A 72,089-nucleotide genomic window follows, 5' to 3' on the forward strand; every position below is an offset into this window, starting at 1 on the left:
CGTGACAACTTTTTGGCAAGAAAGGAAGAATGATTTTTAAATGCAGTATTACATCGAATTGCTTCTAATGCAAATGAGAAGTAAAAAGAACTGAATGAGCAATTTTCAACCAGCTATTATTACTTCAAATTAATGTAATTGCAACCGTATCATAGATAGGGCAATGTTACGTATCTATAAAAAAAAAAAAAACCAACATCATCGTTGCGGCAATTATGGTGATATTTGTACAGTGCCGTAAAAGAAAGGTAGAAATAGAAAAAAAAAGACGAACATTGGCAAAGATTAATAGAATGACAAATATAATATGATGAAGGATATTGTAAAATGATAATAATAAAGAAAAGAAAAGAAATATAAATATATTCTGGGGTTCGAACCGGGCACCTGCGCCTGTGTAAGATACACTAACCATTGCGCCACAGAGCTCTGTGTCTTCAACAGGCTTAAACTATAATATAATGCTATTCGAGATGCATGTATATAAATATACGCTTTACAGACGATATACAGTCCAAAAATCACATTTTAAAGGCTTTTGTTTCATTAATTGAATATTTATCATATAGCAGGTGTTGGCTGACATTGTGCTCCACATTTAGTTCAGTTTTTGGCCAGGATAAATGACTTCGGGACAAAAAAACGAACGGTATACACGTCTTTGAAGAGTAAAGAATTTTAATATAATATTGCTTTCTTTTCTTTTACAGACGTGTATATCGTTCGTTTTTGTCCCGAAGTCATTTATCCTGGCCAAAACTGAACTAAACGTGGAGCACAATGTCAGCCAACACCTGCTATATGATAAATATACAGTTAATGAAACAAATGCCGTAAAAGTGTGATTTTTTGACTGTATATCGTCTGTAGAGCGTATATTTATATACGTGCATCTTTAATAGCATTTTATCAGAGTTTAATATTATTAATATGAATTTTATATATTGATATGAATGTGAGCATTGCTCCCTGAAAATTTGGTGGCCATACCTATTATGCTTTTTATTTTATAAGCCAAAATATGAATTTAGATGCATATTTTTGGACGAATTATCATAGCTTTAAACTACGAAAATAATCGGCAATCATATAATATTCTTTTGACTTATCCCTTATTTCACAATATTTTTTATTAATATGGATTTCATATATTGATATGAATATGAGGAACATTCCCTGAAAATTTGGTGGCCATACCTTTTATGGTTTTTATTTTATAAGCCAAAATATGAAATTAGATGGATATTTTTGGAATTGATTCAGACATGTCCGAGTCAAATCCTAAATATTGCATCTGTTTTAGGTTTTTACTCAATAACTCTGGAACGGAATGTTGTATTAACTTCATATTTCACACAAAAACATGTAAAGGATAGGGCTTTACGATTAGCCAAAAAAATTAGAAAAATGTATTTGTTTATTTAGGGAGTGGTCATTAAAAACATCGCTAATGCCTGGTTTTGCGTCATGGCTTGGGTCTGAAATTACGTGACAACTTTTTGGCAAGAAAGGAAGAATGATTTTTAAATGCAGTATTACATCGAATTGCTTCTAATGCAAATGAGAAGTAAAAAGAACTGAATGAGCAATTTTCAACCAGCTATTATTACTTCAAATTAATGTAATTGCAACCGTATCATAGATAGGGCAATGTTACGTATCTATAAAAAAAAAACCAACATCATCGTTGCGGCAATTATGGTGATATTTGTACAGTGCCGTAAAATAAAGGAAGAAATAGAGAAAAAAAGACGAACATTGGCAAAGATTAATAGAATGACAAATATAATATGATGAAGGATATTGTAAAATGATAATAATAAAGAAAAGAAAAAGAAATATAAATATATTCTGGGGTTCGAACCCGGGCACCTGCGCCTGTGTAAGATACACTAACCATTGCGCCACAGAGCTCTGTGTCTTCAACAGGCTTAAACTATAATATAATGCTATTCGAGATGCATGTATATAAATATACGCTTTACAGACGATATACAGTCCAAAAATCACATTTTAAAGGCTTTTGTTTCATTAATTGAATATTTATCATATAGCAGGTGTTGGCTGACATTGTGCTCCACATTTAGTTTAGTTTTGGCCGGGATAAATGACTTCGAGACAAAAACGAACGGTATACACGTCTTTGAAGAGTAAAGAATTTTAATATAATATTGCTTTCTTTTCTTTTACAGACGTGTATATCGTTCGTTTTTGTCCCGAAGTCATTTATCCTGGCCAAAACTGAACTAAACGTGGAGCACAATGTCAGCCAACACCTGCTATATGATAAATATACAGTTAATGAAACAAATGCCGTAAAAGTGTGATTTTTGACTGTATATCGTCTGTAGAGCGTATATTTATATACGTGCATCTTTAATAGCATTTTATCAGAGTTTAATATTATTAATATGAATTTTATATATTGATATGAATGTGAGCATTGCTCCCTGAAAATTTGGTGGCCATACCTATTATGCTTTTTATTTTATAAGCCAAAATATGAATTTAGATGCATATTTTTGGACGAATTATCATAGCTTTAAACTACGAAAATAATCGGCAATCATATAATATTCTTTTGACTTATCCCTTATTTCACAATATTTTTTATTAATATGGATTTCATATATTGATATGAATATGAGGAACATTCCCTGAAAATTTGGTGGCCATACCTTTTATGGTTTTTATTTTATAAGCCAAAATATGAAATTAGATGGATATTTTGGAATTGATTCAGACAATCCAGGAAAAAAATAGTTGGCACACTTGCACTAAACAATGGAAATGCGTGCCCTATCAAAATTGGAGAGGCTAGTGAAACATGCATGCAATATAAGTGAAGTACAGACTCGCCCCTATATCTCACTCTTCCCCACTCCCCATCCTTCAATGTTGGAGGGTCTCACGGACCTGTTGACAACATGGCTTGGTCCAACATTGAATTGGGGGAGCGGGGGAAGAGATATACCAAAAGACGGGCAAAGTGTGCCAACCTTTTTTCCTGGATTGTCCGAGTCAAATCCTAAATATTGCATCTGTTTAAGATTTTTACTCAATAACTCTGGAACGGAATGTTGTATTAACTTCATATTTCACACAAAAACATGTAAAGGATAGGGCTTTACGATTAGCCAAAAAATTAGAAAAATGTATTTGTTTATTTAGGGAGTGGTCATTAAAAACATCGCTAATGCCTGGTTTTGCGTCATGGCTTGGGTCTGAAATTATGTGACAACTTTTTGGCAAGAAAGGAAGAATGATTTTTTAATGCAGTATTACATCGAATTGCTTCTAATGCAAATGAGAAGTAAAAAGAACTGAATGAGCAATTTTCAACCAGCTATTATTACTTCAAATTAATGTAATTGCAACCGTATCATAGATAGGGCAATGTTACGTATCTATAAAAAAAAAACCAACATCATCGTTGCGGCAATTATGGTGATATTTGTACAGTGCCGTAAAAGAAAGGTAGAAATAGAGAAAAAAGACGAACATTGGCAAAGATTAATAGAATGACAAATATAATATGATGAAGGATATTGTAAAATGATAATAATAAAGAAAAGAAAAGAAATATAAATATATTCTGGGGTTCGAACCCGGGCACCTGCGCCTGTGTAAGATACACTAACCATTGCGCCACAGAGCTCTGTGTCTTCAACAGGCTTAAACTATAATATAATGCTATTCGAGATGCATGTATATAAATATACGCTTTACAGACGATATACAGTCCAAAAATCACATTTTAAAGGCTTTTGTTTCATTAATTGAATATTTATCATATAGCAGGTGTTGGCTGACATTGTGCTCCACATTTAGTTTAGTTTTTGGCCGGGATAAATGACTTCGAAACAAAAAACGAACGGTATACACGTCTTTGAAGTAAAGAATTTTAATATAATATTGCTTTCTTTTCTTTTACAGACGTGTATATCGTTCGTTTTTGTCCCGAAGTCATTTATCCTGGCAAAAACTGAACTAAACGTGGAGCACAATGTCAGCCAACACCTGCTATATGATAAATATACAGTTAATGAAACAAATGCCGTAAAAGTGTGATTTTTGACTGTATATCGTCTGTAGAGCGTATATTTATATACGTGCATCTTTAATAGCATTTTATCAGAGTTTAATATTATTAATATGAATTTTATATATTGATATGAATGTGAGCATTGCTCCCTGAAAATTTGGTGGCCATACCTATTATGCTTTTTATTTTATAAGCCAAAATATGAATTTAGATGCATATTTTTGGACGAATTATCATAGCTTTAAACTACGAAAATAATCGGCAATCATATAATATTCTTTTGACTTATCCCTTATTTCACAATATTTTTTATTAATATGGATTTCATATATTGATATGAATATGAGGAACATTCCCTGAAAATTTGGTGGCCATACCTTTTATGGTTTTTATTTTATAAGCCAAAATATGAAATTAGATGGATATTTTTGGAATTGATTCAGACATGTCCGAGTCAAATCCTAAATATTGCATCTGTTTTAGGTTTTACTCAATAACTCTGGAACGGAATGTTGTATTAACTTCATATTTCACACAAAAACATGTAAAGGATAGGGCTTTACGATTAGCAAAAAAATTAGAAAAATGTATTTGTTTATTTAGGGAGTGGTCATTAAAAACATCGCTAATGCCTGGTTTTGCGTCATGGCTTGGGTCTGAAATTACGTGACAACTTTTTGGCAAGAAAGGAAGAATGATTTTTAAATGCAGTATTACATCGAATTGCTTCTAATGCAAATGAGAAGTAAAAAGAACTGAATGAGCAATTTTCAACCAGCTATTATTACTTCAAATTAATGTAATTGCAACCGTATCATAGATAGGGCAATGTTACGTATCTATAAAAAAAAAACCAACATCATCGTTGCGGCAATTATGGTGATATTTGTACAGTGCCGTAAAAGAAAGGTAGAAATAGAGAAAAAAAGACGAACATTGGCAAAGATTAATAGAATGACAAATATAATATGATGAAGGATATTGTAAAATGATAATAATAAAGAAAAGAAAAAGAAATATAAATATATTCTGGGGTTCGAACCCGGGCACCTGCGCCTGTGTAAGATACACTAACCATTGCGCCACAGAGCTCTGTGTCTTCAACAGGCTTAAACTATAATATAATGCTATTCGAGATGCATGTATATAAATATACGCTTTACAGACGATATACAGTCCAAAAATCACATTTAAAGGCTTTTGTTTCATTAATTGAATATTTATCATATAGCAGGTGTTGGCTGACATTGTGCTCCACATTTAGTTTAGTTTTTGGCCGGGATAAATGACTTCTAAACAAAAAACGAACGGTATACACGTCTTTGAAGAGTAAAGAATTTTAATATAATATTGCTTTCTTTTCTTTTACAGACGTGTATATCGTTCGTTTTTTTTTTTTTTTTCATTTATCCTGGCCAAAAACTGAACTAAACGTGGAGCACAATGTCAGCCAACACCTGCTATATGATAAATATACAGTTAATGAAACAAATGCCGTAAAAGTGTGATTTTTGACTGTATATCGTCTGTAGAGCGTATATTTATATACGTGCATCTTTAATAGCATTTTATCAGAGTTTAATATTATTAATATGAATTTTATATATTGATATGAATGTGAGCATTGCTCCCTGAAAATTTGGTGGCCATACCTATTATGCTTTTTATTTTATAAGCCAAAATATGAATTTAGATGCATATTTTTGGACGAATTATCATAGCTTTAAACTACGAAAATAATCGGCAATCATATAATATTCTTTTGACTTATCCCTTATTTCACAATATTTTTTATTAATATGGATTTCATATATTGATATGAATATGAGGAACATTCCCTGAAAATTTGGTGGCCATACCTTTTATGGTTTTTATTTTATAAGCCAAAATATGAAATTAGATGGATATTTTTGGAATTGATTCAGACAATCCAGGAAAAAAATAGTTGGCACACTTGCACTAAACAATGGAAATGCGTGCCCTATCAAAATTGGAGAGGCTAGTGAAACATGCATGCAATATAAGTGAAGTACAGACTGCCCCTATATCTCACTCTTCCCCACTCCCCATCCTTCAATGTTGGAGGGTCTCACGGACCTGTTGACAACATGGCTTGGTCCAACATTGAATTGGGGAGCGGGGAAGAGATATACCAAAAGACGGGCAAAGTGTGCCAACCTTTTTTCCTGGATTGTCCGAGTCAAATCCTAAATATTGCATCTGTTTTAGGTTTTACTCAATAACTCTGGAACGGAATGTTGTATTAACTTCATATTTCACACAAAAACATGTAAAGGATAGGGCTTTACGATTAGCCAAAAAATTAGAAAAATGTATTTGTTTATTTAGGGAGTGGTCATTAAAAACATCGCTAATGCCTGGTTTTGCGTCATGGCTTGGGTCTGAAATTACGTGACAACTTTTTGGCAAGAAAGGAAGAATGATTTTTAAATGCAGTATTACATCGAATTGCTTCTAATGCAAATGAGAAGTAAAAAGAACTGAATGAGCAATTTTCAACCAGCTATTATTACTTCAAATTAATGTAATTGCAACCGTATCATAGATAGGGAAATGTTACGTATCTATAAAAAAAAAAAACAACATCATCGTTGCGGCAATTATGGTGATATTTGTACAGTGCCGTAAAAGAAAGGTAGAAATAGAGAAAAAAAGACGAACATTGGCAAAGATTAATAGAATGACAAATATAATATGATGAAGGATATTGTAAAATGATAATAATAAAGAAAAGAAAAGAAATATAAATATATTCTGGGGTTCGAACCCGGGCACCTGCGCCTGTGTAAGATACACTAACCATTGCGCCACAGAGCTCTGTGTCTTCAACAGGCTTAAACTATAATATAATGTTATTCGAGATGCATGTATATAAATATACGCTTTACAGACGATATACAGTCCAAAAATCACATTTTAAAGGCTTTTGTTTCATTAATTGAATATTTATCATATAGCAGGTGTTGGCTGACATTGTGCTCCACATTTAGTTTAGTTTTTGGCCGGGATAAATGACTTCGAGACAAAAAACGAACGGTATACACGTCTTTGAAGAGTAAAGAATTTTAATATAATATTGCTTTCTTTTCTTTTACAGACGTGTATATCGTTCGTTTTTTGTCCCGAAGTCATTTATCCTGGCAAAAACTGAACTAAACGTGGAGCACAATGTCAGCCAACACCTGCTATATGATAAATATACAGTTAATGAAACAAATGCCGTAAAAGTGTGATTTTTGACTGTATATCGTCTGTAGAGCGTATATTTATATACGTGCATCTTTAATAGCATTTTATCAGAGTTTAATATTATTAATATGAATTTTATATATTGATATGAATGTGAGCATTGCTCCCTGAAAATTTGGTGGCCATACCTATTATGCTTTTTATTTTATAAGCCAAAATATGAATTTAGATGCATATTTTTGGACGAATTATCATAGCTTTAAACTACGAAAATAATCGGCAATCATATAATATTCTTTTGACTTATCCCTTATTTCACAATATTTTTTATTAATATGGATTTCATATATTGATATGAATATGAGGAACATTCCCTGAAAATTTGGTGGCCATACCTTTTATGGTTTTTATTTTATAAGCCAAAATATGAAATTAGATGGATATTTTTGGAATTGATTCAGACAATCCAGGAAAAAAATAGTTGGCACACTTGCACTAAACAATGGAAATGCGTGCCCTATCAAAATTGGAGAGGCTAGTGAAACATGCATGCAATATAAGTGAAGTACAGACTCGCCCCTATATCTCACCTTCCCCACTCCCCATCCTTCAATGTTGGAGGGTCTCACGGACCTGTTGACAACATGGCTTGGTCCAACATTGAATTGGGGAGCGGGGAAGAGATATACCAAAAGACGGGCAAAGTGTGCCAACCTTTTTTTCCTGGATTGTCCGAGTCAAATCCTAAATATTGCATCTGTTTTAGGTTTTTACTCAATAACTCTGGAACGGAATGTTGTATTAACTTCATATTTCACACAAAAACATGTAAAGGATAGGGCTTTACGATTAGCCAAAAAAAATTAGAAAAATGTATTTGTTTATTTAGGGAGTGGTCATTAAAAACATCGCTAATGCCTGGTTTTGCGTCATGGCTTGGGTCTGAAATTACGTGACAACTTTTTGGCAAGAAAGGAAGAATGATTTTTAAATGCAGTATTACATCGAATTGCTTCTAATGCAAATGAGAAGTAAAAAGAACTGAATGAGCAATTTTCAACCAGCTATTATTACTTCAAATTAATGTAATTGCAACCGTATCATAGATAGGGCAATGTTACGTATCTATAAAAAAAAAAACCAACATCATCGTTGCGGCAATTATGGTGATATTTGTACAGTGCCGTAAAAGAAAGGTAGAAATAGAGAAAAAAAGACGAACATTGGCAAAGATTAATAGAATGACAAATATAATATGATGAAGGATATTGTAAAATGATAATAATAAAGAAAAGAAAAAGAAATATAAATATATTCTGGGGTTCGAACCCGGGCACCTGCGCCTGTGTAAGATACACTAACCATTGCGCCACAGAGCTCTGTGTCTTCAACAGGCTTAAACTATAATATAATGCTATTCGAGATGCATGTATATAAATATACGCTTTACAGACGATATACAGTCCAAAAATCACATTTTAAAGGCTTTTGTTTCATTAATTGAATATTTATCATATAGCAGGTGTTGGCTGACATTGTGCTCCACATTTAGTTTAGTTTTTGGCCGGGATAAATGACTTCGAGACAAAAAAACGAACGGTATACACGTCTTTGAAGAGTAAAGAATTTTAATATAATATTGCTTTCTTTTCTTTTACAGACGTGTATATCGTTCGTTTTTGTCCCGAAGTCATTTATCCTGGCCAAAACTGAACTAAACGTGGAGCACAATGTCAGCCAACACCTGCTATATGATAAATATACAGTTAATGAAACAAATGCCGTAAAAGTGTGATTTTTGACTGTATATCGTCTGTAGAGCGTATATTTATATACGTGCATCTTTAATAGCATTTTATCAGAGTTTAATATTATTAATATGAATTTTATATATTGATATGAATGTGAGCATTGCTCCCTGAAAATTTGGTGGCCATACCTATTATGCTTTTTATTTTATAAGCCAAAATATGAATTTAGATGCATATTTTTGGACGAATTATCATAGCTTTAAACTACGAAAATAATCGGCAATCATATAATATTCTTTTGACTTATCCCTTATTTCACAATATTTTTTATTAATATGGATTTCATATATTGATATGAATATGAGGAACATTCCCTGAAAATTTGGTGGCCATACCTTTTATGGTTTTTATTTTATAAGCCAAAATATGAAATTAGATGGATATTTTTGGAATTGATTCAGACATGTCCGAGTCAAATCCTAAATATTGCATCTGTTTTAGGTTTTTACTCAATAACTCTGGAACGGAATGTTGTATTAACTTCATATTTCACACAAAAACATGTAAAGGATAGGGCTTTACGATTAGCCAAAAAAAATAGAAAAATGTATTTGTTTATTTAGGGAGTGGTCATTAAAAACATCGCTAATGCCTGGTTTTGCGTCATGGCTTGGGTCTGAAATTACGTGACAACTTTTTGGCAAGAAAGGAAGAATGATTTTTAAATGCAGTATTACATCGAATTGCTTCTAATGCAAATGAGAAGTAAAAAGAACTGAATGAGCAATTTTCAACCAGCTATTATTACTTCAAATTAATGTAATTGCAACCGTATCATAGATAGGGCAATGTTACGTATCTATAAAAAAAAAACCAACATCATCGTTGCGGCAATTATGGTGATATTTGTACAGTGCCGTAAAAGAAAGGTAGAAATAGAGAAAAAAGACGAACATTGGCAAAGATTAATAGAATGACAAATATAATATGATGAAGGATATTGTAAAATGATAATAATAAAGAAAAGAAAAAGAAATATAAATATATTCTGGGGTTCGAACCCGGGCACCTGCGCCTGTGTAAGATACACTAACCATTGCGCCACAGAGCTCTGTGTCTTCAACAGGCTTAAACTATAATATAATGCTATTCGAGATGCATGTATATAAATATACGCTTTACAGACGATATACAGTCCAAAAATCACATTTATAAGGCTTTTGTTTCATTAATTGTATATTTATCATATAGCAGGTGTTGGCTGACATTGTGCTCCACATTTAGTTTAGTTTTGGGCCGGGATAAATGACTTCGAGACAAAAAACGAACGGTATACACGTCTTTGAAGAGTAAAGAATTTTAATATAATATTACTTTCTTTTCTTTTACAGACGTGTATATCGTTCGTTTTTTGTCCCGATGTCATTTATCCTGGCCAAAAACTGAACTAAACGTGGAGCACAATGTCAGCCAACACCTGCTATATGATAAATATACAGTTAATGAAACAAATGCCGTAAAAGTGTGATTTTTTGTTTTTATATCGTCTGTAGAGCGTATATTTATATACGTGCATCTTTAATAGCATTTTATCAGAGTTTAATATTATTAATATGAATTTTATATATTGATATGAATGTGAGCATTGCTCCCTGAAAATTTGGTGGCCATACCTATTATGCTTTTTATTTTATAAGCCAAAATATGAATTTAGATGCATATTTTTGGACGAATTATCATAGCTTTAAACTACGAAAATAATCGGCAATCATATAATATTCTTTTGACTTATCCCTTATTTCACAATATTTTTTATTAATATGGATTTCATATATTGATATGAATATGAGGAACATTCCCTGAAAATTTGGTGGCCATACCTTTTATGGTTTTTATTTTATAAGCCAAAATATGAAATTAGATGGATATTTTTGGAATTGATTCAGACAAGTCCGAGTCAAATCCTAAATATTGCATCTGTTTTAGGTTTTTACTCAATAACTCTGGAACGGAATGTTGTATTAACTTCATATTTCACACAAAAACATGTAAAGGATAGGGCTTTACGATTAGCCAAAAAAATTAGAAAAATGTATTTGTTTATTTAGGGAGTGGTCATTAAAAACATCGCTAATGCCTGGTTTTGCGTCATGGCTTGGGTCTGAAATTACGTGACAACTTTTTGGCAAGAAAGGAAGAATGATTTTTAAATGCAGTATTACATCGAATTGCTTCTAATGCAAATGAGAAGTAAAAAGAACTGAATGAGCAATTTTCAACCAGCTATTATTACTTCAAATTAATGTAATTGCAACCGTATCATAGATAGGGCAATGTTACGTATCTATAAAAAAAAAAAAAACATCATCGTTGCGGCAATTATGGTGATATTTGTACAGTGCCGTAAAATAAAGGTAGAAAAAGAGAAAAAAAGACGAACATTGGCAAAGATTAATAGAATGACAAATATAATATGATGAAGGATATTGTAAAATGATAATAATAAAGAAAAGAAAAGAAATATAAATATATTCTGGGGTTCGAACCCGGGCACCTGCGCCTGTGTAAGATACACTAACCATTGCGCCACAGAGCTCTGTGTCTTCAACAGGCTTAAACTATAATATAATGCTATTCGAGATGCATGTATATAAATATACGCTTTACAGACGATATACAGTCCAAAAATCACATTTTAAAGGCTTTTGTTTCATTAATTGAATATTTATCATATAGCAGGTGTTGGCTGACATTGTGCTCCACATTTAGTTTAGTTTTTGGCCGGGATAAATGACTTCGAGACAAAAAACGAACGGTATACACGTCTTTGAAGAGTAAAGAATTTTAATATAATATTGCTTTCTTTTCTTTTACAGACGTGTATATCGTTCGTTTTTGTCCCGAAGTCATTTATCCTGGCCAAAACTGAACTAAACGTGGAGCACAATGTCAGCCAACACCTGCTATATGATAAATATACAGTTAATGAAACAAATGCCGTAAAAGTGTGATTTTTGACTGTATATCGTCTGTAGAGCGTATATTTATATACGTGCATCTTTAATAGCATTTTATCAGAGTTTAATATTATTAATATGAATTTTATATATTGATATGAATGTGAGCATTGCTCCCTGAAAATTTGGTGGCCATACCTATTATGCTTTTTATTTTATAAGCCAAAATATGAATTTAGATGCATATTTTTGGACGAATTATCATAGCTTTAAACTACGAAAATAATCGGCAATCATATAATATTCTTTTGACTTATCCCTTATTTCACAATATTTTTTATTAATATGGATTTCATATATTGATATGAATATGAGGAACATTCCCTGAAAATTTGGTGGCCATACCTTTTATGGTTTTTATTTTATAAGCCAAAATATGAAATTAGATGGATATTTTTGGAATTGATTCAGAAAAAAAAAAAAAAAATAGTTGGCACACTTGCACTAAACAATGGAAATGCGTGCCCTATCAAAATTGGAGAGGCTAGTGAAACATGCATGCAATATAAGTGAAGTACAGACTCGCCCCTATATTCACTTCTTCCCCACTCCCCATCCTTCAATGTTGGAGGGTCTCACGGACCTGTTGACAACATGGCTTGGTCCAACATTGAATTGGGGGAGCGGGGGAAGAGATATACCAAAAGACGGGCAAAGTGTGCCAACCTTTTTTTCCTGGATTGTAGGTCATTCGGTTCACCAGGCGCCCAGAAGAAATCTATGATGTCTTCGCCACCTATTATGAAGACATAAGATTATCAAGTTACCATGATTACATTTTGTAGTCACGTATAAACAAATTAGTGGTCTCATGACTGGAGTAAAGATACACGCACACTCACCGTCACCCCCTTTGAAACAACATTCTCATGGTTGTTTTACCCGTGTTTACATTAGCGTTATCTATTACCACAGGGAAATTCTTCAAAAACTCGTGAAAAATGTGAAGGCTTCTAAAATGTAAAAACTTTTCCAACTGATAGGTTGATGAATACACACAATACTACACAGCAAAAAATAAGGAGTAAAGTGCTACCGACTAAAGTATGTTGATTAAAAAATAGACCAATTATTTACTCATCAACGAGTAAAAGACGATATTTGACACAACTCTTTGCCAGAGTAAAAAATGGTCAATGGAAAGAAGTAAAATATTTTAATCGCCACATTGTATTTTACTCAAATCGCATAGTAAATTCAACACGCGGAGTAAGTTTAATTCGACGACGTATTAAAATTCATGTCATCATGGCGTATAAAAGCGGAGCCGGGATGCGGAGGTGCAGTGTCTGCTGGTGGAATGGAGTTTGTCAGCAGTACAACCAATATTTGAAGGTACTAATTTCATTACTATTATTCATAACTTTATGTCCATATACCTGTTACACAATTTAGAAATCTTATTGTATGATTTGAACCGGATATAGACAGGTTTTTAAGTTAGTTAAGCTTATCAGTATGGGCATCGGCTCACCATGCTAGCTGTGTACTTGTATATTTGCGATCGTATATCTTATGTACCAGTCTGAGCAACCTCGAAGTACATATACGCTGATGTGGACCAGGCCCGGGGACCAGGGGCGAAGCAGCAAGTGGATAGGGTGGACATAGTCCATGGGCCCCGAGCAAAAGCGAAAATGAAGTGGATAGGGATAGGGCTGATAAAGGAGATGTTTAGAAGGCATCACACTACTTCTTTGTCCATATGCCCCAAAGCTCTTGCTACGTCCCTGATCCTGATGTTGACTCATGCCACATAACTTTTTTTGCAGTTATATGTAGTAGGAGAGTGAAACCATTGCAAAATATCACTTGAAATTTTTTTCCATAGGCAGTTTTCTTTTCAGTGCATTTATAATATTGATCTATATTTTACTTACAGATCAGATGTGACTTCGGGATTTTTGTGCTGCCCTACCTCTTTCCAGGAAAGGTGTTGAAGAAAAATGCACGAACGTCAGTCAACAGGTAAATTTCTATCAATAATGTTGTATTTAACTTGCCAATTTCTATTCTTTGTACATTTCAGAATACATGTAGTTCATTGAACGTGTAGTTCATGAAACCTCAAATGCCAAGGGGAAAACCCCATGTAGAACCTCTCATCCTCACCCGATAGGTGTTGGCTATCGTGAACTTTGAATAATCAAGCGCGAATCTTATAATTATCTTGTTTACCATTTCTGTAAATTCTTGTCTCCTAAAGTTTGTGTCCCCTTGAAAATAGCATTGGCCGCTATCACAGGAATAATAATATAATAATTATAAAGATATTTTAAATATTTGCAAAATCGCATGAAAGTAGAAATGCCAATGCAATGGGTGATTACAATGTAAATTACATGTAAATATGTCATATTTGCTTTAATATTTCAAGAATTTCAGCAAGAGTTTTCATTTTTGGTTATATACCATCTGACCAATTATAGACAGTTTAAAAATAAGACATCCATAAATTTGGTTATTTATATTTTAAACCTTCCATCTACTTCATCACTTTCGAGTACCAAACAAATTTTGATTTATGGTTGATACAATGAAAAGCTTTATTTCACTTGAATAGTCCCAATCCATGAAATTAATGTCCTTTATTACATTTTTTTTTATTTTACATGTTTCAGGAAGGCACAGCTTTGGACTGGTTCCTCGCCAACTTTACTGGACGCACGCTGCCATTTATATACTTGTGAAGCAAGTTGAATCCAGAACAGTGTTTTTATAATGGATAGGCAAGCTTTTTCAATGCGCAACAGTGATGAAAGTTGTAGAACTTGTGCACAAGATATACCAAATCCTTCACATACAATATCCAGTACATGTACAGGCTGATCACTGCTATTTGGCAGTTCCTGGACACTATATCAGCTACTAAAGAACTTGGTAACATTAGACCATTCTTGAGTGTTAAAACATAATGAAGTGAAGACTTAATTTCTGTCCCTTTTAAAACACTCAGCATCTATAACATTAATTTTCAAATGACTTTTTCACATCAAAAGTTTTGGGAGAGGTGACCGGCTTCTATTTTATTCTATGTTTGCTCACATTGGGTAATGAGACAATAGACATGCTATATTGTGATTTATTTGATACCTATTTTGAAAATAAAACCAGGAAAATGCAGAATATTATATTTAATTCGTATTCTTTTCATTCTTTTAGTTTAAAATACTGCTTTGTTCCAGCTGCAGATGGAGCCACAATACAACTCGAAAGTGTTTTTTGCTCAATATTTGTTGAGTAAAATACGTTTCATGTTGCTCAAAATGTTGAGTAACACTTTACTCTTCATCATTTTGCAAATCTTTTCACTTAAGTTTTACTCAAATAATGAGTAATCGTTTTAATCAACACTTGCGTAAACCTTTACTCAAGGTTAAACGAGTAAATTTTCCTTGTTTCAGAGCAAAAAAGGGAGCTACTCAATATTGAGTAAAATTTAATCAACAAATGTTGAGCAAATATTACTCCATAGTCAATGAGTAAAATTTACTCTCATCTTTGAGTAAAAAAGGGAGCTAGTCGAATTTTGAGTAAATTTTACTCAACAAAAGTTGAGCAAATATTACTCCAAGTGAAAGAGTAAATTTTAGTCTAATCTTTGAGTAAAAAGGGAACTACTCAATATTGAGTAAAGTTTAATCAACATGTGCTGAGTAAACAATTAATCAACCGAAGCTGAGTAAAAATTACTCAAAATTCGACTAGCTCCCTTTTTACTATCGTGATGAGTAATATTTTACTCAATATTGAGCTTTTATTTTTTGCTGTGTATAGACTACATATCCTCGCCAAAGCGAACCACACTCACCAAAACCAACACCACCAACAACCAAGGGCCAACAGCAACAATACAACCAACAACAACCAGGGTCCATTCCTTCCTTTGTATTGCTTTATATTCTGCACGGTTCTTATCTTACTGTTGTTCCATACCCAGACTTTTCCTTCTCGTCCCTAATCAAAATTACACACCCGCTGACACCACCGCCACCACCACCACCATCACCACCACCACCAACAACAACAACATTTATAACAACGGCAACATGGTGCCCTCTTTATGTATATGAAGAGCTTTGTTGCAAACCCCTTACATCCACTTGAGCAATTGTGAAAACACATAAAAAATAATTTTCAACGTGATGCTCATCTTACCCAGGAATCCCGACAAAAACTGCTTTTGTTGCAAACCCCCATAGTACCTTTTGATGACTTTTTGATGTTTTCTCAAAATTGCTCAATTGGATGTAAGGGGTTTTGCAACAAGGCTCTTCAGATAATTATATTACACGGTTTGTATCTTACTGTTGTCCCATATCCAGGCTTTCCCTTCTCGTCCCCCAATCCAGTAGTCGTCATCTTTTGCCCGCAGTACGTCTTCAATAAAATCTTGCCTTTCAATGTCTTCGATGTGTGCAAGATTACTATACGGAAGAGATACGGTGGCACAGAGAGATTTCGCCGCTGCCCACGTTTCGTCGTCATCATAAAGAAGGTAACACGTGTTGTCATCGTAACGGTGACGGTCTTCTAAATCTAAACCGCAACTCCTGCAGCATTCCACTGGGAAAATATTATAGAAAGAGGAATGTCAGTTACTAACGCTAAAAACAATTTAGGTCTTTTGGGGGAAAATGTTTATCTTCAATACGAAAGGTCAAATTTGTCAAATAATGGAATAAAATTTTTGATATAATAGTCCTCGAAGTAAACTTTATCGATCTAATGATAATGTAAATTGTATGTAGCTGATGGGAGGAAAAGCCGACGATCAATTGAAAATTTCGACCTTTCATATTGAAGATACACATTTTTTCTCAAAAAGACCAAATTTTTCTGGTGTTTGGGGACAAAAATCCATATCTTCAATACGAAAGGCCATTTTTTTTCAATGATCGTCGGCTTTTCCTCCCAGACACATACACTTTAAGTCATATTCTCAGATTTATAAAGTTTACTTAAAAAAAAAATCTATTTTTAATCATTTGCCATAAAAGTTTGTATAAATCGCGAAATAAAAAAAAAATCAAAATTATTTGATATCAGAAGGACATTCAAAATGCAATTCGATATGTCTGACGTGTTCCCACGCCCGGTTGCCACGTCCCACAAAAATACTGTGCTAAGGTGGGTGACCCACCCCTTAGTAAAGTAGAAAATACCGTCAAAGATAAGCAAACTACTATTTGTGAAAGATATGTTTATTACGATATTCGAATACCATAATTTCAAAATATTATATTTATTAATACAAAATATAAATGTACTTGATTGTCAATAAAACGTGTCTTGGAAGTTCATAAATATGGATATAAAATAGATCTATATGTTACGTATCTACTGGCTAAAACAGTGAAATATGTTGACAATCTTACCGATACATCTAGGATCTGTTCCTGACCATGTGGCATCATCCATACACGTTCTTTGGGTTGGACCTTCTACGACATATCCAGAATTACAGGTATACGATATCACAGTACCGACTTCGTAAGAGTTACCGTCGGTGATTGCACCATTGGAAGGTACGTTTGGTTCAGGGCAAAGGAGAACTAGACAACAAAGAATTGTAGGTTCATCATACACAAGTAGTTGTAGTCAGAAACATTCCCTACACTATAATGTTATTTTCGACATGTCAAAGGTTTCCACTGTAATTATAAATCAAGGTCGAGAAACGCCGGACCCTCGGCCGCATTTAACAACACAAATTTAACAACTCAAAACAAGACAAATTGTGTCTTTTCAAAAATGAGAACAAACACTGCCAAAGTTGAAATAATGCTTCTTTGTAGACCAGAGTTATGGACGATAGATTGGCAATATGTTCGTGAATTGCGTACTGTTTCAACACATTTTGGAGAAAAAATTACACACATTCAAATAGACCCGAAACAAATTATTCTAAAAAGGTCAAGAAATGCGTCCTCTTGTCGTTATTAAGGCGCGCGTATAACATACAAACCTATTTTTTGTGTAAAACATTATGACCCCTCTAATTTGGCATAAATATTCTATATTACCTCCCCAGTATATTCACGAACCCCTTCCGAAGAAAATGACAGCACCCTAAGAAGAGATTAATTCATTTTGTCTCATTAATTAGCAACACAGCACCGGGACACAGCATTACCATCACATTGGATCGTTGGTCCTCTCCATTCCATAACTCCTTCAGTAGATGTTTGACATACATGGATGACGTAGTCAGCCTCACCCGTGTCCGGATTACATGTGTAAAGGACGTAGGTACCTTCGTCATATTCTGTGATGTCGATACTGTATGAAGCATCAGGATATGAAACCGGCTCTGGACATCCAGCTGAAATGGGAAACAATGAAAAACTACTTGAACTAAGAAAGCGAGTACTTACGAAGGGGTCGGCCCTTGTGCCTCCCCTTGGCTACGCCACTGCTCCTTAAAGGGAGTCTCCGGCAATCACAACATTATGCCTTATATGTAAGAAAAATAATTATCAAGCACGAATCACATGGGTTTATTCAAAACAAACTCAAACGAATAAAAACATCCGTCTCTCAACACGCGATATTCAAAATTCCCGGGCGCCGAAATTGTCGGGTGCAATGACGTCCCAGTAAAACAATGAAGGCTGGCGGCAATTGAGCACATATACTATTACGTCATTGCACTTAGACAATTTCGGCACGGGAATTTTGAATATCGCATGTTGAGAGCCGAATGTTTTTATTCGTTTTTATGGTCAATATGAGTTTGTTTTGAATAAAACCATGTGATTCGTGCTTATAATTATGTTATGATTGCCGGAGACTCCCTTTAAGATAACGTTATAACTAAGGTACCGTATATGTTTTCAATTGTCATACCTCAAGGACCAATACTTAGGCCTGTTTTGGATTCCCTATTTGATACCCCTTAATTCAAAACGGATATAATGATACAATCGGTTCGTTAACAAAATTACAACCACAACCATTATAATGACATAGTGTTTTGTTGTAGGTCTGTAAGATCTTTTTGGGACATTCATAACGTTGCATTGTTGAAATAACACATGATCAGAACTGTAGAATTTGGTAATATTGAATTTAAGATCAATATGTTCTGTGGTCGTCAGATATTTGTCAGAACTCAGTGACCACAACGCCAGTGGCAATTAATGTGTATTACAGAGTGTAAACATGATCGGGAATATTTCAGCTCACATATACCCATATGAAAAGAAAAGAAAACCAAGAAAAAAAAATAAACTCTTGGGTAAGCAGAGAAGATGTAAGCCTCTATTACATAACATAATATAATATGGTCCACCTCTGAATATTTCAGTTCTCCTTTTGTTCTAAGTAAATCGATTTTGAAATCAAAATATCGTGTTGGCTTTTATCTTCCAAGATGGATATATGGCCTAATTAAGGCATACTCCGGGAGTATACTCAGCCCAGTCAGGGTAGGCTTAATGGAATAATACTCACCCCGTACTGAAGATAGACAGACAACAAATACCCAAAGACAACGATAAGTAACCATGGTAACCGTAACCCTATCAAATCAACCTATATTCACCATTTTTGTAGAAAAAAGCTGTGCTCTTCATATTTCAACAATTGATGTTTGAGTTCAGCAAAATAATGCCACTCTGTTTTCGTAACCATATCTTGTCCCTTATCATAAGCTATCATAATCAACTTAGAGAAGATAATTGTAATGTTATCTTTTAAATAGCAGATTTGTTTGAACAGACAGGTCACATTTAGATCCACACGTTCCAAGACCTTAGGACTGCCTGGATGAGGCTCGTAAAATTCAACGTCAACGTCAATGTTTTGTTTTTTCGTTTTCTGTTTTTTTTATGGGTTTTTTCATACGACCAGAATACAAACCTATGTCATGCTTATGAAAAATGGAGTCAATAAGTATCTTTCCTTGAATTATTTTGTTTTATTCGATCAACACCAAATTATTATTTTGTCCAAGACAGCACCATTAACTTCAAGACATATACCTAATTACCGGATAATTCTTGTACAAATTAATAGAAGATAATACAAGGACATTTTGATATCTTGGTAAATAGACACCAATAAGTCTTTATGATAATGTAACCCATGAGGGCCGATCGCCGTTGACACTGTGCAGTCTTGTTCCTGTTCACCGAACCAGAAATTACTCATCATGCAACGCTAGTTCGCCGAATAGTCGCGTCCATTTAAGTCCTCGTGGTGACGTCATCCCGCTTGGGATTGATACAAAATACAGGTTGTTCTGTCTAGGTATGAGACTACCAGGCCAGTTTGTGTTTCTAAATTTTATTTTACAGTCAAATAAATTAATTGCAAAAAACCCGAGTTAAATCAACCTAAAAGTAAGCGAGATACGCCGCTGAGTGCACCAAATCCGCGTAACTTCGGAGTAAGCTACTAGTTTAGTAAGTTGGCGAGTATCTTGCATTTTGAGACTTCCAAATCGGCGTAAGTTACTAGACTAGTAAGTTCTATTGTTATGTACTCGGCAACTTACTTTTCATCTTTTGCGGAGTAAGTTGGCGAGTATCTCAGAATTTCGTGACTTCCAAATGTGCGTAAGTTACTAAACTAGTAAAGTTACGCCGCACTAGCTATTGTTATTTACTCGGCAACGTACTCTTCATCGTTGGAGGAGTAAGTTGGCAAGTAAGCAAATTAATTCATAGATAGAGGAGAAAATCATTGATATTGATGAGATTTTGAAAGTAAATAATAAGATATTATGCATTAGAGTGTATTCTGCGTGTGGAGCGTCTCGTATGCGGCACCGCAAACCTTTCGTGAAGGCCTACAGACGGAACATTTATTCTGGAAGGGAGAACAAGACAATATAGAAGGGGTGATCATCGATAATTAGTATAACCGCTCTTCAATCAATCAATCATTCATTCCCTGTGACGTGTCACATAATATAGTGATTAGCGAATGCGTGTTGGATTCCATTTGTATCTTCAGTAGACTTGGTGGTCAAATACCCCATGTTATAAGCAATGCCATGGTAATGCTCTGATCATAACGATTCAGAAAAATTATGGTTTGACCTATCTGAAATTTGTGATTATCAAATTACAAGCAAAAAGGTCAAAGGTCGCAATTTATTCTCCACAGGAGTCAAAACCTAAAAAACCGCCTTGATGAGTAAATGACAGCAAACAGCTGCCTTTCAGTGAAAAATACCCCAAAACTCGGTCAGTGGAGCTCCGCTCGTACATGTCAATAGCGTCATTATCGATTGGATTAGTCGTCCGTAGCGGACAATTCGGTCGCTCATTGGATTAATATTATCAGGTGGTAATAAATTTGCACTGGACAATAGATTACTATATAATGGTTTAGTACTGCATATATCGGTTTAATCTTCAATTAGCGGGTTTATGGCTGGAAAGGTCACGGTGAATTTGCCGTGGACGTGACTGCACTATGGCGCGTATTATTTTGCACAAGGTCCAATGCACACGCTTGACGTCATGCTCGTATACGAGATGGTTAACGCTGAAAAGGAACATTATAGCTGCCATGCTACGCACTTACCGCATATTTTTACAGTCTAACGCAAAATCGTGAAGGCACGCAACACTTTATCACGTATACGCGAAGGCACGCAATGCTGGCGTGATTGCACACAGCCAATTTTTTGAAGGTCATTTTGGGGTCATCTGAGGTCAGATAACTAAAACTGCCGTATGGGCATGAAACATGATGGGTACAGTTAACATTTAGAGCCAAACTTTTGGAAGGTCGTTTTGGGGGTCATCCAGGGTCACTTGGATTCAAATTACTAAAGACTGTCATATGGGCATGAAACTTGGTTCATACATACTCATGATATAACGACGTTTCTGATTGGATTTGCGCCCTTTTTTGCTGGTCATAAATACCGTTTATGACCAGTACGCAGGGCATAAACAAGCTGCGTCACGCAGCGTTGGAACCCAATTAACGCGATCCACGATTTGCTAGTGTTGCGTACACGCGCATGTCACCGCGCCCATCACACGCGGAGCGCAAGAGATGAACGTGTTGACTCCCGGTCGTTGACCTCACGAGCTGCTTCTTGCAAGTAGGCCTACTCATTTTCGCCCAATTTTTGAAGGAAAACGGTATGAAAATGTTATTTAAACTTGTAAACCTTATTATTTTCATTTGTTTTGGATTGCTAACAATGTTCAGAATGTTGGTATGTATGAACGGGGTTCATTCATAGGATTTCGGGCATGATCGTTGATTTATGCCCTCGGCTCACGCCTCGGGCATAAACAACGGTCATGCCCTCAATCCTATGAATGAACCCCTAAATTAGTACAGTCAACATTTTGAGCCATATGTTTGGGAGGTCATTTTGGGGTCATCTCAGGTCAAATTACTATAAACTATCATATGGGCATGAAACTTGGTGGGTACAGTCAACATTTAGAGCCAAATTTGGGAACGTCATCCGGGGTCACCCATGGGTCATCTGAGGTCAAATTAGCAAAAACTCATATGGGCATGAAACTTGGTGGGTACAATCAACATTTTTGGAAGGTCATTTTGGGGTCACCTGGGGTCATCCGAGGTCAAATTTCTAAAAACTGTCGTATGTCTTTCAGTATGGGCATGTAACTTGGTGGGTACAGTCAACATTTAGAGCCAAATTTTTGGAATATCGTTTTGGGGCTCATCCGGGGTCACCTGAGGTCAAATTACTGTCGTATGGCCATGAAATATTATGGGTACAATCAACATTTAGAGCCAAATTTTTGAAAGGTCATCCAGGGGTCATCTGAGGTCAAATTACCAAAAACTCGTATGGGCATGAAACTTGGGGGTTACAGTCGACCTTTATAAGCAAATATTTAGATGCTCAGTTTGGAGGTCATCCAGGGTCACTCAGGGGTCAAATTACTGAAGACTGTCATATGGGCATAAAACTTGGTGAGTAGGCAACATTTTAAGCCAAATTTTTGGGAGGTCATTTTGGGGTCATCTCAGGTCAAATTACCAAAACTGTCATATGGGCATGAAACTTGGTGGGTAGGCCCTACAGTCAACATTTAGAGCCAAATTTTGGAACGTCATCCGGGGTCATCTGAGGTCGAATTAGCACAAACTGTCTTATGGACATGAAACTTGGTGGGTACAATCAACATTTTTGGAAGGTCATTTTGGGGTCATCTGGGGTCATCCGAGGTCAAATTACTAAAAAAATGTCGCATGTCATTCAGTATGGGAATGTAACTTGGTGGGTACAGTCAACATTTAGAGCCAATTTTTTGGAATATCGTTTTGGAGCTCATCCGGGGTCACCTGAGGTCAAATTACTAAAAAATGTCATATGGCCATGAATTTTTATGGGTACAGTCAATATTTAGAGCCAAATTTTTGAAAGGTTATCCAGGGTCACCCAGGGGTCATCTGAGGTCAACTTAGCAAAAACTGTCGTATGGGCATGAAACTTGGTGAGTACAGTCAACATTTAGAGCCAAATTTTTGGAAGGTCATTTTGGGGTCATCCAGGGGTCATCTGAGGTCAAATTACTAAAAACTGTGGTATGAATATGAAACTTGGTGGGTACAGTCAACATTAAGAGCCAAATTTTGGAAGGTCATCCAGGGGTCATCTGAGGTCAAATTAGCAAAAACTGCCGTATGGGCATGAAACTTGGTGAGTACAATCAACCAAGAACCAAATATTTGGAAGGTCATTTTGGAGGTCATCCGGGGTCATCTGAGGTCAAATCACTAAGAACTGTTATATGGGCATGAAACTTGGTGAGTACAGTCAACATTTAGAGTCAAATTTTGAGAAGGTCATTTTGGGGTACGCCGGGGGTCACCAGAGGTCATCTCCGGTCAAATTACTCAAAACTGTTGTATGGGTATAAAACTTGGTGGGCACAGTCAACATTTAGAGCCAAATTTTTGGGAATTTTGTCATTTCGAGCTCACCAGGGGTCATCTGAGGGCAAATTAGTAGAAACTGTCCTATTGCCATGACACTTGGTGGGTACAGTCATCATCAGCCAAGTAATCGTGAAAAGCCGTAGCCTTTCTACTACGTCAGTTTGCAAAACGATAGAACTCTGGACTCTTATAAGTTGTAAGGATTATGTCCTGGCTGATGGACCAATATTTGTTTGGGATTAATAAAGAGGGACAAACCTTGCAATCATTACTATCAAAAGATATATACAAAAAACAACAACAATACAAGTTCACACAAGACTTGGAAGTGTTCCAAATTTTATTTCATAACATCTATAGTCTTTAATAATTATACATGCACATGTACCCGTAATTAGCATTACACGACTATACTACATAGCGACAAGTTATAGATGTAGTGCTTTAAATAGCATATTATTCTATGGGTGCACGATAAATATTTTGATTATTAAAATGTCAAAAGTAACCTGTTCGTAGAAGGCTAGCACTTTCATTTTTAAAAAAACATACGCAGGGTTGCAGCACTGACCCTCTCCAGAAACACTGAGTCCCACGGAGTGTTCAAATGCGGTGACCAGTTTGCGTTTATCGACTCGTCAAACCACGCAAGGTTCTGAACAGAAACAATAATACAACCAAATACAACCACACAGGTTTCTCAAACAATACCACTCTCCATCTAACACCAATATCAGCTGAGAACCAAAAAAGCAGAGAACCGCGAAAGCAGAGAACCGCTCTAGTTCTGAATCGCTTTGACCAGAGAAATAATTTGGTGTGGTTTTGAACAATATCTAAGACATAGCTCTTTTTGGAGCAAGGTCATTTTGCCACCAAGGTTGTTGTTGTTGTTTTTAGTATTTCAAGGTCTTCCGCAGATTTATAACTTGGTTCCAAGCCTTAATCACAAAAAAAACACGACATAAACATGAAAACCTTACATTTTACAACTGGACTAGATATACCCTAGGGATGAAATCAAAACTCGACTGGCGGTTCCGTCGGTTCGGTCCGGTTGCCATTGTTTAGAAGAATAGCAACCGGACCGAACCGGACGGAAACGGCGGTTAACCGCCGGTCGAGTTTTGATTTCATCCCCTACACCAATAAAATGTCAGGGGAGCAGTCAGTAATACATTGAAAGTGATCATTCAGTGCATGTGTCACATGCACAGGTTATATAACCTACGGTCACTGGCGGTAGGCCTACCTTCCAAATAAGAGGTCTATCAGTAAGCCCTTTGCTATTGAGAAAAGAGGGCTTGCCCGGATCTCGTCTTTTTAGCCAATGATAACACGTACTGATGACAGAAAACACTACACATGCATGCTATAATGGGAGTTTTTAAAAAATCAAGAAAACTGTATTTGCTGATCTGATCGTGACAATATTGTATAGCGCACCGACTTAAACAGTCAACATGATTATAGGGTGACATAACAGGATTAAATCAAGGGCCACGTAGTACTGATTGCTCCCGCATCGTAAGTGACAAAATTGCAAATTTGTATAACCTTTAACCTTTTAACTTTTACCTTTATCCAGTGATTATATATTACAGGGTGTATCTCAAAATATTTTGAGTCAAAATAAATATGCTGGGACATGCCCAACTTTCCCTGGTTCCATTTTTATACGTTGAGCCATAGGCAATTCATTGCGTTCTATTGGAATTATAACATTATTTTGAGATACGCCCTGTATATTTTAATATTTAAAAATCCTTTTTACTATTAATAAACACTTTGGCCATAACGTCACCAAAATAGAGGTTTGAGGCGCGTCGGATCTCCGGGGTCGGATCGCGGAGCGGAGTATGACCTTGTGGTGTTTGCACTCAATATTGAGACAATAGGTTTTGATTCTAAATACAGTACTAGTAAGGCCGTTATATCCCCCACAGTTACCTTCGGAGAAGGAAAACACGTTTCGTTAATATGGTGTGTTGCTCCGGGTGACGGCAGTCACACAAAAGTTGTTATCCGCAAGTGGTTGCCGGAAAAAAACTACGGGGGGAAGAATGCAGGACAGTCCTGTATTCTTTCCCCCGTAGTTTTTTTTCCGGCAACCACTTCTCATTTTTAACCGAAAACCTCTATTTTGAGGATGTTTCAATACTTATGGTCAGTGTAGAAGACTATATAGTATAATAATTGTTAAAGACTTAATGATAATGCGCTGTAGTTTCAGCGGAAGATGTCCGTGGTAGTCCGACGAGTAGCCTCGAGTAGGACATGTTGTTTCTTAGTTTAAAACCAGATTTTGTACTCAGACTCCGATTTCTCTAGAAAGATTTATAACCGCGAAATTCTATTAACCGCTCCGTACAATAGACTTTCGCGATTCGCAGGCGATTCGTGTTTCGTGCGTTAAGTCTGAGAAAAGATTAATAACTAAGAAAAACAGATCGGATTAGTCCATGGTTCTACCGTGACATGTCACTCATCCCCTGAAATTTAAATATAATATAATAATAATATAATAATAATATAAATTATGTTATAATGAAAACTTATAAAGCGCCGATCAATTAAAAATATGCTCATGGCGCTACGACACAAAAAATAATGGAGACAAACCAAAAAATACCCCCCAAAATCAAACAAAACATTATATTTGATGGATAAAACAGAACATTATCCACATGTCACTGTGGAAATGTCTTATGTTGGCTAACATTTACTGTTTTCATCATAAAATGATATAAAACATATAAGAGCGAGGATTGTTGCCATCATTTCTTGTTCCCCGGTCCCCGCCTCACTTCGTGTTTATTGACGGAAAATTTCGCGAAAAAATCGCGAAAAATCGCGAAATCGGCTACAAAGGGGGTGCTTTTCCTTTGAGAAATGAGATGCAAAAGGGGGATGTTTTCAAAGCTCTCTGACGTGCATGAGTATACCCGCGGATGATAATATACACAAAGTGTAGACCGGGACTTCTCGTAAATTGTGCCGCTGTCATGACCGGGCCGTAGGACCAGGGGGCTCAAATCAAGTGCCAACCATGCGACAGCTAACCGTGATCTAATTAAGCTTAATTAGCAGACGTAGGCCACTTACCTAAATGTCGCAAAACACCCCTACATCTTCATGATGACGACAGTTATGTACTCCCCATCCGCTATGGCTGCATTCACCTAATCTGCTTTCTGATCCTGAACAGCTCACATTATCTAACCATATGGGGTCATTTCCCTCTCCAAAGAAATTATCTCTATCGACAACACCAGTACCAGATTGAAACCCAAGTTGACGGCAAACTACCGTTGCGAAATTGGTACCCTCGGTCTCGTAATCACTAAAATAATAGTAATTAGGGTCCAAGTCATCACACACTGTACCCCACATGCCATTGTGATACACTTCCACTCTGCCTTCATGTGATACGCTACCACCGAAACCGACAAGACGGACGTCTGAAAGAGGTCCAAAATAAGACTGGTGAGGAACAAGATATCTTGTGTGGGAAATAACAAACAGTCTGCATTAACAAACTGTTCTAGTATAATAAGGCTGTGTCACTTCCGTAATTGTGTGTTCCTAAATATTGGTAGAGAAGTCATTATGTAAAAGTGATTTAAGCCTATAATAGCAATATGAATTATTTTTACACTTTACTTATATTAAAGGGAAGCATGACAACGGTATTACGTTCAAATATTTAGCCAAATAAAGCTGACACACAAGAGGAATGATATAGGTCCTATAAAGGGATTACCTTTACACAAGGCTTGATATATTAAAGGTTAGCCTTTCAGTTCAACAAAGTCAAGTGGTAAACGTGTACGACATTAGTCGACATAAATACGTCAATATGCACTGATACGTCTGAAACAATGAACCAGTATAGGCTGCAAATGAACATGGATGTCATGAAACAACATTTATTTTGGCTAAGTACTATGCGACCACCTCAATTGAAATCACTTGAAGTCATATCACTTGAAGTGGGAAGTTCCATGACACATATCCGTGTCTGCAGTACCCGATCCAGCATGTCCAACATTCATCATAGGAAGATGGTGGTTGTTTCTTCAGCGTTAGGATTATTATGTACAAGCTATTGCATGCATTTGAATTTGGCCACTGTAACACAATATCTATACTTCACACCGATATTTCTTACCGTTTTGTGTTTTTTTTTTTTTCCTTTCTATTTTTTATTTTTTATTATTATTATTTTAGCGGAGCTCATATTTCCAAAGTACAACAAAATTTCCTGTAGTATTTCGTGATATTTGCAATACATTACTCACCCCCTTCAGCGGGCCCTTCAGTCGGGACCTGGGTATTAGCTGGAAATCAATTATAATTGATACGTACAATTAATACAATTATATATTGTGTGCGTGTGTGCCTCCAATGTAGCTAGTATTATACAGTGAAAATTAAATTACATTTGCACAAACAAGGATTATTATGTACAAGCTATTGCATGCATTTGATTTTGGCCACTGTAACACGATATCTATACTTCACACCGATAGTTCTTACCGTTTTGTGTGGTTTTTTTTTAAGTTCCTTTCTATTTTTATTTTTTATTTTTATTTTTTAGCGGAGCTCATATTTCCAAAGTACAACAAAATTTCCCGTAGTATTTAGTGATATTTGCAATACATTACTCACCCCCTTCAGCGGGCCCTTCAGTCGGGACCTGGATCGGGACCTGGGTATTAGCTGGAAATCAATTATAATTGATACGTACAATTGTCAATTAATACAATTATATCATTGTGCGCATGTGTGCCTCCAATGTAGCTAGTATTATACAGTGAAAATTAAATTACATTTGCACAAGCACCTAGAAGCAGAATCCGTAATAGGATTAATCATTTAAATCTGAAAAAACATTTTTCAATCCGTTTTATATCTCACCATATGCGACCACCTCAATTGAAATCACTTGAAGTCATATCACTTGAAGTGGGAAGTTCCATGACACATATCCGTGTCTACAGTACCCGATCCAACATGTCCAACAGTCATCATAGGAAGATGGTGGTTGTTTTTTCAGCGTTAGGATTATTATGTACAAGCTATTGCATGCATTTGATTTTGGCCACTGTAATAGGATATCTATACTTCACACCGATATTTCTTACCGTTTTGTGTGGGTTTTTTTTAAGTTCCTTTCTATTTTTATTTTTTATTATTATTTTTTTTAGCGGAGCTCATATTTCCAAAGTACAACAAAATTCCATGTAGTATTTAGTGATATTTGCAATACATTACTCACCCCCTTCAGCGGGCTCTTCAGTCGGAACCTGGATATTAGCTGGAAATCAATTATAATTGATACGTACAATTAATACAATTATATCATTGTGCGCATGTGTGCCTCCAATGTAGCTAGTATTATACAGTGAAAATTAAATTACATTTGCACAAGCACCTAGAAGCACAATCCGTAATAGGATTAATCATTTAAATCTGAAAAAACATTTTTCAATCTCACCATTTCAGTTTTGGTAAAATCACGCAGAAAAAGACTAAGAAAGCCCGTAGCTTATTCTTACCGTCATCGATGTTTACTCACCGTTGTTTCTCCCGTTCATGCCGTTGGGGTTTCTCCCGTTCATGCCGTTGGGGTTTCTCCCGCCGCGGTCTGGCCGGGTCGCGGTCTGGCCGCGGTCCGGGTTAGGCTTACTGTTGACCTCACTGAGCAAAGCAAACCCAATGCAAAGCAACACAGCATTACGGATTTTGAAAACGTCCATCTATAAATTAATAGGAGTGGTAAAAAAGATTGCACATAAACAAATTATACTGTTCAATGGCTATAAATGGAATAAATTTGTGCTAGCACCAGATTTTTTTAGCCGGTAAGGCACGAGGAATCAAAGTGAATTCACTGGATAAGCATCTGAACATTTTAGTGTATTTGACTTTTTTCCCTAACTGATGGAATTGTCGGTGATCTTTCTTTCGTTGATTACTGGTAGCGCTCCCAAGTTTAGGATGGGATGTGGGAAACAAATTGCACTGCATATGATTCTGATGATATAGTACTCTTACAAACTGATTATTTTACATAATTTCTGTGGAAAATATTACCAATAAGCATGACTGTTATCATGGCGCACCATGCCGTTGACCGGTCAGCTTTTTGTTTTTTAATATCGCCGGTGTTTTTGAAGGAATCAATGTTTTAGCTGTGTTCTAAATGCAAAACAATACATACAAATAAAATTTGGAATTGACCCCCCGCCCCCCCCCCAAAAAGGGGGGATAAAATATTTGTATGTTTTGTTTGCTTTTCTGAAAAAAGTAATAGAAAGGTGCTGGTTCGGCGTTTTGCTTAGGGTCGGTCTGGTTGCGGCAATCAAACAATATTCTTACGCCTTACATCGCATAATCAACAAGGTGACCTGTCCAAACACTAGCAGACCACGCGCATTTGATTTCCGGGGAAGGGTTTATTGGGGTGCGATGTGCACCATATGACAAAATGGTTGAAATTTAAGAACACTGATGCATAATGGGATTCCTGAATTGGGAGTCACACGTCTACTGCATGGATACATAAATCAGCCAATAATATATAATATTAAAATGCCGAAGAAATTCATATTAGGTTATCGATTCATCTATAACATACAGGTGTTTACATAAACATGATAAAGAATTCATTCCAACTCAAAATGCAATTAGCCTAGTATAGAACAAGGAAATCAGATATCTTGCAGCACTTACCTTGCTTAGTAATGCGCTCTCACTTCTAAGTTGACAGGAATGTGAAAAGTTCCGATTTGCTGTTCAGCAGGCGAATACTTCACAAGAGCTGATTGGCAAGGTGTTGTTTGCAGGACAGTATAGACTGAATTTGTAACACGTCGAGGAAATAACTCTGGTTAACATAAGCTTTTGCAGAGTGTCTAGGGTCTACTCTGATTGGATGGCGGTGATGTGGGTGTGCGAGAGTGGTTCAATGATGCAGATTGTAAAACACTAGGATCCACAACATGCTCATCTATCACGGCACAGTTCTTTAACCCCAATACATTTGCACATTCATTGAATGACCTTTAAAAATGTTAGTACAAAAACTCATACTCTGCAACATGAGGTCAGATTTTGCTCTTTGATTGTTCAATTGAGGTTATTGAACTATGCCAATGAGATGAGGCTATTGTGGTCCATATTGAAAACTGTATCAATATGACACAGAACTGAGAAAATACGACGAGTCAGTTGCCTTATCCATGTTATAGCCTCTGATGCCCTGATTGGTTGACGGCGGTGATGTAGGCGTGCGAGAGCTATATGCATATTGTAAATGTCAATATGGCGCAGAAGTATTGTTGGTCGAGGCAGCCAAAACGATCGATTTTCATTATCTAAATCAATATATTATTGAAAAATAACACCTTGATGTTTTGCAGCAGTTCGTTCTCCAAATTATATACTTTGAAAACTTGCTTGATTTATTGTTGTTAACGAGTTATGTACAGTGATTTATAGTGCGCCACGCACAGGCACAACGCCTAGACGTTGATCGACAAGCCTCAGCACACCTTACAGGTTGTCGCTGACCACTATGGCCCCACATCATTCTATAAACCATTAAACAACAATTCAGGAACTTTGCTGCTTTAAGAGCGCACACCCTAGACATTCCACAAATAACCTTCGCAACCAGGATCAGTTCCCCGAGTTTCGTACGGGTTACAACGAGACAAATTAGCAGTGAGTTCCTTGTCCAGCTCATTTGAACCACGAGAGCATACTAGGCACCGCCAGGGTTCGAACCCACAACCTCTCGTACCATAGTCGAACCCCTTATCGATTGAGCTAACTTGATTGCTATTGTTACGAGTCGTACTTGACTCAAGGCCAAAATCACCTTTTACCCGAACTCACACGAATGCACAACACAAATACACTGTTTGATTAAGCTAACACAATCTAAGTCTTTAATTGAAAACAAAGTATGCTTGGTACATATAACAACAATATACACTAAAATCACACAATCATTTTTTATCTATTTTGTACTTAACCAGCGGTCTTCTTGTTGGTGATTCTAGAGTTCTTGCAATGTTCTGGACGACTGATGTAATATATCCTTATTCACTTGTCCTGCGAAAATCAGAGAAGTCCATTGTACACTTGCATTTATAAATCCTTGCGTATAAAATCCTCATACGAAAATGATGATGCTTTCTCCAATCTCCTTTGCGCTGTTATCTCCACAAATATATCTCCTTGCGCTGCTTTCTCCACAAATATATCTCCTTGCGCTGCTTTCTCCAAAAATGGTGTTTCTTTCACCAATCACTCTTTTTCCAGGGAACATGTTTCTTTAACACAGCTCCGCTGTTTTTTGACAGATGCGTGGCCTTCACAAACCCAGCAAACTCCAGCAATTTGATAGAAGAACTTTTAATCCTTTGATGAGGAAGAGCACTTTTGTGTGCTCGCTGTCTTCTTCGTTGCTGTATTAAAATTAGCTCAATTATTGGCTATATAAACTGGTTAAAATGTACTTCTTTTTTGAAGCACGAAGACCATCACACACATGTGGAGTATCTCAATCTCCCATGGCATTCTGTAAAGTCCCAACAAAAGCCTCCAGCTTTTTATATCAGTACTCATGCAAAAAACCCATCATCTATTAATAAACCATTACTTCAATCACATTTTCACAACATTGCTGCAATGTTGGGATTTCCCAATATTAATTATACACATTCACCTTTCACATTACATCACTTCCTGGGTTTTTTTTCTGACTATGGTGCAATATACTGAACTGGGGATTTCCAAGTTCCAAACATAGATCTGACTTTGTTTACACTAATTGGGGTTTTGGGGTTAAGGGGGTTTCCCATCTCATGAAATACTTTCAGCTTGTAAACAAAGTTAAATAATTAAATTAAATTAAATTACTCAGGGCACATCACACTATACAGTCAAGTTAGGATAGAATTCACAGGGGAAACAGGTCTTGACTATGGAGGCGTTGCTAGTATATCTGTGATATTTGAATTCTTCTACACGCTCGTTATGAAATGATCAATGCAATTTTTCAAATATAAAGTCAAACTTGAGACATCTTTGACCCTCTATAACAAAAACAATTAAAATATATAGCAAGTATTGTTTCCTCCCTATTACAAGTTTACATCAGTAATGATATTTGAATAAGTAATTTTCATTTTATTAAAGGCTGGGGGTATGAACGTTTGGACAGTATTTTTGTGGAACATGAGAGCACATCAGACATATCAAATTACATTCTGAATACGAAGAATGTCTTTCTGATATCAAATAATTTATTTTTTGAATATCGCCATGTAATACACATTTTATGGCAAATAATTAAAAATTGATATTTTTGATATTTAACAGTAAATTTTCTAGATCTAATGACATGTACCTAAAGTGTATGTAGCTAGGATGAAAAGCCGATCAATTGAAAATTTAAACCTTTCGTATTGAAGATATTAATTGTTGCCCCAAAACACCAAAAATAAATTGGGTTTTTTTGGGGGAAAATGTATATCTTCAATACACTTTAAGTACATATCATTAGATTCATAATTCAATTCAATATGTCTGATGTACTCCCATGTCCTACAAAAAATACTGACGAAACGTTCATACCCCAGCCCTTACGAGTCCACGACAAGATAAATCAAAGTCATAAGCGATCTTGTGTCATATACTGGGGTACTCAAAAAGGTGGTTTTGTTACATGTTGATGTGCAGCTTGGATTTCAAAACACTGCCTCTTGATATTCCTTCACTTCGATTAGGTCTTAAATTGAGGCTAATGTATTCTATATTACCCATGTTTTTATCCTGTTTTAAAATATTTTTCAATTATTTTCTTAAGATGTTTGGCATGAAATGTGCCAAGGGTGGCTGAGGATTAGGGGGATGAGGATTGGGGGGAGGGATTCATTTCGTAAATTTGATTTAAAACCTCCATTAAAAATTTGAATCTAGTAAAAAAATGTCGAAATGAACTCCCAGACATCTAAACCAAGTAAATAAATACAAAAGTTCATTTAAAAGACCAATACTTGCTCAGAATGATTGTAAATGTGAAAAAAGGAGGTGGGGTTACATCCTCCCTACTTTGTGATTGTTTTGCCCGCACTCTCTTATTTTTTAACCGATTTCCATAATAAAAAAAAAAGGTGTCAAAATGCTCAGGAGGATGAACCACTTCAAATGAGATGTGTAGGTAAAATGTTTTTCATTTTTTCACTATGTAACACAAAGGTATCCCAGGTTGTGACACAGGACCAAGCGTGATAAAAATAGAATGGTACCTATTGATTACAATGTGTTGGAATTTTTTGCTTGCCTTTCCTTGTGTTTGCAAATTCTATATTTTTATGCGTGCCAGTATGCACAATTTTCCCTACACCTCCATAATTGTTGATTGTAATTATATTTTTATTCAACTTAATAGTGTTAGAATAATAATACAAATCAAACCATATGGTTGACAGCGCTAGAAATTGATGCGATTGATTTTACTACGCTTTTATCTATATTTAATATGTTTGTACGTACTAGTATTTAAAATTCACTTCAACAAATTACCAGGATTGTTTGCTAAAATAAAATTAAAATGCCAACTAACCAGTATGGGCCACTTTGGATGGATCTGAACATATTTTAAAAGTCTGCACGCATAACCAAGGAAAATACTATACCTGAATAAAATGCCTGAATAAAGAAACGCCCCAAGTCCATAAGACATGTTTTGGAGAAATTCAAAACAAACTTTATATAATTTGTTCATTTCACTATGATGAGTTTTTCCGCCATGGGCGGGTTAACACTGAATTTACACTTAATTTAGGTGTATTTTATCTTAGGTCCAATCTTTAGCATGAAAAGTTTGCTATATTGTTATGTGCCCCAAAATATTCCATAATATTCATTAAAACTTATGTATTTTGTCATCAAACATTAATTTTCACTTGTTTTGAGATTTGTTTCCATTTGTTTGTACATGGAATATTCTAGAATGCTTATGATTAAAGTGATCAAGCAATTCATATTTCTAGTAATATGGATAAAGTTCTGGAGACATTTGGATAATACTCTAATGGTCATGATTACTTGATAACCATACCGGTAGTAGTTAAGTGCTAGCGCTGTGCCAAAAAATCAGGGTACAGTCCTTCATTTCAAATCATAAGTTTTGGTTTCTCTTTTGTTCAGAAACCAAAAATCAAGGGATTAAAAAGTGAAGATGAACGTTACTGGTCTGCAATCATAACACTATTGTGCTGGGAGGACACAAGAGGGTATAATAACCATAAGTATACAATGGCCTATAATAACCATAAGTACAATGGCCTATTGTGCTAACAGTATCGGATAACTAAACTCCTCGACGAAAGTTTGGAAAGTTTTTTCAAGCATCTGTATCTCCAATTATTTGTGGCATATTCATATCGTGTTGCATATCACTGGATAGCTACAATACTCCCCTTTACAATGACACCCCATTTGAAACAAGAACATTTTTCACGGCTGAGTACACGCCTTGTGAATGTAGTGGGGTCTCAAAATGAATTTGCCAAATTGACCATTATTCTGTGCTCAAACAAAGCTAGCCACCAACCTCAATAGCGGGTGGAAAAACCACAGGCAGCCACAATAGTCAGGCCTTCTCCTCATGCTGCTCACCGACCTGGTTACACGTTACTGTGGGATGAAATTCCATTCTTCCACAAGGATTCGTCGCAGGTCATTCAATGTGGTTGCCTATGGGCTTCTTTGGCACGCACAGCACGATCAAGCTGGTCCCACAAGTGTTCAATCGGGTTGAGGTCTGGCCCCCGAGTCTGGCCTGATGGCAGGCCATTTTGACTCTACTCCCATATTCTGTAGGTAGTCGTTGACTACCGTGGCTATGTGGGGCGAGCGGTGTCATCTTGGAGGATTGCATTAGGTCCCAGATTGTGAAGTTATGGGATTGCAGCTTGCTGCACAGAATAATGGTCAATTTGGCAAATTCATTTTGAGACCCCACTACAATCACAAGGCATGTACTCAGCCGTGAAAAATGTTCTTGTTTCAAATGGGGTGTCATTGTAAAGGGGAGTATTGTAGCTATCCAGTGATATGCAACACGATATGAATATGTCACAAATAATTGGAGATACAGATGCTTGAAAAAACTTTCCAAACTTTCGTTGAGGAGTTTATTAACAACGCGGGCGACAGTTGTTGCTCTCTAATAGAGGTTATCCGCGTTCTATAAGCTGCATATCCTATTAGCGACTACTATACCTTGTTTAGGACTTTCAAAAGATGTACCTGCATGTACAACAATAACTGTTTCAAAATAGCCCGCCAAAGTCATGCAGGTAACTCCGAGGTCATGCATTGAATTGGTTTGAATGAGGAATACTACGGGAACCAGCGCCTTTTTTAGAAGTCACGCATGAGTAAAGTGGATAACCTCTATTACACCCCGAGGTCTAGGCGTAGGCTATATTGAGGGGGTGGGTGGGGTGCTTTTTATTTGTATAAAATATAAAAGATGCATGATGATGGAGATGATTTAATTATGAATTAGTTTATTCCCCGGAAAGCATAACCCAGACGATGGTGGCCGACGTCATTGTAAGGCGACAACAGCCAATATCGTAAGACAAGTAATATGAAGGCAACACTTCCTGGACGTTGGACGCAATTATTTTTCCCCGAGCCGATGTGTGGGTAAAGTTCAGCCTCGTACGTGTTCTTCCCCCGTTTGAAGCGTACGTGTTCTCCCCCCGTTTGGCTGATGACGTAGGTAAATGAAGCGGACACTATATCATGCTCTCATCATACAATCACAATCACTTTGACAAGTTTGACATTAGCAACAATGAGTTGTACTATCATTTACCATAACAATGCTGCATAACAATATGCAGACTGTTGTTCTCAATTCGGAAACAAAGCCCACCAGTATTGTTACTATGCCTTTGCTTTGTAATATTTCATCCAACTGAAACTATAATAACTATAGCATTGCAATATACAGGGAAATCAGATACATGAGTTTGTGGTTTATATGCTAGTCTCAGATGAAATTCTAAGCTCAAATTATCTTTTGAAAGGGTACTGGCAGGTCCCACTTACAGACCGTGCCAAAGACCCGGGGGGGTTCTTCGAGAAAAAAATTACGGGGATGTGCCACGCAGACTTTCGGATGCTGACTTTCTCTATACCTACTTTTTGCTGTTTTTGCCACCCATCAGTATATCAATTTTTCACAAAAAGCACCCAAAAAGCACCCAAATTCGCCCGAATGGGCGCATTGGTCTCCACTAAAAACCCACCCATCGATATACCAAAATTGCTGAAAAGGTACCCCAAAACTGTGGCACATCCCCGTATACCTTCAACAAGGGAGAACCCCCTCCGGGGCCAAAGAAATTTCTGTATTCTGTACACTATTTGGTCTTTACCAGTACAAGGTTATGCCATTCGGTTTGAAAAATGCGCCAGCAACCTTTTCAAAGAATGGTAAACCAAATCGTGCCTGATATAGATGGTTGCGAGGCGTGTGTTGACGATTTGATTGTTTACAGGCAATCATGGGAACAACACATGGGGCAACTCCATCAATTGTTTCAGAAATTGTCTGAAGCAAATTTGACAGTGAATTTTGGTAAAGAGTGAGTTTTGCCATGCCACAGTCACATACCTTGGGCATGTGGTAGGTCAAGGTCAGGTCAAACCCATCAAGGCCAAAGTTGAGGCTATTGAGCAATACCCCACACCTAAAACCAAAAGAGAACTCATGAGATTTCTGGGCATGGTTGGATATTACAGAAAGTTCTGTCTACACTTTTCGGACATAGCATCGCCTCTGACTGATTTGTTGAAGAAGAATACCAAATCCATATGAACAGAGCAATGTGAGAATGCATTTCACAAAATCAAGTCGATTCTGATGAGTTCACCTGTGCTATCAGCAACTGATTTTCAGAAGCAGTTTAAACTAGCAGTTGATGCTAGTGATGTAGGCTGTGGTGATGTTCTCATGCAAGAGGGCGAAGATCAATTTGATCACCCTATATGCTATTACTAAAAATTGAGTTAGCTTGTAATTCCCCTGGAAAAGGAACTTACTACTTATTGTCTCTTTGTAACCCGTACGAAACTCGGGGAGCTGATCCTGGTTGCGATGGTTATTTGTGGAATGTCTAGGGTGTGCGCTCTTAAAGCAGCAAAGTCCCTGAATAGTTGTTAAATGGTTTATGGAATGATGTGGGAACGTAGTGGTCAGCGACAACCTGTAAAGTGTGCTGAGGCTTGTGGATCAAAGTCGAGGCGTTGTGCCACTATAAATCACGCACTATAAATCACTTCGCTTTTTTTTCTTTTTTTTTTTTTACTCAAAGAAGTTTAAGAAGCACCAAAGACATTACTCCACAATTGAAAAGGAATGTCTTGCATTGCTTTTAGCATTGCAACATTTTGATGTATATTTGTGTATCACAGTATGTCCTGTGCTTATCTTCACAGATCATAATCCACTCACAGTCATCCATGGATGATATCATGCTGCTCACTCGCACATGTAGGATTAGTATCTTTGAAAAGAGCGGTATTGTATTCAATCTATGATTGCAAACATACACATGTGATGAGTGCAACCTGTTTATAGTGCAGGGCGAAACTCAAAATTGTATTCATATTGCTATGGTAGTTAATTCGATTTATTACGTCACTTCTACAGCGAATAAACACGCTGAATGAGACAGGTCTCTAGATCGATTCCACGATCATTCATACCTATCACCTATTTTGTTGTTACCTTATGTTGTTACCTTAGGCCCCGTATCCATAGGCTTTTCCCTTGTGGCGTGTGCCCTTGTTCCGTGTTCACTAGTTCCAATGTGACCTGCCACACAGACAACCTATAGATACGTACGGCCACTAAGCAAAACAAAGGTTCGTTGTCTGTGTGGCAGGTCACATGGGAACAAGTGAACAAGGAACAAGGGCACACGCCACAAGGGAACAGCCTATGGATACGGGGCCTTAGGTAATTGTGGAAAATCGTGTTTATGACAAAATGATTAAAAATATTACTTTTAGGTATTATTCTGCTAGTTTCTGTTTGGCAAATCAAAAATACACATGTGTTTTAGTCAAAATGTCAACAATCTTTTTTTTACCCCTTCCCACCTGCAGTAGCTTTACACATCCCTTAAGGGGTGGGGTATGAACGTTTGGACAGTATTTATTGTGGGACATTAGAGCACATCAGACATATCGAATTGCATTCTGAATACGAAGAATGTCCTTCTGATATCAAATAATTTATATTTTTGAAATTCGCAATGTAATACACATTTTATGGCAAATGATTAAAATTGATATTTTTGATATTTAACAGTACTTGAAGTAAACTTTATAAATCTGATGATTTATACTTAAAGTGTATGTACGTGGGATGAAAAGCCGACGATCAATTGAAAATTTTGACCTTTCGTATTGAAGATATGGATTTTTTTCCCAAAACGCCAAAAACATAGGTCTTTTTGGGGGAAAAATCCATATCTTCAACATGAAAGGTCAAAATTTTCAATTGATCGTCGGCTTTTCCTCCCAGCTACATACACTTTAAGAATATATCATTAGATTTATAAAATTTACTTCGAGGACTGTTATATATCAAAAATGTGAAAAATATCAAATTTTAATAATTTGTCATAAAATTTGTATTATATCGTGAATTTCAAAAATGAACATTATTTGATATCAGAAAAACAAATCTTCGTATTCAGAATGCAATTCGATATGTCTGATGTGCTCTCACGTCCCACAAAAAATACTGTCGAAACGCTCAAAACGCTCATTCCAGATCCCTTAACATCGCCATTATTTACATTGAAATGACTGCATCAGTTTTCTATTTTCGTGCAGAATATCTTTCCATTACAATCCCAATATTCTGGTGCTGCGTGATATTAAAAGGTTACACGAATTCTTTTTTCACCAGGTTTGCCGTCGTGTGTATTTAAATAATTCCCGTCGATCATCCCACTGTTTTTCCATATTAAAATAATTAAATTTGAAAATACAAAATCAACATCATGCAACTATAGAAGTGCTGTGATACTGATGTCTATTGGTAACATTTTCTTCACACGTGACATGTTCCTTGTTAAAAGTATACATTTTGTTCACTTTTCATCAGAATTGCCTTTGTTTGTGCATAAAAGCAACACATAGTAATAGGTAATTATAAAATATCGAAAATATTTTAAGGATACCTTTGGATTCTTGAATTGTTTTCTATCTTGCAAGCTGTGATTTACTATATTATCAAGCAAATATACCAGTTATCATGGTTATACTATATTCACGATTATGATTAAATTATACCTCTCAAATTTGGGCATATGGTTCCAAAAAATTATCTTTTGAATTTTTACTAAAAACAATAAAATACAAGAACAATATGGTACCACTCTATTAGTAAAATCTCATTAAGAGTTGTATGCATATTTTCCTCATTTAGGCTTGATCACGTTTTGTATTGCCTTTGCTGATACTAACGATAGCAAAAACAAATTAACTTAATTAATTGATAAAATATTCTCATTTTGTCTATGAGAAACTAAAATGGTAATGATAATGAGATTTGGGTAAAAGAAGGGTACGATTACTTTGTTATCTATGCCCGTGCAACGGGGCATAGATATTGTATTTGTTCTGTTTAGTCTTCTCCTTTTCCTTCTTCCCCTTCTCACGCTTCCTTTGCACTCCTCTAGCTCAAGAACTAAAGTAGCCTCTGGGCCCATACTTGGTATAATGATGACCCATAACCCTAAATGTTTCCTCAGACGTCAGAGGTCAAATGTCATGGGCTACAGGGGGCAATATGTGTAAAATTTCAAACAGCTCTATCTCAAGAACAATAGCGCCCTCAGGGTTTATACTTAGTATAATGATGGTAGCCGCGACCCCAGAGGTCAAAGGTCATAGGCTACAGGAAGCAATACATGTATGTGTAAACTTTTAAAACCGCTTTAGCTCAAGAACTATAGCGCCATCGGGGTTCATACTTGAATCAATGATGGCCCAGGACCCTTGGATATTTCCTGCGGTAACATCGACCCCAGAGGTCAAAGGTCATGGGCTACAGGGAGCAATATGTGTTAAATTTTTCTAACAGATCTAGCTCAAGAACTACAGCGCCCTCAGGGTTCATACATGGCTCAATGATGGCCCACGACCCTAAATTCATTCTGTGGTAGCCGCAACCCCAGAGGTCAAAAGTCAACGGCTTTAAAAAGCAAAATATGTACGACCTATTAACACAGTGTAGCGCAATATGTAGCTACCTGTATTTCCAATAATGACTGCCTGATTCAAGGAAACTAATCACTTGACAAAAAATTGTCAGACGCACGGTTTCGAACAAGCGACGCACAAAAAAGCAACTTAGAAACCACAACGCCTTAGACAGCTAAGCCATAGAATCACACAGTTTCTTCGAAGTCAAAGAAATGTATTAACCTTTAACGTTACGCAATATTGGCACATGACACGGGCACATGTCTGCGGGTAAAGATACTGCATGATAGAAAGACGCATAAATAATCTAAGGGTCTATCCCTGAATGTGTAGGCATTTTGATATATTACACCAGCTCAAAAGGTTGTCATTGTGGGACATGGATGTGAGCAGGGCATAGCGGATATTCGTGTTTGCTCAAACACAGCTGTGCCATCTAGTATCTTATTGTTTTCATTACACGTCGTTAAGTTTTAAAAATATATGGACATTCTCCGTTTATGCCAGGCTCCTATAATTTTCAATGATTCATTTAAAGCTATTTACAATACTTCTTATTTGTAAGGACACTTTAAAAGGGTTTCGGAGCTTCATCGGTACGGTGCTAGACGCAGCTAGCATGTGTAGGTTTAATATGATCCAAATTGCTGCTTCCACATTTTATATAGTGCAATTAAAGATGTAATTCTCTCTCATAAAATTTCAAAAATTCAACATCATTTGATATATGCAATGAAGAAGCATCTTTCAAACTTATGCATTGTTTTTGGAACCGGCATCAGTCATTTTATATTAATGCAAATCTATTCAATAATAGAGCTACTTCTTCTCTATTTAATAATAGTTAATGTTTAATATTTAATATATATTTTTCTTCAAATATTCTTACAAAGAGTCGTCTTTTGCCCGCACGGACTCTTTTTCATTTACACTACAACTCGATTCCAAAACAAAACAGTGCATTTATTCTGCATATTTTAAGTAGCTCTTAAGTACTCTAATGAACTTTAACGAGTTAATATGAAATGACGCCTAACCTCTCCCCTTCAACCCCTACGTATTAAAAATAATCAGGCCTGGAAACTTTAACCCTGTGGTTCCTCTAACCATTTTAGATCTTCATAGCATACAGGCCTTGCCGTTTGGTGCGAGCGATCTCGCTCTCACTCGCCATCGCTCGCCCAAACTCAATTTCTAGTGAGCAATATTATTTTCCACAAAGCAATTTTCCAAATTGTCAACAAGCATATACCAATTGTCGGCAAAAAACTAGCCAGTAACAGGCCTTTTAAAGGCGAGTGGTTAATCACTCGCTAGCATGAAGCTAGGCGAGTGGTCGAATTTTCTCAAATACGACGTATAATAATAAAGTAGAGCTTAATACGGTATTTATGTCGAAATACGTGCGAAGCGCGTTAAAATTTGTGACTTTCTCCGCTTGGAGAGAGCACTCGATTTAATGCTGAATTAGCTGATTCGATGGCTGACATTGATATTGGGACATTCGCAGCGAGTGATATTAATTGTCTATGCATGGCGAGTGGAAAATCGCTCGCTAGAAATCGAGTTTGGGCGAGCGGTGGCGAGCGAGAGCGATCGCTCGCCTCAAATGGAAAGGCCTGCATTAAAACGTTAGAGATAAGTTTAACATCGCCATTATTTACCATGAAATAACTGCTTCAATTTTCTATTTGCAGATTATCTTTCCGTTACAATACCAATATTCTGATGCTGCGATATAGGGTAATAATATCTTGATGTAAATATACGACGTATAACATGGTCTCTGAACGTAATATTTTTACGTCGAATCTTGAGATTTGATGATTGTCGACAATGAAAGTACTACTCAACAACAGCCCATGTCATACCACTAAATAATCATTTGTTTAGATTCACTGGACTACCAAGAAAAGCTATTTTAGCTTGTAGATGGTTTGCACTTGAATTCTATTCGGTCTTAGGGGCGGATCCAGGATTTCGAGAAAGGGGGCACTCCTGTATATGTGACCCAATAGAGCGTAGCGAGCGAAGCGTCATAACGGCGTGGGGTGCAGGGGCCCGCTTAAGGGCTCCTGGTGGGGTCCAGGGGCGAAATCCTGGCGGGGGTTCCGGGGGCCGAAGCTCCTGGGTTTTTAACACGCTTAAACGGGCCTATTTTGGGGGTATTTTTCGTTACTTTGCTGGCCCATTTTTGTTTTAATTACACTGAAACCAATTTTGAAAAATTTGGCTTTATTTTTATGGTAAAATATTGCGCGACGCAGGGGGTGTCCGGGGAATGTGTCCCCCTAAGAAGTAAGACATTTTTGCAAATTGAAGACCTACTTGAAGCGATTTGGTGGACCACTTTGGCACTATAAGTGTGTAAAATTTAGTGCCGAAAATTTGTGAAATTAGTGGTCCATGAAGCCTTTTTTTTTTTGTAGGCCTATAAAAATAATTTATGTTAAACATAAATTGGTAAATGCCCGAAAGCAGAAGCGAAAATGGCCACTTGTAGGCCTATATCGATTACGCGGGGGGTTGTCTGAGGGGGATGTTTGAAAAAATGTCAAAATGAAGACCCAATATTGAAGTGATTTGGTGGACCATTTTGGCACTATTAGTGTGTAAACTTTTACTTTGAAAAAGCCGAAAATTTGTGAAATGACGGTCCATGAAGCCTTTCGTAGACAAGTTTCCCTGTAGTCCTATAAATTGTGTCAAACATAGGGCCTAAATTGGCAAATGTGGAAAACGAAAATGGTCATTTGTTTATCCACTACGCAAGGGGGTGTCTCAATTTGAAAAACTTCAGACTCGCAATTTATACTAAAGTATGCATGGATCAATGAAGTTTTGGTGGTAAAATGTGATGTGACAGGCTCTGCATTTCGCTTGGCCTGCAGTAATTTTCACATGCTTTTAGGACGAGGATCCGCCTTCAAGCAATGCCTAAAAGAATCGCAAGCCTATTATATTATAGGGCCTACTTCCGATCGACCCGACTGTGCGTTTTTAGCTGCGGGTAGCAGCTCTATAAGTCACCATGTCTCTCCGTTAGTCCGTTAGTCCGTCCGTTAGTAACAAACGCTAAAAAATGCTGTTACGTCAACATCGTTTGTTACATGGCTATGGTACTTGGTGAGGGGGAGGGCCTATACCGGCACCATACTAGAAAAGAGTTTCGTCCCGAAATATGCTAATTAGGTCATTAAAGGGGCATTACACGATTTTCAACAATTTTCTGCATTTTTGAAATTTAGATTTTGGATGCAAATACTCTTCTGGCATTATTTGCATCAACATCGTTTGTCGCATGGCTATGGTACTTGGTGAGGGAGAGGGCCTACAGGGCAATTAAAGGAAATTTGGGAAAAGTGGGGAAAATGAGGGAAATTGAGGGGAATGGGGGAAATTAAGGGCAATTTTGGGGAAATTAGGGGAAATTGAGGGAAATTCAGGTGAATTAATTGAAATTGTGGGCAATTAAGGGAAATTGAGGGGAATTGAGGAAAATTGAGGGGAATTAAGGGAAATTTGGGAAAATTGAAGAGAATTAAGGGGAATTCAGGGAAATTCAGGTAAATTTAGGGAAATTGACAAGAATTAAGGGAAATTTGGGAAAATAGAGGGAAGTTAAGGGAAATTTGGGAAAATGAGAGGAAATTGAGGAAAATTGGGAACATTGAGGAAGTTAGAATTAAGGAATTTGAGGAAATTCAGGTGAATTAAGGAAATTGACAAGAATTAATGGAAATTGATGGGAATGAGGGAAATTAAAGGCAATTTTGGGAAAATTCAGGTGAATTAATTGAAATTGTGGGCAATTAAGGGAAATTGACAAGAATTAAGGGAAATTTGAGGAAATTGAGGGGAATGGGGGAAAATAAGGGCAATTTTGGGAAATCCAGGTGAATTACTTGAAATTGTGGGCAATTAAGGGAAATTGAGGGGAATTGGGGAAAATTGAGGGGAATTAAGGGAAATTTGGGAAAATTGAAGAGAATTAAGGGAAATTCGAGGGAAATTCAGGTGAATTAAGGGAAATTGACAAGAATTAAGGGAAATTTGGGAAAATAGAGGGAAGTTAAGGGAAATTTGGGGAAATGAGGAGAAATTGAGGGAAAATTGGAAATAGAGGGAAGTTAAGGGAAATTTGGGAAAATGAGGGGAAATTGAGGGAAAATTGGGAACATTGAGGGAAGTTAAGGGAAATTGAAGAGAATTAACGGAATTTGAGGGAAATTCAGTCGAATTAAGGGAAATTGACAAGAATTAAGGGAAATTTGGGGAAATTGAGAAGGATGGGGCAATTTGGGAAAATTCAGGGAAATTCAGGTGAATTAATTGAAATTGTGGGCAATTAAGGAAAATTGAGGGGAATTGGGGAAAATTTAGGGAAATTTAGGGAAATTTGGACAAATAGAGGGAAGTTAAGGGAACTTCGGGAAAGTGAAGGGAAATTGAGGGAAGTTAAGGGAAATTGAAGAGAATTAAGGAAATTCAGGGAAATTCAGGTGAATTAAGGAAATTGACAAGAATTAAGGAAATTTGGGAAAATGAGGGAAAGTGAGGGAAATTTGGAACATTGAGGGAAGTTAAGGGAAATTGAAGAGAATTAAGGGAAATTCAGGTGAATTAAGTGAAATTGACAAGAATTAAGGGAAATTAGGCGCTTTTTTCCTGAAAATCGCGTGGACATCAAAAGTGTCCGAAATCGGTTTCCGAACACTTGCGATGTCAAGACGCTTTTTCCGAAAGTTGTTTGGACATCAAAAGTGTCCGAAATCGTTTTGCGAACACTTTCGATGTCAAGACGCTTTTTTCCCGAAAATCGTTTGGACATCAAAAGTGTCCGAAATCGGTTTCCAAACACTTTTGATGTCAAGACGTTTTTTCCCGAAAATCGTTTGGACATCAAAAGTGTCCGAAATCGGTTTCCGAACACTTTCGATGTCAAGACGCTTGTTTGCCGAAAATCGTTTGGACATCAAAAGTGTCCGAAATCGGTTTCCGAACACTTTTGATGTCAAGACGCCTTTTTCCGAAAATCGTTTGGACATCAAAAGTGTCCGAAATCGGTTTCCGAACACTTTTGATGTCAAGACGCTTTTTCCCGAAAATCGTTTGGACATCAAAAGTGTCCGAAATCGGTTTCCGAACACTTTTGATGTCAAGACGCTTTTTTCCCGAAAATCGTTTGGACATTTAAAGTGTCCGGAATCGGTTTCCGAACACTTTTGATGTCAAGACGCTTTTTCCCGAAAATCGTTTGGACATCAAAAGTGTCCGAAATCGGTTTCCGAACACTTTTGATGTCAAGACGCTTTTTTCCCGAAAATCGTTTGGACATTTAAAGTGTCCGGAATCGGTTTCCGAACACTTTTGATGTCAAGACGCTTTTTCCCGAAAATCGTTTGGACATCAAAAGTGTCCGGAATCGGTGTCCGAACACTTTTGATGTCAAGACGCTTTTTTCCCTGAAATCGTTTGGACATCAAATGTGTCCGAAATCGGCTTCCGAACACTTTCGATGTCAAGACGCTTTTTCCCCAAATATTGTTTGGACATCAAAAGTGTCCGGAATCGGTGTCCGAACACTTTCGATGTCAAGACGCCTTTTCCCCGAAAATTGTTTGGACATCAAAAGTGTCCGAAATCGGTTTCCGAACACTTTTGATGTCAAGACGCTTTTTTCCCGAAAATCGTTTTTGGACTTCAAAAGTTTCCGAAATTGGTTTCCGAACACAATTTTTCAGATTTTGATTTTTTTTTTTTTGGTGTGGATGGAAATACCCTTTCTGGCATTATTTTAAGATGAGCGCCCTCAAAGGTTAAGCTCACAGAGGAGTACAGGTCAAAATAGCGGTCAAACTTAAACCTGCTTCAAAGACACCGTAACTGCACAATTGAATTCCTTGTCCCGCAGCGACCGCTACGGTTACCAACAGTCCTTGTTTTTTAGGCATTGGCCTAGTCAATTGCGTGCAATTTAACCTTTTCTCCCCTCCTTTCCTCACTTTTCTCTTCCCTTTTCTCCTTCCCCCCTTTCTCGTCTCTTCTCTCACCGCCCCCCGAATCCGGGCCTGGAGAGTGCTACCCTGATGGTGTACGATACTCACTAGGCTACAGATTTATTATAGGCTCGAAAATTTCTTTTTCTTTTTTCTTTCTTTTCTTTATTCTCTTTCTTTTCTTTTCCTCTTTTCTTTCCCTCCTTCCATTTTCTTTCTTGTCTTTTATTTTTTAATTTTTTAGGATCCGCCAAAAGTGTGGGGGCACGGGCCGACTGCGCCCCCGCTAAATCCGCGCATGCGTGATAACATAACAACGAATTATATAGATCGGGCTGGAAACAAGATTTTTTGGATTTGACCTACATGTAATTTTAACTGCAGGAATAATAATAGTATAATAAACAAATCCTGCACCAAAGAATAGTTAAAAAACTATTAAAGCAACTTCGTAGAATTTTTAAATGGGCTTGAATTTTATGTTCTCTTACTTATTGTTTGAATTTTGTCCTTGTACGTATACCAGTATTTAAAACAATTTAGCGATATTCACTTCACCAAATTGCTATAATTGATTTTTTATTCAACTATAATAATAATTAAATTTGTTTTAAACAATATAGTAACAGTTAAACGACAGTACCAGTATTTTATACAATATTCACCAAATTGCTGTTGATACAACCAAAACAACAAGATAATGACAATCATTAAAACAAATGGGATGATTTAAACGTATGGTCTTTTAAGCATGTATACGTTGGCTGAGTGGAATTTTACTGAAACCACGTAGACCTCCATGTAGTATACCAATTTTATTTATTTATTTATTTATTTATTTATTTATTTATTTATTTATTTATTTATTTATTTATTTATTTATTTATTTATTTATTTATTTATTTATTTATTTATTTATTTAGTAGTGTAATCAATAAGTTTTATTGTTTGTAATCAATATTTGTAATCAATATTTGCTCTCTTGTAATTATGTGTGGACTTGATTATGTTTTTTACACCAGTCTGATGATTGCCAGCAAACTGCTGGCATGAAACTGACAGTAGCTCACTGGAATGTAAATACAACTCTGCTTTTTGGATAATACTTTATTTATTTATTTATTTATTTATTTATTTATTTATTTATTTATTTATTTATTTATTTATTTATTTATTTATTTATTTATTTATTTATTTATTTATTTATTTATTTATTTATTTATTTATTTATTTATTTATTTATTTATTTATTTATTTATTTATTTATTTATTTATTTATTTTACCCGCATTGAAAATGCAGTGTATATTGTTATACTTAAGAGGGATCATATTATTATTCATTATTATATTATAATATATTATTCTTCCTCACACATTTGCAACGCTAGCGACAAAACTACTAGGGCCCCATAGTCCATATGTGGCACACTAATGGGCCCTGCCCCGTAGTTGTGCCTTTTGTCCATCTTTTCCCCATATCGGCCCCAGGGGCTCAAGTATAACTAGAATTATGCGGTTTTTAATTAAGGTGGCACCCACAACAAAGGTGTCATAAATATGCAAATAACAGGACACAAAGTATTATACAACTAAGTTCGATGCTCATTGGTATTGTGCATATTATAAGCTTCAGAATGGAATAATGGTTTTTAGGTAAATATGCAAATAAAACCTGACATATAAACTGTACAGCACATGAGGCCACCATACTCTGTCACCATACCATGTTTGTTAAAGCATTATAAAGCTGCAGAGTGGCAGGCAAAATATGCAAATAGCTCGTTAATATTCATACGATATCGATGTTAGATTATTTATACGCCGTAGAAGTGACGTAGTTAACCGGATTAACTACCATAGCAATAGATGAATACAATCTTGTCTATACCGCCATGCACTACAAGGTTCACGCGGTACCGATGCATTGAACCATATAGATGTCATAGAAAAGCTGATCACTCGCACCTGTAAGATAAGTATCTTTGAAAAGAGCGGTATTGTATACAATCTATGTTTGCTGACATACACAGGTGATTAGTGCAATCTGCTTGTAGTGCAGGGCGGTCTATTCGAAAATTGTATTCATCTATTGCTATGGTAGTTAATCCGATTATGACGTCACTTCTACGACGTATAGCCTAGCATTGAAATATACACAAATCAGTGTTGCCTGGGGTGTTGCCAAGAAGTACTGGATGATTTTAGGCATGTATGTATACTTGTTCGTGCAATCGCGCACAAACCGGTCATATGATTAATATGTAGAGATGAAAAGGGGAATTATTTTCGTCCCAAAATACACCTTAAAACTTGAGTGTGTGATAATATGCAACACCAAAGAATTCCGTTGTGGAAGCGTAATTGATTGATTTCATTTTTGGCGTTACAATTGGAATTTGCAATCTGATAATAAATAGGTTTGGCTTATGTGCGAGGACATAAAAACGAGAGGGGCGCTAGACCACTAAAAACACCGGTGTTCCACACACTGTGGGTATTCTATAATCTTGTCTTATCCAGCCACGATTGACAGCAGGCATCCACCTCTATTGAAATTTATATTTTCGGGAACATCTTTTTTTTTTTTTTCATTTTGTCTTCCTCCCCACCCTTCCAATCTCGATCACCATCCACTTCTCCTCTTTTCACCCCTCGACCCCACCTTCACTCCCTCACTTGCTCCTGGCTTTTACAATGGATATTCGTGATATTAAGAAACCCATCTGAATTTATTGAATAGGCCTATAACCATGATAATAGCATATACTGCGAAGTAATTAATTATAGAAAGTGATATACCTGGCAGCCATGGTACGTTGTTACGGGTAATCGATCAGCAACTCTATATCATTAAGGTGGGTGGTAAATAATTGGACATTGACGGTACGGGCCCTTTTAACCAGGGCGGGATTTACCTTATGGGAGCCCTGGGCCAGGCCAAAACTTGGGAGGTCCCGAACTCACGTGCCGAGGAAGGCATGTGCACTGAAGTCAGTGGCGAAGTTTTGGTTTACGTATAATATAGAGGACATTTGCGCGCAAAGCACGCGAAAATAATTCAAATTCAGACTATTTTAGCCCCAGATCAACATGAATTTTGCTTATTTGAATGCGCGTGAAGCGCGCAAAATTTTACAATTTTGCCCTATTTGGGCCAAAAAACATGCTGTTATTGGGGTTAAAAGAAAGATGCATAGGGCAATTTTGGGGACCCTGGACCGGGCCCATCTGGCCCAATGGTAAATCCAGCCCTGCTCTCCATTATCAGCCCTTATGTAATTTTCGCTTTTGTGCTCGGGCCCCTGAACCCTCGGGGCCCATGGACAAAAAGGTACCTCTCGATGAATATAGCTTGTCGGTAAATCAAATCGGTACAAAGGAACAATGTGTTACGTAATCTATTGCGCCTCCACGAATATGATAGCTCCATGGTACCACCCACTAACTTTACGCTTTATCTCGCAAAATAGGGTGTATGGCATGTGGCCAACTGCGTGTAGATTGGTAGACGTGAAAGCCCTTCGCCTCTAATGCATAACCTCCATTTGGCTGCCTATCCGTGATCAAGATTTGTATGTATGTCTATAAATGTTTACAACTGAGGTAATGCTCCTCAATATTTATGTGCTTTACTCTCTCATAGAGAAATACCTTCAACTGGTTGTAAGACAAGATCTTCCAAAGACACCACATTACTAAAAGCTCGTGTTGGTAAAAAATGCATCGGTGACAAATCGTTTTGTGTTGCGGCACCTTCAATGGAACAGCCTCCCACGTAACATCAGGGAGGCTTCATCACTTCACTCTTTCAAAAAAATGCTTAAATGTCATTTGTACCAGAATGTTGATATTTTTTGCTTATTTTTGTTTTCTCTTTTTTTTTTGTGCGCTCTGGTCGCTCTGTAAGAAGCGCCTTATAAATATTTTTGTGTACAGGCTGAGTCAAAAAGAAGTAAACTCATGTTTGAAGGACTGTAACTCGAGATCTGCAAAGAATCTGCTAGAAATAAAAATACCAATGGAAAGAGCAAATTCTACACGTCTAAATTAAAAAAAGAATTGTTGCAATTGCTCACAGCAAACTAAAGCTATAATCATTTGAATACAACCACCCATTTTTGTAGCTGCACACGGCTGATTGATTTTCATCCATTTCAATTTCGACGAATCAGCAAAGTGCCAACAGGATTTATTGTTGAAAAGACAACTTTTGCTTTCAATTGGTATTTAAGAAAGTCCATGTGACGGTACTATAGTTTGTAGGGATGCCAATTCAAGTCTTTACGAACGATCTGGCAGAAGCTTGATTGGGGAATGTTGGGTATACAGGATTGAGCTGATCTTTGGTCTTGCTGTAACGCATGTCTAACTCAATGTTCACCTGTGATCTAGCAGTTCGTGGTCTGCCTGAAGCTTCCGGCTGTCTGTTCCTTCCGGCTGTCTGTCTGTCCCATGCATATTGAGCTTGTTCACATTCTTATATACTGCTCCCTTACATGAAACCCGGTTAGCTGTAGGAAATTGGAGACGAAAAAGACGCTGAACTTCAGTGGGACTCTTAGTTTCATGATACTTCATCGACAGAAACGTGCTTCCGTGCGATAAATTGTGGTGCCATGTTGTTATTTGACCAGTTTTATTATAATGTAGTGCAATGAGGTAAAATTCATATTGAAAAGAGCCCTTTAACATGTAGGAATTATTGGTCGAAACCACACCTGCCACAGAACTTTATTTGCATTTGAATATCGTGCCATACCAATCAATATAATAGGGAGCCCCTACTTGGGAAGTGAAACCGTGTGCAGCTACAAAAATGGGTGGTTGTATTCAAATGAGCATAACTTGAGTTTGCTGTGAGCAATTGCAACATTTGTTTTCAATTTAGACGTGTAGAATTTGCTCTTTCCAGTGGTATTTTCATTTTTAGCAGATTCTTTACAGATCGCGAGTTACAGCCCCTCAAACATGAGTTTACTTCTTTTTGACTCAGCCTGTATGTATGTATATGTATGTATATCTACCCGGTCTCCGTTTACATTTCAAAGGTCCATAACAATTATAATTAGAAGGCTGAAACGGTTTTAACAATAAAAACTTATTCACGTCGGCCATGAACACCATATTTTTCGGGATAGATGGTGTTGCCAGTTACCATGTAGTTTTTTGTTGATCCAGATGGTATAAAAAAAAGTCAGATGGGGTTAAAGTGCACAGAATTGTGGGTAAGTGGGACAGTGGGGTAAGTGGGACACTTAGGCCTACTATACTAGATCTTCATTGCAGCACTAAATCCACTAATACGATACCGAATGGTGACTTACCCCATTGCAAATATGTATGTTATCTATGCCCGTGCAACGGGGCATAGATATTGTACTTGTTGTGTTTAGTCTTCGACTTCTCCTTCTTCTTCTCACGCTTCCTTTGCACTCCTCTAGCTCAAGAACCAAAGTAGCCTCGGGGTCCATACTTGGTACAATGATGGCCCATGACCCCTAAAAATTTTTGATGGTACTTCCGACCCCGGAGGTCAAAGGTCATGGGCAGGAGGGGGGGGCAATATGTGTTAAATTCCAAACATCTCTTTCTCAAGAACTATAGCGCCCTCGGGGTTTATACTTAGTATAATGATGGCCCATGACCCCTAGAAGTAACCCCAGAGGTCAAAGGTCATAGGCTACAAGAAGCAATATGGGTAAACAGCTTTAGCTCAAGAACTATAGCACCCTCAGGGTTCATACGTGATACAATGATGCCCTATGACCCTTGAATATTTCCTGCGGTAACATCGACCCCAGATGTCAAAGGTCATGCATGGGCTACAGGGAGCAATATGTGTAAAATTTCAAAAAGCTCTAGTTCAAGAACTACAGCGCTCTCAGAGTTCATACTTGGTACAATGATGGCCCATGACCCTAGATGTATTGTGGTAACTGCAACCCCAGAGGTCAAAGTTCAAAGGCTTTAAAAAGCAAAATACGTACGTCCTATTAACACAGTGCAGCGCAATAGGTAGCGCTACCTGTATTTGCAATGATAACGACCAAGGTAACTGATCACTTGACAAAATTTCCCTTAAAAGGGAATGTTTAGGCATTTTGATATATAACCACTTAAAAAGGTTATCATTGTGGGACATGGGGTGTGGTTGGTTAATGGGTGTTAATAGGTGTTATGGTGGGTTAAGGGTTATCACGGTTTGTAAGGGATGATATGGTGGTCACCATTGTTTAAGATTTGGCGCCCAATTGGGTGCTTTTTATTTTTGGTGCTATGGGGATAATGCTTATATCAATTAAGGCTTATAGCAAGGGCTTCCACATGGCGGTCACCAACTTTTGGATATGGCGCCCAATTGGGCGCTTTTTATTCTATGTGCTACGAGGATGATACTTATGTCAATTAAAGCTTTTAACAAGGGCATCCATATGATGGTCACCAAGTTTTTGTTTGTGAGCAGGGGAAGGGGGTCACGGGCATAGATATTCGTGTTTGCTCACACACAGCTGTGCCATCTAGTTATAATTTCACTGCTCAATATTGGAGTATATTTGGTATTTGAGCTGCGGGAGATGCTTGAGACCAACACTACCTTGATTCGGCGGCCAACTTTGAGGAATTATATTTATTTATTACCAAATACCAAAGTTACCAAATTACCAAAGTCTTTGCTGAAAATTAGGAGAAATTGATTGAATTTTTGGTATAATTATGTTAATAATGCCCAACTGCTCCAATATAAATATGTATTTGGTGTAAAATATGTTCTTTTAATATAATAATATTATAAATATATGTGTCAAATTTACCCCTACCCCTTATGTGTCCCACTTACCCCAAAGTGTTGGGGTAAGTGGGACAGTTTAGTCATTACATAATTGGCCCCCGCCATTCTGTACTGAATTGCAGTATCATCGCCCCAAAACTAACACCAGACATTGTCCTAGGATTATACTTGAATTATAAAAACATAAGTCCAATCTTTATTCACTTACATGAGTTTTATATCCAATAATATCCTTAAGTGTCCCATTTACCCCATCTTACCCTATGTGCAAAAATTATCACCTTTAGGTAATTCGAGAATTTCAAGGTCAACGATTTATATGGGGTAAAAAATTCAAAACTGGTCAAAATTGTCCAAACCAATGCCTAAAATAGTCATCATGTTACACAGATTCAGAAAATGCTTAGTTTAACCTAATTTGACCTAGTTTGACTTACTTCTTGAGCAAAGGGTCAAAAGTTAAACTATTATTACGATAAAGAATAGTTTGCACTTCTTTAAATGCGTTGTTGTCTATGTAACATAGCTAAATAGGTCAACATCAACATCTTTCTTTGTAACCATGGTAACGCGGCACTCCAGGTAGTAGAATTTGCAGAACTATGCTTTGTTTATTTGTGTAGAGAAAATGTGCCTGACTGAAATAACCGTGACACCGCCTATCGGTGGGTGCTATTTACAGGCCGTCGAGGAATGTTAAGATAGTGTAGTGTACGTATCACGGGCGAAATTGTTTTGGAGTGACAGCTTTTCAACTTGAAATACAAGTTTTGGTTTCATGCAGAAAATTCGGTACAAAATTCGGTATCTAGAAACATTGGGAATTGTGATACAAGACTCGTTTCTTTCATGGAAGATGGTTCCTATCGTCGTTTATTCTTTAAATTACATGTATTTGAAGGCTATGTTAACCCTAATACCCATAAATACCTCGATTAAAACCACTGCGCATGCGTGAATCCCAGGGTCTGCGATGACGCAATCGCCCTAAGTGCTATATGCTCACGGAATTGCTGCCCGGGGCAGCGTAACCCGTGTGGCTAACGGTCGGTGGTCGTGTACTTGGTCTAAGCTTCAAATTCCGGAGGTGCCAAGTGACTTCTTTGTTCATCTTCTCTCCTTTTTTGTTTCTTCTTTAACTTCCGATAGCAAAAAGCAGGGCACACTGTAACTACTCAATAAAAAATAACTTTACACACAATTTTCAGCCAATTGGCACACAGGAGAGTAGACACACCAACACTGTTTCTTTTGTCTGATTGCTTCTGACCTCGAATGACCCCAATTTTCATTCAACTGGAATGAAGCTTCTGTCCATTAGTTTTTTTAATTTTTCAAATTAGATTTAAGCTAAATATCTTATCTTTCTAACAGTACCAATCATATAGGTCGTCTGTTCCCTCAAATCGTCGACTTTCTTGTTAAAATTGTGCATGTAGAAAAGTTTAAAATATCACATGAGACCATTAACTGCATCTCTGACAGTATTGATTTAATTAGTGTGCATGGCTTTACTTGGGAAAGACTCATCACCGGTAGCATAAAGGGGTCCTAGAATTCAACTGTCGTCTTTCATGTCCCGATTAGCCCATAATTCTTCACAAGCTGGTAACCCTCCAAAAGCAACGTGTTCTTTAATCAACGAATTAAAGTTCAATAACCTCAATCATCTATTGGCCATGCGATTTTAATCAACTCCTCTCGATTATATGAAGGTTTCTTGGGTGTAGAGGAAAGAATGAGTACCTCGTCGGCTGGAGTCACCCTGGAAATACAAGAATGTACAAAAGGACAATGTACCCCTTTATCATCATTCTTATAGTAAATCAATATTGTTATCATCATCGTCATAGTCATCATCATATCATCATCAAGAACAAAAGCAACATCAACGATATATTAACAACTTCATCTTCTCCCATTTCCCCTCTTCAGCTCGCTCCATTACCTGCTATTCTGTCTCTTCCAATTCACATCACTGCATTGCTGTTACTATAAGTTGAGCAAATCTAACGAACGTGAATATATTAACTTTTGCCTTTCTACCATACGCATTTGTTGGCCAAATATTGGCTCATACTGCAGTTACTGTCCGTTTTCCTATACACAATACACAGTGCTCTTTCCCATTGACGCGTGACCTCTACAAATAGCCCTACGTTATAAGTATGGGGATATGACTAGTTAACGTCGCTGTGTGAAAAATAACCGGCCAATATTAAAAGTACTCTTCTAAAGGTCTAGAAAATATAGTTTTTAACATGTCCTAAATGTTTAGCTAATTTAGATGTTTGGAAATATTCGTACTTTGGTGTTTTAGTTAATGTTATAGGTAATAGTACATTGCCTAGTTAACGTCGCTGTGTGAAAAATAAACGGCCAATATTAAAAGTACTCTTCTAAAATTCTAGACAATATAGTTTTGTAACATGTCCTAAATTTTTAGCTAATTTAGGTGTTTGGAGAGGGTCGTACTTTTGTGTTTTAGGAAGGATATGTAAACGACAGATAACACCAAAAATATGAAGAAATTATTTCCAAACCGTGTTAAGTCAACAATCATTATGTTGCTCATTTTCAAGAATGCTGGTTTACAAAAAGCACGCCATTGTCTCATTTCGTGAACAAAGTACACATACCATTGTTTCCTTTCGTTTCCTTTATAATCGGTTACCCAACTGAAGCTGTAATACAAACTTTATTGCGATATCGCACATGAAAACAGTCACATGTGCACAGCCAGAGAAGATCCGATTTAATCAGTTGAGCTGTTTCAATGAGTGTTATCTTGGTTTAATAGCTTTTAATGGGGTTAAGTCCTGCAAAGGTCGAGATGAATTCTACTGTAGACATGACTGCATCATGTGCCGATATTGGCACTATATCAGTGCAATGTTGGACTTGAGTCAATATCGGCTAAAAGTTTGTCCAATCTTTCTACTAAAGTGCTAATATTGAGCACATTAGAGCAGTGATAGCGCCATCTTTTGTTGTTGTACAGTTTTTTTACATATAACACGTCTGAGGCTATTGACGACCGTGGTGGCTATTGTTTCCTTTTTTGCACTGCGGCGTAACCGTAATGGCTATTGCTTTTTTAGTTTGGCTTGTTTTCCATCCTCCCCCTCCTCCACACACCCGGGATATTTTAAACTTAACCATTTAGTCCTTTATTTATGTTTTATAACTTCAAAATGTCTTATATACGGAATAAACTGAATAATAAATGGCGCTATCACTGTGCAGTAATGTACTCAATACTAGCACTCTAAGACTTACGTACAGTGCTTAGTATTATATTAGCACTTTAGTAGCGAGATTGGGCTGAATATTTCTACAAAATCATTAATTGATTCATTGTTCATATTTCTTTAGCATTCGATATTTCCACAAATAACGTCATACCTTTGACTTTTCCTGTAAATGTATATAATACAAGCAATCATAAGCTCGAAAAACAACAAAGCTACAAGGGTGATGAACGTGCAGAAAACAACTGAACAAATAATGACGATAATTTGAATTAAGAATAGAATAATGATTCTTTTTTAGGACATGACGTCCAAGAACGTCAGATGAAAGTCTTTGCATGTCCGATGCAGTATTCGTTAAAACATAATGATTGCTTGTCGTGGAATCCCGTTATGCAAGCTCATATCTACTTATTTTAATAAAACGTCGTTGGAGAAATATATTTGTTGTAAATATGCGACATCATAAACCTACACTATTGAATCATCTGTAATAACAGTATTTATAAAAACACTTACTAGTGTAAGGATCTGTGGTTTTCTCAGGTTGTTGCAACGGTTCAGTGGCCAGTTTCATAGTGGATGCTTCTTCAGGTGGAGAAGACCGATTTTCTGTAAACCCCTCTGTCAGTTTCTGCTCTGTTGTAAAAAGATCTATTACTAAAGCAGTACTTATGGATTCCACTGGAAGTCGTGACGTGGTAGGTGGTGGTGGTATCGTTGTTGTTGGGACGTCAGAGGAAATTGTCATCATTGTTGTAGATGGTGGTGGTGTCGTTCTTACTGTTGGGATGTCAGATGATGTCCTCATTATTTTGGTTGGTGGTGTAGTTACTGACGTTGGGACGTTAGATTGAGTCATCATTGTTGTGGTTGATGGTGTCGTTACTGACGCTGGGACGTTAGATGAAGTCATCAATGTTGTGGTTTGTGGTGTCTGTACTGACGTTGGGACGTTAGATGAAGTCATCATTGTCGTGGTTGATGGTGTTGTTGTCATGGTTGTTGCATCCGAATTTTCAGTAGATACAACATGTGTGGTTGGACTTTCTGTGGACATCAAGGAGGCAGTTGACCACTGAACGTCAAATGTTGTTGTCATGATATCTGTTGCTTCAATTCCTTCAGTTGTTAAGAGTGATGTTGTCTAATATGACATTTTCAGTAGTAGCTGACGTTGTTTGTGGAATTGCCTCACTTTGATATGTACTTGTAGTTACTGGCATTGAGGTTGCGGCATAGGTTGTCACTGCTGGCGTAGTAACTTCCGTTGAAGTTGAATGCAATGTGGTTGTTTCAAGCGGTCCAGTACTTGCCATTGACGTCGTCATTATGGAAGCTTCAGTCGTAGCTGTTGTAATCGCCGGAGATGTTGTCAGACGGCTCGTTGTAATTAAGCCTGACGTTGTTGGTTCGTCAGTTATTATTTCTTAAAGAAAAAAAATACAAGAATGTTTTAAAGACCAAAGAAGAGTAAAGTGGTAAACCAGAGAAATCAGAAAATTGGTATTTCTAATGAACTTAACAACATAATCTTAAATACCCCACAAGAGCATCAGTGCCGCTCAACAACCGGCTATACGCTTTTTATGTGATCATCGGAGAGTCGGAGACCATTTCTAACAATTGGATACTGTATGAAGTGTTAGGATATGAAGTTGGCTCTTTGGCATCCAGCTGAAATGGGAAATAGTTGAACCAAGAAGAACACATTTCACATCTGTTTTGCTTCTGTTCTGTTGTAAGTTTCGAGATTGTTTTCTCTCACCTGTTTCTTTTTCTTTCCTCCTTCCTTTGCTTTTGTCTTATCGTACTTGTTATTTGTAAGCGCGATACAGTTTTCGTAAATATATAAAGAATTTTAAGATTTACAAAAATAGACTCACCGCCATATGCTTCCCATTCCAAAACAAACCCTGCATAGTTAAACGTGTCATCAGTAACGAAAAGCAGCCATAACGAATCTCCCAGAAGAGTCACTGGATCTGGTAGAGTGTATCCTGTGAAAGAACCCAATGCCTTTTCCTCAACTGGGTCTAACCCTGTGCCATAGTATAGATAGTCAAAATTTAAATCTACTTCGAAATCTTGGAAGGTTATGGATATATTTGATGCGCCTGTTATGTCTATGATATACGAACAGGTACAACTGCTTGGGTATGGATCGGGGTAGTTCGGACTTGAAATACTCCCGGTAGGATTGGTGTGGTATTCATCACAAGCTGTGGGGGGAAAAATAGAGTGATTGGTTATGGGAGAGCGTGATGCAGAGTCGATAGTTGGGTCTACTTTGAAACTCCAACTTTAGCTCAATCTAAAGGGATTTATGTTTTGGTAGAGTTTTATAGGTTTATAAGACCCATTTGAAAATTTCATAGTAGCAATTAATGTTAAGATGGCCCTAATTGGTTGATTTCAATTACACTTTCAGAACTCGTGGTCGTAAGATATTTGTCAACAGAATTCAGCAGTGACAAGACAGGGTGAGTATAAAGAAAGTGCAATAGGCTAAAGAAGTCATCTTTATTTTGGAACCGGGTTGAACTCTTTATATTTTAAAACATTGTATAAATGGCAGCGTGGATACTGATATTGGTCATTTTTTATACGGATATTAACTACTGATATTAACTACTGATACTACTAATGATAAAAGTTACCTTTTCAGAGTCTTGATTAGCAGCGACGGAGTCTGCGACACCAACACGTTGTCTTCATTCGACATAGTGATGATTACAATCCTCCGGTCACCTGACCACCCAATGGGTAGTCAGATGTCAGCAGATCATTGTAGATGGCGGGTGGTCCGGTGACCGGAGGATTGTAAACATCACTACGCTGAATGAAGACGCCGTGATAGTGTCGCAAGCTACGTCGCTGCTAACCACGACTCTGAAAGCTTCTGAAAAAGGTAACTTTTTGAGCTTATTGTATAAATGCTATGTTCATCATTAGTGAAATTGTGTGAAAAAAAAATGAAGAAATTGCCATTTTACTGCATTGATAAAACTTACAAATAGCTGCTAGCTTATATTGTTTTTTCAGTTCAAGGTTTCCATAGCATTTACTGGTATTCCTTCACTCTCACATTATCTTGCTGTTTATTGTTGCTTATTATTATATTTCGCATGTACTACGATGAAATTAATAATGAATGAATGATTGAGTGACATAAGCAGCAAAACAAAAGTCAAATATATCATGGAAATGACTGGGGAAGAGAAATGGAGATGTGCAAGACATTTTGGCACCAAGTGGCAACCAAGAACTGAAAAACAGATTAAACACGAAGACGAAGATGGCGAGATGACTACAGAGCGCTACTTGGGCACGGGATGTACAATACAGACAGAAATGAAATGGAAGAATGAATGAATGAATGAATGAATGAATGAATGAATGAATGAGTGAATGAATGAATGAATGAATGAATGAATGAATGAATGAATGAATGAATGAATGAATGAATGAATGAATGAATGAATGAATGAATGAATGAATGAAAAAAATTCAAAAGTCAACACCTTTTAAATCAAATTCTTATGTTCCATTCCTGAATATTTTATATCGAATTTGAAATCAAAACCTCATTTCTATTTAAAATGAACCGTCTGTTTCGTATTTTTATCTTTCAAGATGGCTTCCAGTGAACCAAATTATCGCACTATAATGGGAAAATACTTACCCCGTATTGAAGATATACAGACAACAAACACCAACAGACAACGGAAGGTCATTATAATCCGACGATCATTATCAACAAGTAACCATGGTAGCCGTAAATCTTTCACATCAGCCTAATTCACCATTTTTGCAGAAAATAGTCGTGCTCTCCATGTTTCAACAATGGTCAGTTCAACAAAATAATACCACTATGTTTTCGTAACAAAATCTTGGACCTTATCATATCAACTTACAGAAGATAATTGTAATCTTACACCTATTTGCAAAGACCTTTCGCATTACCCGATTTGGCCATAGACCATTTAAATGGTCTATGATTTGGCGCAGCGTATTGCGTAAACATGAAGTTGGGTTCTGATTGGATAATTGGATCACTCTATCATCACACCAGCACCTCGTAGCATCCCATGACGCAGGGGTGTTTTACCAAGGGTGTTTTACGCGATTGGTCGGCCAGTGCGAGAGGACTTTGCAAAACAGTGTAGTGTTTTAAAATAGTTTTGTTTGCATAGACAGATTGCAAGTCTATTACAGTAGATATAAACATTCAGAAGGTTGCCTAGGAGAGTATCGTAAATTTACTTTTTACATATAACCGGAATAAACTTATTTTTTGCATATAATAAAAGGAGTCAAGGAGTAGCTTTTGTTCCAACTTCCAATCCCATTATGTTCCCATGGTTTTCCAACTATTTTTTTAAATTTCAAACACAACAATAATTTCAAGACATATCAATTACCGTATAATTCTTGTACAAATTGTTCGAAGATAACATACAATGACACTTTGATAACTTGATAAATAGACACCAATAAGTCATTCTGATACGGTAACCATGGTAACCATGGCTACAGAATTATACGATAACGATAATCTTATGGGGTTATTATTTTCTGAACCTATGTTATTGACTTTTTGAAATCCGCTGAAGTTTGAATGCGAGCTATATTTTTTTCGTACTTCATCAGTACTCTTTTAAGGGCTAGGTTGTACAATATGTTACCCCACCCACGAACTGCGCTTTATTCTGTGACGCACATTAAGTATGCATCGTTCTCAAAATAATCAGAGGGTCAATGACATGTGGCAGATGAACTTAATAGTATTTCAAATGTCCATAACAATTATAATTAGTACTGTGAAACGGTTTTCACCATACAAAGTTTATCATTCCGGCCACCATATTTTTCTGGTTAGATTCTGTTGCCAGTTAACATGTAGTTTTTTACTGATCTGCCTGATATAAAAAGAAGATTCGGGTGGGTGTAAAATTCAATACTGGTCAAGACGGTCAAATTTGTCCAAACCCATGCCAATATATTCATCTTGTTACACAGACTCAGAAAATGCATAGTTTATCTACGACTTAATTTGTTTATTCTAATAAAGAATAGTTTGCACTTCCTAAAATGTGTTGGTGTTCATGCAACATAGCAAAATAGGTCAACATTAACAACATATGTTTCTTTGTTACCGTGGTAAGGAGTCACTCTAGGTAGCAGAAGCCATGTTTTATTTGGATTTTCACGAGACAAACAATTTGAGACCATCGAGTTGTATCAACTTTAATAAAACGTTGAAATTATAACTTGTGCCTACTGGGTTTCCATAAACACCAAAGCATTATTTTTTTTGTTTTGAGCCTCGAATCCTAAAATTAACTCGAGAAGGATATGTCGTAGATAGGTCAAATTATATATTTTCTGAATCTTGGCCCTGTAAAAACAAAGACCTGAGCATTCACGAATTGCCCAAGCGTGACGAATTGACGATTTTATCACCCAAAGTGTATCAGCACATAAATATATAAAATTAAACTTGCAAAATCATCGAAACTGGCTTTCAGACTATTTACAGGGCGTCGATGTCCTAAAAATTCCAAAATGCTACATCTCTTGTACACATTATATATTAAAAAAAAATATATATGAATATATTTCGCAAAATTGAAACTTGAACAATTGTTTTGATATCTAACTTGAAGTTTTTTGTCAATGTTAGACGCTACATACCAGACTACGGACAATTTTAGACTGCCATTTAGAAACACCTCAATCAAATTTGATTCAATCTAGTCATAGATATTCGGTTTGAGCCAACTCTGATGAAATGCCGATACTCGATTATTCAGAGGATAAAGTCCATATCCATATCCAGAACTCGTCTCGGAGTGTCATGGTTAAACATTAACACGGTATCATTTTCTTGGATTAATTTATCTGATAGCAGAGGCGCAGTTGTGCTGACAGATTTTCAAATATATGCACTGCCGGTTAGCATATAAAGCGCTGTTTATCCTACTATATATATATTATTAACATAGCAACTGTTGTATACCACATTATGTCTACATTTATTTGTTAAAGAAGCTGAATTTGAAGTGTTGGTAGAAAGGCAAAATAAATGGTGTCAGCTGTCAGCAGATTATCTGCTTTTATATAGACCTTTTCTGAAGACAGCTGCCGTTTGTTTTGACTGACCCCAGCTGACAAAAGCAACTATGTAGCCTGAATACAAATCTGCATGAAAGCCACGATCAAGCGTACGGTATGTCTCGTGTAAGAGATTGATGTTTACGTCCAAATCTAAAGTGCCGAAAAATGACGACAATTTGCACTTTTCTTTCCATTATTGTCATATTGTGAAGTGCTAAATAGCGAAGGTGGTGCAGCCCGTCACTCAGAAGACCCGGTAGTCAGAAGACCCGCTATTCAGAAAACTCATTATTCAGAAGGCCCGCTAGTCAGAATTTTCTGAGTAGCGGGCCTTCTGAATAACGGACTTTCTGAATAGTGGGCTTTTTGTTGTATTTTATGTAAAAGTCCCGCTACTCAGGTTTTTTTCTGACTAGCTGATTTTCTGGCTGTATCCGTTACCCAAATACCCGCTACTCAGAACGGCCACTATTCAGAATTATGACTAGTAGGCTGTGTTTATCATTTGAAAGAATTGAGTTAGCCCTAACCCCTAAACCATGCCTTAGCCGTAACCCTTGCCCTAAACCTAACCATGAGAACTGGGTTTTCTGAGTGGCGGGTTGTCTGAATAGAGGTGTGATTTTGTTTATCAGAAGGCCCGCTACTCAGAAAATAATTTCTGGGTAGCGGGCCTTCTGACTTTACGAGTTTTCTGATTAGCCGGTCTTCTGGTTAGCAGGTCATTTTTAAATGAAAACAAGCCTGCTATTCAGAATTCTGAATAGCGGACCTTCTGGGCCTTCTGAGTAACGGGTCTTCTGAGTGTCGTTGCTCCCCGGCAAAATAAGCTCTATTTTTGTTCAATTGCTCAAAAGGGTATCCTGATTCATGACGTTTCCTGTCCGCCAAGTTGACACCCAGCTTACTGAATAAATACTGCTCACTGCACCTGGTTTTCCGATCTTGATTTGAAATGGTCTATACCCTTGCTCAAAATATCATGCTATCATTTCCTGAAGAAAGTAAGGGAGTGGTAAAAGCAACATCGTTTTGGAAATTATCATATGTGCAAGGATATTGTACACAAACGATATATATATTACGCAAGTCAACAGCGTTTTTCGCTGGACAAGTTTGAATCAGGGTATATATACATCAATCGTCCGATAAAGTGAGTGCAACAGAAACAAATTGCCAAATAAGTAAACATTATAAATCATTGTAATTCATAGATTGTGTGTATTCCCGCTTATATGAGCATACTATATAAAAAGATTCAAATTTGTTAACGTATACAAACAGTTTTAATGTGCATTCTGTAGTGTTCTTGGGTAAAAGGTGTTTTTGGACTCGTAATAATGATGAGCTAGAACCCGGAATTGCGCGTGTATCGATAATACTTTCATTATAGGAATGTCATAAGAATGTTTAATGCTTAACCAACCTATATAATTATAGTTTAGTTCAAAATTGACTGATGATGAAAAAGCTAATTAGTGAATGTGAATGTCTCTAAGGAAAAACCTCGCCAACGGTACCGTAGATGGGTCCAAGAATGCACATTTTGTCTTTCCCGAAACAATTCTCTTTTGTTTTTCACAAGCTGGTAACCCTCACAGAGCAACGTGCTCATCAACCTCAAACGTTTGATCATCTATTGCCCATGCGGCTTTCTTCGAGTCATCTTGTTTGTATGCAGGTGTGTAGGATTTAGACGAAAGTATGACTTCTTCGTCGGCTGGAGTAACCCTGGAAAATACAAGACAAGGGCATTGTAGCACAGTAAAAATACGTTTGCTTTTATCAACATTGTTATAGTTTAGGATAACATTATTATCATCATTGTCTCTGTCGTCAACATCATTATCATCATTGTCGTCGTCATCATCATCATTATCATCATTTTACCAGCATCATCAACAACAAAAGTAACATCAACGACATGCTCGTAATGTTAATTCATCAACGATAACATCATACTTCATCTTCTACTATAATTTGTCTACAACAGATTCGTCACGGCTGTTTGATATATAGAACTGGCTTCATTATTAACTAAATGCAAACTATAGATGGCGCTATTTATCCTAAATCTTATTTCTTTATTTGCAAGGGTTAGGTGATTAATACCACCATTAAAACAACTGGAATAGGTAAAACAAGCAACAAGAAAATTTTATAAACATATTTTATCAAACAATAAAAGGAATTATTTGTATTAAAAGCTTGAAAGGGTAATTTCCAGTAATAGATACATTTTATATCCGAAAAAGTTTTAAAAAATGCTATAAAAGTGAATAATTTTGTAAAAGAGGGGAAATTAAAGCTCAAAAGCATCTGAATATATTAGCACGATATCACTTTTAGCTGTTTAAGCCTAAAATTTGGTTATACATGATGTTTTGTTTGAAAAACTAATAAATGATCCCATCAAACAACCGTTTCGTTCCATCACATGTTCTTTTCATCATCCCTTTCAAGCCACATCACTTTATTGCCGTTGCTTTCAGTTGAGCAACGTAAATGACCAACTGCTAACTTGAACTTCCAAGTTAGAGACCAAGTTCAAACAAAAACAATAATATATATAATAATACCTGAAACAATAAGTACTATACTCAACAACAGTATCAAGACAACAAAATAATATATATAATTATAATAATTTTAATATTTATAAAGCCACATATACATATTGATAGATTGATGATTGATTGTAGATTGAAGATTTAACATAAAGTTCAGTCCATATATTCCAATCGATGACCCAATTTCTCCATTTAATTTCAAGCAAGATGATGATGATTATATTTAAAAATAATTTAACAACCTTGAAGTCAAGTCCTGTAATTTTATCCAATTAGTATAATGATGCGTAGTTGATGACGTTGTATACTGGTTAATTCTCCTTCATTATGACGATGTTACATAAGTGTCCATTTGCAGCAGTTTACAGTTATTCACATTCATTCGAGTTATAGTCAGCCCAGACACGCTGCAATAAATAAAATTGATAACAAACTTGCAAATAATAAATAATACTTTTAGGGTTTTATATCTGATAATATTAAACATGTCCAACAAAATATTTTAAATAACTACTGCATGATTTTTAATTAAAAGAACCAATCATTACTTTTATATTAAACATAAAACATATTCGAATGGCTAAGACCAAAACAAAGTTATTAATTTGCATAATCACGATGCTAGTATTATATCACTTCACAATAGGTCATTGTTAATTTTAACGCCATTGGAATTTGTTTCACATAATTCACATTATAAAATATAAATACATCAAAAATTACATTTATATATTTCCGGCGTTAATTACAATAATATGGAAAACCTACTGTTTTACCATGCCGGACTATTTCACATAAAAGAAAATATGAAAATAATTTACGTGAAAATTATATTTGATAATAAACGTTAAAATATTTGACAACCACAAAAATTTTGACAATCCCAAATTTTCACAATAAACTAAAGATTTGGATAACAATAAATTTACAAGACACGATATCTCGGGGATTGTCTGTTTCCCGACAATTTGAGGAGATCAAGGTCCCCGCCTGATATCACATACATTAGAAAAAATGAAATTATGGCCTAACCCAAACACGGGTATTATTTACATGTTATTCATTTAGCAAATAATTATTGGCTTTGTCAAATGAATAATTTCACATTTCTGAATATTTCCAAAAGTTATTATTGCACAAAGAAAAATTATAGAACTTACGTTTTCTAATCAAGTCTTTCGGCTTAAGATCTTAGGTTTCAACAGATGATGTCGGATTTCTTCCATCGGCCCCACAATCACACATCACATAAAATTGTGACACAAATATCGTCTCAGATGGTACGATTAAAAACACATTTTGACACCACTTTTCTTTTAAACGTTGATGGGCCTATTATTTTTCATAGGCTTCCCCCATCTTATAAATTATCGGTTTTATGCTTATAATACACATGATGCAGTCATGTCTACAGTAGAATTCATCTCGACCTTTGCAGGACTTAACCCCATTAAAAGCTATTAAACCAAGATAACACTCATTGAAACAGCTCAACTGATTAAATCGGATCTTCTCTGGTTGTGCACAAGTGACTGTTTTCATGTGCGATATCGCAATAAAGCTGGTATTCATAGCTTCAGTTGGGTAACCGATTATAAAGGAAACGAAAGGAAACAATGTTATGTGTGGCTTTGTTCACGAAATCAGACAATGGCGTGCTTTTTGTAAACCAGCATTCTTGAAAATGAGCAACATAATGATTTTTGACTTAACACGGTTTGGAAATAATTTCTTCATATTTTTGGTGTTATCTGTCGTTTACATGTCCTTCCTAAAACACAAAAGTACGACCCTCTCCAAACACCTAAATTAGCTAAAAATTTAGGACATGTTACAAAACTATATTGTCTAGAATTTTAGAAGAGTACTTTTAATATTGGCCGGTTATTTTTCACACAGCGACGTTAACTAGGCAATGTACTATTACCTATAACATTAACTAAAACACCAAAGTACGAATATTTCCAAACATCTAAATTAGCTAAAAATTTAGGACATGTTAAAAACTATATTTTCTAGAACTTTAGAACAGTACTTTTAATATTGGCCGGTTATTTTTCACACAGCGACGTTAACTAGTCATATCCCCATACTGTTAACGTAGGGCTATTTGTAAAGGTCACGCGTCAATGGGAAAGAGCACTGTGTATTGTGTATAGGAAAACGGACAGTAACTGCAGTATGATAAGCTTCCCATAAAACCATGTAAAAGCGGCGCTGGTGTTTTTCACGTTGATATCGTAAGATGTAAGTCGCAAGTGAAAGTGATCAATTGAATTAAACTGCGCAATAAAATGTAGCGGGAATTATGAATAGAAATGAGAGTCATGTGACATACTCGTGAAATTGAGGGCGCAGGGCCAAATAATGATTTATCACGGTATGAAGCCAACGGGTATAAGGCATGCTCGCGCGTATTTTAAAAGATATAAATTAAATTCAAAACATATCTAAAGTTCAACGTAACAATTATCCCCCCACTTAAGGTAAATATATGTAATATATTTATCTAAGTATATCTGCTTCCATGGATCTTACATTACATCTGGTTCCATGAATCTTACTTTACATCTGGTTCCATGAATCTTACTTTACTTCTGCTTCCATGCTTTAACCGGCTACTACTCTGCTCATGAAATCTGCTCCAACATTCTGTGTACCTTTGATGACCATCTTTTGTAGACTCCTTTGCTTCAAATCTAGTCTCCTCGTCTATGTCCTTTCTCAGAGCATTATTAACTTCTGGTCTGTAGTGACACTTTTTTAATATCTTACTCTGCTGGAAAGTTCTATTTCGAGACTTCCGTTTGTAGTGGATGCGTTGCTTGACACAGACTTTACTTAGTTCTTGACTTGTTGGTTGCCATATTTCTTGTGTGTAGTCTTGCAAGTCAATCATGTATTTGTCGACAATCTGCGTGTCTATGGTTTCACCTTCTTGATGAGACGTCTCTGTTCTTATTTTCTCATGTGTACGATCTTCTTGTTGGGTATGGTGTTGGTGTATAACTTCTGGCGTAATTTCCTCCTTCTCTGACGTGACTTCTAACAACTGCTTAAATGGTTTTGAACAATCTACCTTCTGTGAATTTGTTTCTTCTGCAATGGTGATATGTTCTTCCATTTCCAGTTCTTCAGTGCACCAATCGACTTGTACTCCAACAGTCTTGGTTGATGAAATATTGACATCAGGATGTCGTGCACCTGGGTATTGTCCTATTATTAAATCGTAAACTGGCGTTTCCATGACGAATGCATAAACTTCTCCATCAAGGTAAGGTGAGGAAATCTCTATCTTGGCGACTGGATAATTTCGTTGAGTTCCATCTATGAGATAACATGTATCTGTTTGACCTATGTATTGATGTGGCTTGACTAAACTTTTGCGTATCACTATACCATCGCATCCTGTATCACGGTACACTTGGACTGTCTTACCATTTGCTTTACCTTCCTTCAACGGCATGAGTTCTCTTTCTCCATGTCCATCAGGTTCTGAACATAATAGTCCTAGCGTTATATGCTTTGGTACATGTTCTGTGTTATTATGTTGCCATGTACTTCTAGGTCTGCTGTTGTTTCCATTAAACTGAGTAGATCTGTCAATGCCATTGTTTGAACTCAGACTATGGTAACCCTGACTAGTATCATTCAATTGCTGTTGATTACTGTACATCGCAGCTGCAAATGACGGTTGACTATTGGATTGATAAGAATTTGGCTGACTTTGACCACCAACGTTTCTATGGTCACCTGTATTTTGAGTGTGCTCAATGTAGTTTTGCTGCGCTTCCACACTATCTAAAACAAAAGCAAGCGTGCCCTTTTTATAGACCTGCCACATATGAAACACGTGATCGGAGTTGTACCTATTCTGCTATTGTTACCAAAGTTTGGCCTGTTGGTTTGACCAGAAAATTTACTCACACGTTGAGATTGACCAGCAATTTTAATCAAACCTGTATTGTGATCTGATGCTGTCTGTTGTTCCTTATTGTTACCTTTTCCTTTGTTCTCAAACCCTTTGTTTTCAAACCAGCCTCCATGTGCTCTAATGTATTGATCAGCAATCTTTGCTAATTTTTCGGTAGTCTTTGGTTCACATTCTATGATATGACTAGCCATTCTTTTTGGACAACTATGTAAAAATTGATCCCTGACAAATAAATCAATCATATCATTGATAGAATTAACTGTACCTGCTAATTCAATCCATCTTTGGAGGTATCTACAAATGCGAGTGACATATTGTTCCGCACTTTCACTTGTTTCTGGTTTGGAGTTTTTAAATTTATCACGGAACCCTTCTTCAGTGTGATTATAACGCCGCAAAAGTGCTTTCTTCAAAGTTTCATAATCATCGGCATCTTTTGGAGTAAGTGAATCATAAACTTGCAACCCTTTTCCAGATAACAATGTTCCCAAATTCAGGGCCCAATCTGCTTCATCCCATGTTTGTGCTTTAGCATACCTTTCAAATCTATTGATATAAGCATCCATGTCATCTTTTGTCTCGTCATACTTAGGAAGTTTTAAAGGTTTGTACTTCTTTAATTTTGAACTTTTGGTGTTTAGTTCTTCTTGTTTAGCAGCACTTTCAATTTCGGTTGCTTTTAAAGTAGCATCTGCAATGTGTGCTTGTACAGCATAAGTTTTTTTCTTCCTGTTCAAGTTCAGTGAGTCTAGACGCATCAGCGCGTTTTGATTCTTCAATTTGGGCATCTCTCATTTCTATTTCATGTTTAGAACGTTTTTCAAACATTTCCTTTTCATGTTCCCTTCGTGCTTCATCTTGTTCTTTTTCATACGCCATGCGTGCTGCGGTTTGTTCTCTTTCATGCGCCATGCTTGCCTGTTCATTTTCATGTGCGCGTTCAGCTGCTTTAATTTGTCTTTCTTGATCGTGTTGTTCTTTTTCATGCGCGCGTTCAGCTGCTCTAATCTCTCTTTCTTGATCGCGCTGTTCTTTTAAGTTCTTTCTCTCTTGAATCACAAAATCTCGTAAATCAACTCCTTCCAAACCCAATTCCTTTCCTAAAGTCATGAAGTGCTCATATTCTTTATAATATTCGGCAGACATTTTGAGCATGATAAGAACAGATATAACAACAAAATATTAAATTACGCAGAGCAAATAACAAAACTGTTATACGAAAATTATTCAAACAAACATTAGTAAATATTGATGATGCACGATCAAATTTATACGCGCTATACGAAATACGATAATTATAAACTAGGTAAATATATACAGCAAAATGTGTTGATCGCGAAAATAATTTGGCGACAATTATTTATAACATACAACCGCGATAAACAAAATAATGGTGTCAAAAAGGTAAATCTTACAGTACTAGTGTTTTAATTTTTGTAAAACACCAACTAACCGTATCTGAGCTGACTGTAAAAGATACACATGACTGCAAAATAATCGACGGATGTGTGTTGCTTGGCCGACGAGAGGGTCCCGTACATCAGTTGAATACCTGAGAATTATAATGTTAAAATACAATGTGAGATATTTATAAACATTTAATAAACAATATCAATATTGTTGTTGAATCGTACGTACTTATTTAGAACCACAGAATTTTCAGGTAACTTTAAATGTATCCCGGGTTTCGGCACCAAATTGCTAACTTGAACTTCCAAGTTAGAGACCAAGTTCAAACAAAAACAATAATATATATAATAATACCTGAAACAATAAGTACTATACTCAACAACAGTATCAAGACAACAAAATAATATATATAATTATAATAATTTTAATATTTATAAAGCCACATATACATATTGATAGATTGATGATTGATTGTAGATTGAAGATTTAACATAAAGTTCAGTCCATATATTCCAATCGATGACCCAATTTCTCCATTTAATTTCAAGCAAGATGATGATGATTATATTTAAAAATAATTTAACAACCTTGAAGTCAAGTCCTGTAATTTTATCCAATTAGTATAATGATGCGTAGTTGATGACGTTGTATACTGGTTAATTCTCCTTCATTATGACGATGTTACATAAGTGTCCATTTGCAGCAGTTTACAGTTATTCACATTCATTCGAGTTATAGTCAGCCCAGACACGCTGCAATAAATAAAATTGATAACAAACT

At 36.5% G+C, this 72,089-nt stretch overlaps 1 protein-coding gene and 1 long non-coding RNA gene across 2 annotated transcripts; one reads left to right on the plus strand and one right to left on the minus strand.

Moving 5' to 3' along the window:
• Positions 1–13,029: 13,029 nt before the first annotated feature.
• On the plus strand, positions 13,030–14,847 carry LOC140149839 (uncharacterized). Its single transcript, XR_011858751.1, has 3 exons — positions 13,030–13,358; positions 13,906–13,991; positions 14,645–14,847. It is a non-coding gene; the product is annotated as an uncharacterized lncRNA (long non-coding RNA).
• A 13,358-nt stretch (positions 14,848–28,205) lies between these two features.
• Positions 28,206–30,879, minus strand: LOC140150202 (uncharacterized). Its single transcript, XM_072172208.1, has 5 exons — positions 30,651–30,879; positions 29,494–29,674; positions 29,194–29,232; positions 28,584–28,634; positions 28,206–28,252 (listed from the first exon to the last, which is right to left on the minus strand). Exons 2-5 carry the CDS (start codon positions 29,672–29,674, stop codon positions 28,206–28,208), a joined length of 318 nt encoding a protein of 105 aa, XP_072028309.1. The 5' UTR covers positions 30,651–30,879.
• Positions 30,880–72,089: the final 41,210 nt, after the last annotated feature.

This window comes from Amphiura filiformis, chromosome 4 (genome assembly GCF_039555335.1).
Source record: "Amphiura filiformis chromosome 4, Afil_fr2py, whole genome shotgun sequence".
Taxonomy (NCBI): Eukaryota; Metazoa; Echinodermata; class Ophiuroidea; order Amphilepidida; family Amphiuridae; genus Amphiura; species Amphiura filiformis.

Coding starts and splice junctions, on each gene's coding strand:
- LOC140150202 (XM_072172208.1), bottom strand. CDS start 29,674: ATGGACGTTTTCAAAATCCGTAATGCTGTGTTGCTTTGCATTGGGTTT. Junction 29,233..29,493: donor CATGAACGGGAGAAACAACG/GTGAGTAAACAT, acceptor ATTGATTTCCAG/CTAATATCCAGGTTCCGACT. Junction 28,253..28,583: donor TGAAGGGCCCGCTGAAGGGG/GTGAGTAATGTA, acceptor ATTGATTTCCAG/CTAATACCCAGGTCCCGACT.